We start from the raw sequence: 72089 nt of genomic DNA on the forward strand, positions 1-72089 counted from the left end.
AGGAAAATGACCACCAGTGGGGTGGTGAACCCAGTGGGTCAACTCTAAGCTCATTTTTCTCAGAACCTCTACATGCCCCCACTTTCGAAAATGTTATTTTCAAAAGAAAGCCATGCCTCCTATTCATCTGAATTTTACCAAGATTCACTGTCTGAAGGAACAATGACTTTTAGAATAATAATAAATGAGAAATTTGAAATGTTATGCTTTACAAGTTTTCAGTTTTTGTTCCTTGGGTGCAAATACAGCTTTATGATACTGAATCAGGATCCCATAAACATTCATCCTTTGCCAGCTAGTTGAATGCTAAGCTTCGTCAATAGAGAACACTGGAGTGATTGTCAAGTGGTAGATGCAGGAAGACATATCCCATATTCTAAGATCCTACTCTTTACTGTTATTCACTAATTTTTATGATTATTATTGGGTTTTAAGAATATTAAATAATATATTTAAAGAATATTGGAAGGAAACTTCTAATTAGAACATTTGCTTTATCTTTTAATAAACGTTGCATTCTGCACAGATATTAGTTGAGAAAACTCCTGCATAAACCATTTGTCTTTGTCACAGATAGAGTTAGATGAATATATTACCTTCATGATTAAATTCACAATTATTACATTTTTGTCTTCAACTTCTGTGGTGCTTGCATGTTCCAGTCTTTAAGCAACATATTCAAAATTTTATAGAAAAAGATGATCACAATGATGAAGAAGGCTATTTTCAATTCGGTCATTGCATGTGAGTACTTTGAGTGTCTGTGTTTAAATTTTGTTAACTGCTGATATTTAAAAGCTTGTAGAATCAATCTCGAAGAAACAGACTCATGAACAATATTGTAATTTTTAGAAATTAACATGCTATGTGCTTTTATGGGTCTCTAGCAAGTAAACCTTCATGTTTACGTACTTTCCTAACTATATGTGTACAAAGTGCTTTATGTGAAAAGACTACTCAAAATTAAAACAAATGAAATTATTCTTTGATAACTCAACAACAGACATATATTTTTTATATCTGGATATATGGTCTAAGAATTACAAAGCAGATCTATTTTGGTAAGGCCCTTGATGCATTTTCAGAAGTTGTTTCTTTAAGAAAATAAAAGTAGAGCCGGGCGTGGTGGCTCATGCCTGTAATCCCAGCACTTTGGGAGGCCGAGGCAGGTGGATCACGCGGTCAAGAGATCGAGACCATCCTGGTCAACATGGTGAAAACCCGTCTCTACTAAAAATACAAAAAATTAGCTGGGCATGGTGGCGTGTGCCTGTAATCCCAGCTACTCAGGAGGCTGAGGCAGGAGAATCGCGTGAACCCAGGAGGCGGAGGTTGCGGTGAGCCGAGATCGCGCCATTGCAATCCAGCCTGGGTAACAAGAGTGAAACTCCGTCTCAAAAAAAAAAAAAAAAGAAGAAAAAAAAAAAGAAAAGTAGACTGAAATTGAGGTTGTGTAGTACATGTTGAGCTTCCTTATTTCTCCAGACTAATCTTTATATATAAGGTTTCCCCTGTTTTATAAAGAAGACATTACTATAAAGAGCATTAATGCATTACTTTTTTTCTTTAACTTTGCTATTTTTTTTTCTAATGACATGAGAATATGTTCAAAGTTTAATAAAGTAAAATATTTAGTATACATTTCTTTTCTAGATGTTATAATTCATTTTATTGTCAATTACTGCCAAAATATTTTTTCATAGAGAAGAGTACTATAAAAATGTATTTCATGTGTCAGAAATAATCATTACACCTCGCTCATTCAACTGTTGTAGACATATCTCCTGTCAGAACTGCTCTTAAGTTGGTTCTTTTCTTGTCTGTTACTTGTTTTTCAAAACTTGTTCTGAGTCCAAAGGCTGTAATGGGGAATATTTAAATGCAGGTATTGGAGAGCTTTTGCCATTTCTTATGTTTTCTCTAGTATAGACTTTAAAAATTTTTGCACAGAATATTTGGCTCTTTATTCCATGTACAATTTGTTTGTCCTTATGAAGAGAGAATAAGTAAAATAATTATATACATTTCTGGTTTGTGATTCCTCAGTATTTAAGTTATTAAACTAGTTGGAAATATCATACCTGACAAGGTAAGGACAAGAAATGTGAGATCTTATTGGAGGAGAGAAATCATTTAATATAATCTAGAGAGACTGGACTAAACTTGTTTGACCATATCTGTAATCCCTAACTAAAGGGAACTAGCCTTTTCTTTTATTTTGTGAATTACTATCCAATTATAAAGGGTCATTACTAAAGCAAAAATAGTAACTCAAGTATATTCAGGACTTCATGTGCAAAACATCTTTAGTCTTTCTCACAAAAGATTTTACCACGTTGCATAGTTTTAGATATTAAGCCAGTTGTGATCATCTAGAGTTTTCAAACAAAAAAAACTTTTCATGAAAAAAATTTAGTATTTCACAAAGTATATGAATTGGAAACTGCCATGTAACACAAAGGACTTTCCTGAACACCATATTAGAAAACTTGGTATAGTCCGGCTTGTTTGTGCACTATGTCATGGATTTGTCCTGAAGGTGACCCTAGCTTTCATACTGAGGCTTTGCTCAATAAAATGTGATCCTGCCAAATTGCAAAATTACACAGTTTAATTCACCTTGTCTAATAATTATCAATCATTTTTCACTGAATTTTTATGTAATTTTCTATTTCCATAGAGCCCACCACTCTTTTTTGGGTTTCTTTATTTTTATTTCCTCATATTCCCTTTTTATTCCTAAACAGATTTTCTTGAAAAGTTTCAGTTACCTTTGTCTTAGTTGAAGTTGAGCTCAGTTCATACTGCAGTCTCTATCTCCTGCCTCAGTAGTCAAAGGAAAATTTGTCTTACAGTTTTTAACAAGGATCTTGCTCTGTTTTTTTTTTTTTGTTGTTGTTGTTCTTTACAGGGACACATATATTGCTCTGTTTTTTTTTTGTTGTTGTTTACAAGGACACATATATTCCATATGATTGCATTTGCTTATATAGAAGAGGCTTCCTTACCTCTGTAACAAACAATGCATATCTTTCACATGTACTTCTCAACTTTAAAGTTGAAATAAAACAATAAAAATATCATATATAAACATATTACAAAAATATATGTAATATATAAACTTATATAATATATAAATACATAAAATATAAGTATATATGTAAATATATATAAAATATATGAATATGTAAAACGTATGTATAAAACAAGAGGATTCCAAAAAATTTACAGCAAAACCAGTCTTTCTGACCTTCTCAAGAAAGCAGACTAAATTGCAAGTGAATCTCATTTTATTTTCAGTTTTAAAATATGCATAATTAAGCATTAAGATTGTATTATTATGGGTTTTCTGAAATTAAAATTGTACACTACTTAATGTTTAATAAAGATTAAAAATTTTGAACAAATCTATAAGGCACTGGTCTTATAAAATGTAGCCAAGAATTTAGTACATATCTTGATGCACAGTGGTGGCATTAATTGGCATGATCTTCTGTATCATGCCTACTTGCCTTAGATGTCAAACAGTGCTACACTCTATTCCTTCTTTCTTGTCTTCATGAACTTTTGATAATCAAGCAACATATTATGACAAATAGAGTAACAATTGCCACACAAGCCAACACACTCAGAGAGCAGTACTGGCACCAGGTGAGGTTGTGGGAAGGCGGCAGCAGGTACTTGTCTCCATTGTGGTGCATGAGAAGCTCAATCCAGAGGAGTTTTTGGTCTTTAGAGACTTACCATAATGAATGATTGATAACCACATAACTTTCTCTTTAAGCTAAAATAACATAAAATAGACATCAATTTATATAATGAACCAGAAAATATAAATATTTGAAAATTTTGTGTAGATGTTAAAAATGAGTGTCACATAAAACTGGATAAAAAATAAAATATTTTATTTCATGGTGGTTATATCAATTTTAGTTTATGGACTAGAAATTATTGGATACATAAGATTTAAAGATGTGATGAGATAATTTAAGAATAAACAAGCATTTCTAGAGTAGAAATTAAAATCAGATAACTTCAAAGGGTTAAAAAAATATTTGAGAGTACAGAGGTTAAATTATCCGGTACAATTTTTAATGGACCTGGTGTACAAGTTTTGAAATAATATCAAAGTCTAGAGATAGGAGACAAATCTGATATGGTCAGGTTCACATCAGGGCAAAGTGCATAAGAAGTTCACACTGACCAAGGGTTAGTATGAACATTATATCAGTGGATTTGTGGTTGAAAGTATGAAAGCAGATGGCCTTAGTTTGAATACAGGTATTGATCAACTTATGACCTATGCAACTTATGACCATTCGACTTTATGACCACAATCGCGAGCCACAACTGCTCCACATCTGGCAGCACAAACGTTGCCCAGTGTATGACATCATTTCACAGTACTATGTGAAATATGTACAGTGAAATGTACATTATTTCACTGTACATATAGCCTACTCAACTTACGACCAAATCGTGTTACAACCGGTCTGTCGGAACCAATCGTAGTCCTTAAGTCGAGGACTACCTGTGCTAGCATGATACCTACAGGTCTTTTTTTTTTAATGTGTTTTTTATGAGTCTTTTATCGTTAAATTGAATGAACAAGAATCTTATCTTTCTTGTCTGATTAGTGTGAGTAGTAATGTAATGATTCTTAGAATATCTGGTAGAATTATTCTCATCATATAGTGATTGTCAATAAATACTTTTTTTACTGGTTTTTCTTGTATTATGACTTTAGAATCTAAGTAGTTTTCAATATTTTACTTTAAGGCATTGTACTTCCATTTTTTTTTCTAATGGTGAAAGAATTATGGACTAATAGCAAAAGACAATGGGTGCATTTAAGTGTCTTGCTTACCCAACTGAAACCAAAATTACTAAATCATGGCACGTAGCAACAGCAATGGAGGTAACTTTTCTCCTTGCTATTTAAAAAACACAGAGGAAGGACTGTGTTTTTCAGAGGAGGGCACTAATTCTGATATATATTTTCATACAATTGGGAGAGACAGCAAGGAAGTTACATGATACAAAGAACCAGGCCAAGGGCAGTGGCTCCTGCCTGTAATTCCAGCACTTTGGAAGGCCAAGACAGGCAGATCATGAGGTCAGGAGATTGAGACTATCCTGGCCAACATGGTGAAACCTGTCTCTACTAAAAATACAAAAATTAGCTGGACCTGGTGACACATGTCTGTAATCCCAGCTATCAGGAGAGCAAGGCAGGAGAACTGCATAAAACAGGGAGTCAGAGTTTGCAGTGAGCCAAGAATGCACCACTGCACTCTAGCCTGGCAAAAGACAGAGATCCATCTCAAACAACAACAGCCATAGCAACAACAACAAAACAGAGATATGGACCAATGGAACAGAGCAGAGGCCTCAGAAATTAACACCACACATCTGCAGCTAACTGATCTTTGACAAACCTGACAAAAACAAGCAATGGGGAAAGGATATCATATTAACAAATGGTGTTGGGAAAACTGGCTAGCCATATGCAGAAAGCTGAAACTGAATCCCTTCCTTACACCTTATACAAAAATTAACTCAAAATGGATTAAGGATTTAAATATAAGATCTAAAACCACAAAAAAACCTAGAAGGAAACCTAGGCAATACCTTTCAGGACATAGGCACAGACTGGGACTTCAGGATTAAAACACAAAAAGCAATGACAGCAAAATCCCAAACAGGCAAATGGAATTTAATTAAACAAGAGCTTCTGTAAACCAAAAGAAACTATCATTAGAGTGAACTGGTAACTTACAGAATGGGAGAAAATTTTTGTAATCTACCCATCTGACAAAGGGCTAATATCTATAATCTATGGAGAACATAAACAAATTCACAAGAAAAAAACGAACTACCCCATCAACAGACAGACAAAGAATATGAACAGTCACTTCTCAGAAGAAGGCATTTGCCGATCTGACAAACATATGAAAAAAAGCTTATCATCACTGATGATTAGAGAAATGCAAATCAAAACCACAATGAGATACCATCTCACGTCATTTAGAATGACGATCATTAAAAAGTCAGGAAACAACATGCTGGAGAAGATGTGGAGAAATAGGAACACTTTCACACTGTTGGTGGGAGTATAAATTAGTTCAACCATTGTGGAAGACAGTGTGGCAATTAATCAAGGATCTAGAACTATAAATACCATTTGTCCCAGCAACCACATTACTGGGCATATACCCAAAAGGTTATGAATCATTCTGTTATAAAGACACATGCACATGTATGTTTATTGTGGCACTTGTGGCACTGTTCACAATAGCAAAGACTTGGAACCAACCCAGATGCCCATCAGTGATAAACTGGGTAAAGAAAATGTGTCACATTTACACCATGGAATTCTATGCAGCCATAAAAAAGTATGAGTTCCTATACTTTGCAGGGACATGGATGAAGCTGGAAACCATCAGTCTCAGGAAACTAACACAGGAACAGAAACTCAAACACTGCATGTTCTCACTCATAAGTGGGTGTCAAACAATCAGAACAATGGACACAGGGAGGAGAACATCACACATGGAACCTGTTGGGGAGTGGGGGCTTATGGGTGGGTTGCATTAGGAGAAATACTTAATGTAGATGTCAGGGTGATGGAAGCAGCAAACCACCATGGCACGTATATACCTGTGTAACAAATCTTCATGTTCTGCACATAAACACCAGAACTTAAAGTATCATCAAAACTATAACAAATAAATAAATGTAAATAAAGAACCAATAAAATACATGTCATGTTATACACATTTACGTATCAACTAATTAGAAATTATATTTATTTTTCAACACTAGCATTATGTTTTTCAAAAAATTATTGATATTACCAATATAATAGTAATAGCATAACTGAAATCCATGTATATACTAAAATAACATACACATTTATCTATCAACTAATTAGAAATTATATTTATTTTTCAACACCAGCATTGTTCATCAAAAATTATTGATATTAACAATATAATAGTAATAGCATAACTGAAATTAACATATGTACTAAAATAATATATCAACTACATATTTCTGGTTTCAAAAATTTTACTATTAAACAGAAATATTCCAACTTATCTATTTCTGGTCAACTATAGTTTGTTTCTATAATTCTTCCAAATAATCAAGCAACCACCACTGTAAGAACAAAGCAATGGATACATTTATACTAATATCTCTTCTTTTCAGTAATTTTGAAAAGGCAAATTTGGAAGCTTTAGTAGTTTATAATTTATTAATGATAAGATCAAAATGTTAGCATAAAAATTTGGAAAACATTAAATATAATGGGAATTACAGATTGATTATGTTGTGCTGATTACTGAAAATAATTCATTTTAGAAAAGTTTTAAAGACAAAAAAAAGTAACTAATCTTAGATCATAAATAAGTTTATTTATTTATGGTAACCTTTTTAATATGTCTTTTTATTCCTTAATATCACTTTGTATATCTTCAATACACATTACAAAATTTAAAAATGAACATTTGCTGAGCTTTCATGCTGAAAGGCCACATAAATGTGCTGAAAATTAGTCAATATTTTAATAATATTTATGGTTCCCTGCTTCAACTGTGTTACCAATTTTCTTTGTAACCCTTCTGTTACCATCTTTAGCAATTCTTTTTATTTTACTTTTGGCTATTTTAGAACTTATGCATGATTCTAAAACCCCCTGTTCAAGGGGTTTTAGAATTGTTTTTTTGGAATTGTTTTTCACTAAAACAACAACAACAACAAAAAACATATTGTGATACAATGGTGTATTGATCATGGCCTTTAAGCATTACAAAACATATATATATATACTCATCATTGTGCTCATGTTCAGAGTCATTGCTGATCCCTGGGCTTTCATGTGAGGAATTATGAATACATGCCATGTGGCTAAAAAATTTACATTCATGTAGGGTCATTAGTGACTGCCTTTAATGCATTGAGGGAATCTGCAATTTACATTGTTTTTGAATCCAGTCTAACAGCTTCCTCCTTAGCCTTCATGTAAGTAAATTATCAGGTTGATCTGCAAATAAAGGACAGCCCACCATAGGGATTCCATGGTAGATTCTCTCATAAATTCCATTGGTTCTATCATGAGTTAGAGATTTGGTTTGGGGATGAAATAAGATTTTTTGAAAAATTTCACATTGTAAGTCTTGGAAATAAAATAAGCAATGCACAATATGAGGCAATGAAATGGCCAGTGTTCTCTAGATAACAAATTACTGTAACAGCAAAACTGCATTAAAATCATTTTCACATCACTGAGGAAGAAGCATCAAGTCCTCTGGGGCAATAAGTGAAAGCTACGTAGTAAGAAGTGATATCTGATTTGAGACTTAAAGAATTAAAATAAGATTGTCACGTGGACAAATAGCACACACTGTTGGTAAAGATGCCTACATATCACCCACTTCCCATCACCACCCTTCCCAAAAAAGCAGGATGCATGCCAGAACATGTTCTCTTAGAGAAATGGTGAAGTCACTGAGTATGATAGGGCACAGTATCCAAGGCAGCAGGGAGTGGGGTGGTGGTGGTACTTGCATAGAGGAAGGACAGGTCACACTCCATCATAAAATGTGTTATCAGGATTCCATGACAAAGACTGGGGATTTATTCCCATAGAAAATGTAGCGGCTGGTAATGAAAGAAGAGCTGTCATTTTTCAGTTGCATTTGCAATATCTATACATTAAGAGAAAGCGTAGGTGTAACGATGAAATCAGGAGACAGACAACACAGAAAATTATTGATTTTTTTTTTTTTTGTGAATGGTAACTACATTTGAAATAAAGATAGTTTGTTTCTAGCCATATAGAATGTGACTGTGTATAATAAAATGCCAACCCCTTGTAGTTTATTTTATTTTCTCCATATCTGGAAGATAAATGTAAAGAAGTTAGATTTTATTTTTGAGTTTTTAAATAATAAAAAGTGAATCATTTATTACAGTTTGTTTTCTGTTGAACCATTTTCATCCTCATATGCTGTTTCCTAAGTTTTCAATATTTGTTCCTCAGAGTCTTACCTGGAAGGTCATTGTTGACTACCGATCATGTAGTTGAGTATTGGTACTAAAGTATCTGATTTCCTGCCACCGAATTTCCATAGTAAAACGTAGATAATGGAGCCTAATGGTAAGAACACATGGACACATAGAGGGCAACAATACACACTGGGCCTTTCAAAGGTTGGAGAGTGGGATGAGGGAGAGGATTAGAAAAACTAACTAATGGGTACTAAGCTTAATGCCTAGGTGATGAAATAATCTGGAAAACAAACCCCCATCACACAAGTTTACATATACAACAAATCTTAACATGTACCCCTGAACTTAAAAGTTTTAAAAAAGGAAGTTCCTTGTTCTATGAATAAAATTCAAATTATAGTATGTTTGTTAGGATTCTAAAAAGATTGAGATCAACTAGTCAAATGTCTTCCATACAGCTAGTAAGGAAATGAGGACAAGGCAGGTTAAGTAATGAGAACTACTGGGAGACTGAAGAAACAGAACAACTATATTATCTTGACTAATTTTTATGTTGTCAGGTTAAATGCAACCATCATGTTTAATATGTAATGACCTAGACAATTGTGATCATAAATGAAAAATTTAAATATTTACATAATTGTTAGGCAGACATAATTCTAGCATAAAGGAGAGCAAAAAATTACTAATAGTCTCTGCCTTTTTACAAATGTATTTACTATATTCACATTAATCTTAAAAATATAATATTAAGCTTTTCATTTGAAATGGGAGGGAGTTTATTTATATTCACTTGTTCCATAAGTTAGAGTCTGATATTTAAGAATTTATAAAGAAGCAATTCTATGGGATTATCTGTGTATGAGAAGTACATTAATCTGTTTAGGAAGTACATATAATTTGTTTCTGATTACAAATTATTAAACACTTCTTCCAAGAAAATATTTCAAGTGATATTGTTTACATATATCCAGAATATTGTCATAATTGTTACCACTGGAAATGATTTATATGTAAAAATACTAATTGGCAGCTTATAAATAATAGCGCTGTTGAAAAAAATTGTGATGATGCTAAATTTGTTCTGCTGTTAACTGTTTAATGGTACACTCTAAAGCATTGACAGCAGTGATTAATAGGGTCTGCTATAGGCCGGGCTATATAGGTGGCTCACGCCTGTAATCCCAGCACTGTGGGAGGCTGAGTGAATCACATGAGATCATGATTTCGAGATCAGCCTGGCCAATATTGCAAAACACCATCTTTACTAAAAATGCAAAAATTAGCCATGCATGGTGGCACACACATGTAATCCTGCCTACTCAGGAGGCGGAGGCAGGAGAATCACATGAACCCAGGAGGTGTAGGTTGCAGTGAGCCAAGATCACTCCACTGTAGTCCAGCCTGGGCTGCGGAGTGAGTGAGATTCTATGTACCTTAAGGGTAAGATTTGATCTCCCTCCTTTCTGTTACATCCTCCTTTTGGACATTGGCAAAGTCCAGTCCACCAAGGCAGTTTGGTTTTTCTATTTCTCTAAATTTATTTGGCTAAGTGGGTATCTAGACTCAGGGTGGGTGAGTTTGGGCTTCCTTTCTCTGAATAGCCCTCTAACCAACACACCAAATATGCCTATTTCAAAATTAGGAAAAGAGACCCAGATTACATGGGAAGCCTAAAACTCCATGTTACATTTCAGATTTTTTTCAATACCTAGTTACTGTTACATTCTACTGAAGTTACCCATAAAATATAATGCATTTCTTATAACATTTGTAATGTATACAATGTACTCAGGAATCCTGTAAGGAATAGAACCAAACGGCTGAGCAGAATTTGGTGCTATCTGTTACCTGCCTCCACTATCATGATAATACCAAAATGCCACACTGGACCCCCTCATTATGGATTTTTCTCTGATCACAATCAGAGAAAATAATGCCAAAGTATTATTAATCAAAAACACTCTTTGTGCTATTTTATCATCTGTCATGTCTGTTGTTTTTAAACTGACGTCTGAGGTAAGTTATCCTAAAAGTTAACTTTTCAGGCAGGAAATTTTCACCATTTAACTCTTCACATAAAATTCTCTTTTAGTTTTCTACCATTATGGCACTTGAAACTTTTGTGGGAACTGGGCAAGGGCTGATGCAATCACATCGACGTTTTCTTCTGTGATGTTCGTGACCATCAATCCCGGATGAAACACTGCAGTGCTATTTTCTCCAGAGCTCTGAGAAAATGTCCATTTCCTATAAAGAAAGAATTTGCTCTATCACGAAAGACTGTTAACACAGCAAACGCTATTGAAAAGAATGCTGCAAGCAACAAAGGATGGAATATCAAATATTAGCCAGAATTGTTGGATTAGAAGCTATTATAAAACATACATAATATGAAATTTTCCATCTTAACCACTTCTAAATGTACACATAGTACTGCTATATACACAATCTTATGCAACCGATCTTCAAAAGTTTTTCTTCATGTAAGGTTAAAACTCTATGCTGTAAACAACAACTTTTCATTTAATGATGTCCTTTTCATGTGGTAGTCACCATTCTCCTTTTTTTTTTTTATGAATTTGACCAGTTTAGATACCTTCTATAAGAGGAATTACAGTTTGTCTTTTTATGATTTATTTATTTAGCCTAACTACGTTGTTTCATCCACATTGTAGCATATACCACATAGTGTATATCTGTTCTTTCCTTAATGATGCTGGGATTGTTTTGAGGGCTTAACTTTCTTAATAGTGCTATTATGAATACAGATGTGCAAACATCTCTTTGAAATTCTGACTTTAATTCTTATGGATAACTACCCAGAAGAGGGATTGTGCACCATATGGTAACACTAAGATCTGCTAAGACTTAAGTAAAATTTGAGAATTTGTAAGATCTTGTTCTGATAATGGCCATGGTTGTTATTCCAACTCTACCCTTTACATGGCTATCTCAAAATCCTATTAGAGTAAAACAATAGTTCCTGAACCAGAGAAATAACAGCAAGCCCATGAATTAAAGAATAATTAAAAGCCAGCCATACAGCTTTGCTCCTCAGTAGAAAAGAATTTCCTCATTGACTGATAAGTTGCAAAACCTGTTCTCTATCTCAAAAGGCAACACTATTGACACAAGCCTTATTTATGCTTAATTTTGAAAATTTGGATGACAAATCTCAATCAACTGTAGGAAAAACACTTTGCTAAAACCTCTCAAGACAGAAAGAGAAAGGTTGAAGAGAGAAACAGGAGGAAAGAATGAACAAGAGAGAGACCAGAGGAGACAGAGATTAGAGATAGACACAGAAAATGAGGCTAAGAAAAAAGATTGTGTAAAAAGAAAGAGGGAAAGAGAGAAAGAGAGAGAAAGAGATAGGGAGGCAAAGAGAAAAGGAGAAGTAAAAAAAGAAAGAGAAAGAAAAACAGAGTTGAGCATGTTGGAGATTGTGAGAGTCGTGAACAATGTCAGCAAGGAATTTTATGCAAGAAATGTGTGATTTTTGTTTTAAAGGCCTAATGAAGTTTTACAATCATTAATTGTAAAAGAAATTCTATGTGTAAACATATTAGCTAAAGTTAAAGAATCATCATTCTGTTTTTCCGTAAGCTGGATTAAAATAAAAACACAACAAGTTTTTCTTAAAGTATTAACCTGCTCTTTTACAAAGATTATAAAAGGTTTCTTAGCACAGCCACAACCATAGAATTTCCAATACACCAGCATCAGCCTGGAAAGCATCCTGATCAAAGGGTGGAATGAAGAAACACTTGAGTCAGCCTAGGGAGGACCCCACACAGGACCACAAACGCCCTGGACGTCAGCTGGGGAATGCTGAAGAGGACAATTCAGGAGGCTGGGGTAAATCCTGCTCTGGACACAGACACCATTCGCTCCAGATAATTTGTTTATTTTTTATTCTCTCAGTTTGCCTGCAACCTGTATCTGCCACAGTCTATTGAGCCCATCCTCTAAATCTGCTTTTTTTTCTGCCCTGTTGCTTAAACAAACACCCCCTTTTTCAGCTTCTAACAGTACAGTTGCTTGGCTAGGAGGGATAGATTTGCCCCCACTGGGGTCCATCAATAATGGCACACATTGGACTGAAGTGCTGGATAACACTACATATCACTCCACTATCCTCCCACTATGTGTAAGTTATAAAGGTTCTAACCCCTACCGTGTACCTACTCTAAATCGGTTACATTATGGTAATGTATGGCTACATTATGGTAACGGAGATACCTTAAGATTCTTAGTGGCAGGTAGCCTCAAACCAGACAATGTAATCAATGCTGCTTTCCCAAACATTCCTTCCTGTGCTAAAGAACAAAGCCAGGAATTAATGGATTCCTCTTTAGCTGGGAGGTCTGTCATGGGAAACAAGCCCATAGACTCCAGTTAGGCAATTATACCAGTTTAGACTGGAGCCCCCATGGTGGATTGCAGGGCAGCCTTGTAATGTCTTCATCCACTATAGCATCAATCACAGTTTCATAACCACATCTTGTTCCCCTATAATTTGGGCTAATGAGGGGATGGGATATCCCAGACCCTGAGTAAAATCCATGTCACCCAAGGCACCTCATGGTGCTTGGGATATCTTAGTACCTTCCTTAACACCTGGCATGGGACATATCATAATTTCAGTTGCAACTAAACTATAGCCTTTATTCATAATCACACGGATCAGGCACTGATCCATATATTTTCCTTAAGGGAACTAACATTTCCATTGCACACCAAAACTCCACGTTTGTGATCTGGGTGCAGGGATATGCTTGGTTTGCCTCATGTATCACTGATCACTACATATCTAATTTAAAAAGTCGTAGTGTCATGGTATTAAGAAGACAATCTGAGGCATTCCTACCACTCAACTTAACACACTATTGGCAAGGTTCCTTTACCCTTGTCACCTTAGAATGTGCTCTGTTTCAGGTCAGACACAAAAGATTCACAGTTGCACTCATCGCCTTTACAGTCTCAGCTATAGTCATCCTGGCAACCTCCAGTGTTGCAGTGGCATCTATTAGTGAGTCAGTACAAACAGCTGCTTTTGTAATAATCTGGCCAAAAATGTGTCTAACGAACTTCTCTTACAGCAAGGTATACATCAAAAAGTTTTTCCACGTCTGCAAGCCCTCAAGGCTGCTGTGGAATATGTGGGGGAGTGACAGGATGCACAGGCATTCCAATAGCAATTAATCTGTGACTGGAAACATAAACATACCTGTGTCACTTCTCTACCATGGAATCATTCAATATATAGTTGGGATGAGGTGAAACAAGACCTCTGGGGAACTTTTCATTACAATTTAACTGCAGATGTAAAGCAACTTAAAACTAAAATTTTAAAATCTCTTCATGCTGTAAACTACACACCCAACAACAAACAGCCATATGGAAAGGTGTGCAAATCATCTCTCCTGGTTAGACCCCTGTTCCTCGGACTTGAGACTTGAATTGAAAAGAATGTTTCTTACTGTACTCATAATTGCCTTATGTTATTTGTTAATTCTAGGATGCAAAGCCAGAATAAGAACAATGACTGCCTCACCTGACAGACCCATGGCTGAGTGCATTGGTGCCTATCAGTCAACAGAGTCTGATAGTAAAAACATAGAATGGTTATATGCTGGGTTTCACTGAGGATGGTGGCAGAAATACTAAAGGAAATTTATAGAATATAGTCACAAACCCTTTTGGAAGGCCAGAGTTTTCTATTACTTGGCTGAAATCAGCTTTGTCCCTTTAATTAGATAATAAGATAAGCTCCCCAAATTCCTTTGTTTCTACTCTAACTAGCTTGTTTACTCATGTAATCTTTGAGCCAGATGGCCCTCTGGAGTGGAGAATTGGGGAGGTTGACCAGGGAGACTATCCTTTAATGGCGTTTGCTCTGGGCATCTGTACCTGAGCTTTAATCTTTCAAAGGACTACTCTCTTAACCATGTTAATTATCCACACGTGTGTTTACTCAATGCCTTTGCTGTTAAATCTATACTGAATAAATGTGAAGAAGGATAACTAGTGGGGGTTGTGTAGCTGTAATTTCACTCTTTGGGAAGTACATGACCCCCTAGTCTGCTCTTTCACTGTACTCTGTGTTTGAGTGTATTTAGTCATCTGCTGTAGAAGCAAGGTCTGCAGGACAGACTCCCACATGTGGTGACCCCAGTGTGACCAATGTTACGTATTAGTAGTGTCAAATTTTTAAAGAAACCTCATCACTAAGTTCCTTCAGAAGGAACTATGTGCTACAAAATAAATTTCCTCTACTATTAATGCATAGTCATGCAATGTGCCTGTGTGTGTATTTGACTGAGTACATATAATAAGAATTAAAATAGCATCTTAAACACTAATGGGGATAGACAGTGTTAAAAAATATGTGAACCAGATTCTTTATTAAAATATTTTAATCATTAATATGAATTCTTAAGAATACTAGCACTATTTGTTTATTTATCTTTAGTTTTATATTGTTATAGTTCTGCTAAATAACTTGTGTGCATTCTAGGCAGCTTTTCTGAACAAGTATCTTAGTTTAGTCATGACAATGGATTTCCCTGACTATGAGCACAAAGGAAAGGTTACTTGTCATTGGGAAGACATTATGTATTTCTCTCAACTATGTAATCCAACATAAAACATTTGTTTGATGTTCTTAGTGGCCATTTACATATTCTTTGGTAAAATTTCTGTTTAGATCTTTTAAACATTTTTTGATTAGGTTGTCTTTTTAACATTGAGCTGTAAGCATTCTTTATATTTTTTTAATACAGGTCATTTATCAGGTATGTAACTTGCAAACATATATTCCAAACTCTGGTTTTTCTTTTGACTTTATTGATGGTGTTATTTGATGTGCAAAGATTTTAATTTTTTAAAATCCAATTTATTGATATTATTTTGGTTGCTTCTGCTGCTGATGTCGTAGCTAAAACCTTGACAGATTCAAGGTTGTAACGTTATACCCATATTCTTCCTGCTATGAATTTTATATTTCTAGATCTTACATTTCAGTGTTTCATCTATTTTGGGTTTATTTTTGTACATTGTTTGAGGACAGAGGTCCAATTTTTTTCATTTGTATAAGGCTAATTCGTTTACTCACTGGTATTTGTTAAAGAGATTATTCTTTCTCAACTGTATAGCTTTAACATTCCTGTCAAAAATTAGTTGACTCTATGTTTGGCTATATTTCTGGATTCCTTATTCTTCAGTCTGCTTATTTTGACACTAATTCATATTTTCTTTTTTTCTGCTAGCTTTGGATTTTTTTTTTCTACAGGTGCAAATTTTCTCCTTAATAACTCCTTTTTCACAACTTTCTGTATCGTTTTTGGTTTTTGTATTCTTCAACTTTTACCAAAGGTTTTTTTTTTTTTTAATTTCAACTTTGACTTACAAGAATACATTGTTTATTATTAATGTATTTGTTAGGTACTCAATTTGTTATTATTTTTAAATATTGATATCTCATGCAAATCTTTATTTCCTCTTCTGTTGTGTGCTGTTTCTTTTGTATTTATTACACTTAAATGTATATATTACATTTACAAACCAAAATAACATTGTTACTACATTATATAATGTTATGTCTTTTGAAAAGTGAAAAAAAATTAAGAGCAAATATATACCTATATCATTGGTTACATAGGTTTTTGATTATCTTTTTTTGTTCTTATAAATTTAAGTTATCATTTGGTATTATTTCTTGCTCCAATACAGTTTTGCATCTATAAACCACCTTAGTGTTATTATTGACTAATGTATTACATATGTATATGTTAAATGCCCAATAATGTAACAATATATCTGCTTTACATTATTTCTTAAATTTGTTGAAGGAAGTTGAGTAAATATGCATTTATACAATTTGTTAATTTCCATAATTATTTTTTCAGGTGCTCCTTTTTTTTAATGTGGATTAATTTTTTTTTCTGTTTATTTACTCTCAGCCTGGAAAATTTCTTTGGACATTTTGTAAGGCAGACAGATTACTTAGCAATAAATTTTAATTTGTGTTTGTTTGAAAAGTCTATTTTATCTTTTAAAAGACAATTTTGTAGGATGCAGGATTTTTTGTTGACTTTTTTTCTTTTCATGCCATAAGCACTCAGTTATTAATGTTATTTAATTCTGTGTGGGTTTTTTTTTTGGCAGTATTTTGTAGTTTTCCTAGTAGAGGTCTTTCACCTACTTCGTGGAGTATATTTCTAAGTATTTTATGCTTTTTTTTTTCTTTTTGATTTAGCTGTTGTAAAAAAGGATGAATTCTTGATTTGATTCTCAACTTGAAGTCTGCACAGCTAAAGCAAGACTAAACAAAAAACAAATCTGAAGATATCAAATTACCTCACTTCAAACTATTACAAGTCTGTAGCTACTGAAACAGGATGACGCTGGTATAAAAACAGGCATGTAGTATCAATGGAACAGAATAGAGAATCCAGAAATAATGCCAAATACTTACAGCCAACTGATCTTTGACAAAGCAAACTAAAACATAGAGTGGAGAAAGCTTCTGCACAGAAGAAGAAATAATCAGCTGAGTAAACAGACAACTCACAGAGAGGGAGAAAATATTCACAAACTATGCATCTGATATAGGATTAAAATCCAGACTCTGCAAAGAGTTCAAACAAATCAAGAAGATAAAAACAAATAATGCCATCACAGGCTAAGATCATGAATGGACAATTCTCAAAAGAAAATTACAAATGGCCAATGAACATTAAAAAATGCTCAACATCGGTAATCATCATGGAAATCCAAATCAAAACCAAAATTCAATACCACCATCCACCTGTAAGAATGGACATTATTTAAAAATCCAAAAAATATTACAGTCTTGGCATGGATTTGGTAAAAGGGAGCACTTTTACACTGCTGGTGAGACTGTAAACTACTATAACCATTGTAGAAAACAGTAAGGAGATTCCTTAGAAAACTAACAGTAGATCTACATTTTGACCCAGTTATTCTACTATTGGGTATCTACCCAGAGAAAAAGATGTCATTATATGCAAAGATTTATGCACACACATCTTTATAGCAGTACAATTCCTGTAAAAATATGGAACCAACCCAAATGTCCTTCAACCAATGGATAAAGAAAATGTGATACACACACACACACACACACACACACACACACACACACAGACACATCATGGAATACTACTCAGTCATAAAAAGGAACAAAATAATGCCATTAATAGCAACTGGGATGGAATTGGACACCATTATTCTAAGTGAAGCAATTCAGGCTTACATACCAAAACTTGAATCTTCTCAATTATAAATGGGAGCCAAGCTATGAAAATGTAAAGACATAAGAATAATATAATGGACTCTCAGGACTCAGGGAACGGTTGGAGTGGGGAGAAGGATGAGAGACCATACATTGGGTGCTCTGTACACTGCTCAGGGGATGAGTGTACCAAAATTTCAGAAATCACAACTAAAGAACTTATCCATCTAATCAAACATCACCTGTTCCCTAAAAAGTGTTGAAATAATTTTAAAAATGAGAATAAAATCAACCAGGCGAATATTATTAAATGACCAGAAAACATGGTAAAGTGAGGCTCACGGTGAAAGACTGGCTCAGCAGAAAAATGGAACTGGATCTCAACTCTCCTGACTTTTAGCCCCGTGTTCTTTCCACCACTCACTCACTCACTCATTTCTCCATTTTAAATTTGTTTTTTAACAGACATGTATTGATTTTGTTGTTATCATATGGAAAATCTGAGTTGGCAAAGCCTGAATTGACTCATAGAACCAACAACTTTGTCAAATAGTTCAATTTTACTGTAGGAAGCAATTTTTACTTGACAAGGTAAGCGTGTTTTGAAATGATTTTCTGCCACGGAAAGAAAGAAATCTTGCATCATAACCTTTCTTGTTGAAATAAACTGAAGAAGTCCCATCTATCAGGTTTCCCAGCTTCAAGCCTCAAATACAACTAATCTTTTTTTGTCTTCTTTCCAGTTCTGACAAATTTCCAGAAACAAAATAGACAACATTTTGTGATGATAAATATCACAGCTGCCATGCAGGCCAGGAGGAACCCAATCACATCCAAAGAGTGGTACTGGAACCAGGTGAGGTTGTGGGCTGCAACCCGAAGGTGTTTGGCTCCTTTGTGGCGCATGACAAATTCAATCCAGAAGACTGCTCGATCCAGGGGCTTCACTGGTTGATCATGTTGGATTCTTGATAATTTCATAGTGTTCTCCTTATATCTGAAGAATAAACAAAGAGACACCATTACTGAAAGTAGATTATTTTGTCTGAGCATATCAAGTTCATGAAAAGTTTTTATTTTTTACATTTATTTATTCACTTGTTTGTTCAGAGACACAGTCTCATTATGTTGCCCAGGCTCAAGTGCAGTGGCACTATCTCAGCTCGCAGTATCCTCTGCCACAGAATTTATGTAATTTGATTGAGTCATCATGGAAACTGGAATTTTAAATCTGAATGTTATCATTGATAAGTATTTTTAAAGTAAAAATGGAAAGTCAGGTGAGAAAACTAATTTCTCTCAAGCAAAGCAAATATGAGTTATTTTATTATTATTTTTAAATTTTGGGGCACATAGTAGGTGTATATATTTGTGGGTTGCATGAGATGTTTTGATACAGGCTGCAATGCGAAATAATCACATCATGGAGAATAAAGTATCCTTCTCTTAAGCATTTCTCCTTTGTGTTATGAACGATCCCATTATACTCTTTTAGTGCTGGAATAGGCATATGAGAACATGCTCAATGTCATGAACAATTTTAAGTGCTTTAAGAAGGAATGAAAATACAATGTGAGAAATATCATTTTTAAGTTCTGAAAAGGAATTGTGGTCATGGTGAGTGAAATGTCTCATAGCTAGTCACTCTGCATTTACCCTACCGCTGTGTCTCCTACTGTTTCCTACCCAGTAGCCAGAATGATACTTTTTAAATGAAAGTCAGATTTTGACACTCCCCTGAGTAAGATTTTTGCCTGATTTCTCATTGTATTAAGAATAAAACCCCATCAAAAAGTGGGTAAAGGACATGAACAGAACATAAATGCTTTCTTTTGAAATAAGGCATTTATGCAGCCAGCAAACATGAAAAAATGCTCATCATCACTGGTCATTAGAGAAATGCAAATCAAAACCACATTGAGATACCATCTCACACCAGTTAGAATGGCGATCATTAAAAAATCTGGAGACAGCAGATGCTATGGAAGAGGTAGACAAATAGGAGCACTTTTATACTGTTGGGGCTATCGAACCTACCTAGAAGTGCAAATTAGTTCAACCATTGTGGACACCAGTGTGGTGATTCCTCAAAGACCTACATATAGAAATTCCATTTGACTCAGCAATCCCATAACTGGGTATATACCCAAAGGATTGTAAATCATTCTATTTTAAAGACAAATGCACAAGTATGTTCATTGTAGTGCTGTTTACAGTAGCAAAACTTGGAACCAACCCAAATGCCCATCAGTAATAGACTGGATAAAGATAATGTGGCACATAGACACCATGGAATACTATACAGCAATACAAGAGGATGAAAACCGTAATTCTCAGCAAGCTGACAGAAGAACAGAAAACCAAACACTGCGTGTTCTGACTCATAAGTTTGTGTTGAACAATGAGAACACTGGATACAGGGAGAGGAATATCACACACCAGGGTCTGTTGCAGGGTGGGAGAGCTAGGGAAAGGATAGCAGGGGGTTGGGGAATTGGGGAGGGATAATATTAAGAGAAATACCTAGTGTAGATGACAGGTGGATCGATGCAGCATGGCATGTGTATACATATGTAACAATCCTGCATGATCTGTGCATGTACCCCAGGGCGTAAAGTATAACGTAAAAATAAAAAAAAGAATAAAATCCAACTCTGTTACTTCGTCTACAGGACTCTGCAATGTCAAACACTGGCAAGCTCTTCTCCTAACACTTTTTTCCATGGACACTAGGTCTTCTAGAGACATTGACCTTCTACTTTTCTTTATGCTCCCACAGGTGTTCTCATCTTAGCACCTTTACACATTTTGTCCCCTCTCTCCCACTCTTGGAACATTCTTTCTTGCAACAACCAAGGCATGCTTCGCTCTCATTTTGAGGCTTCCCTTGAAATGTTACCACTAAGAGAGGCTTTTCTTGGCCACACTAAGATGGAACCCCTAGGATTTTCTCTATTGTTTTATGATTATTTTGATATTTGATTCCTGGAATTTAAAATATATAGCTTGTAAAGTAAACCTTTAAATATTAAAACCAGAAGATAAATATACATACACTAAGTGAATAGGTCAAAAGTGTAAGATCGTCTTCAACATTAACTTGAAGAGAAAATACCAATTTATCTACTGCTCAGTTCATGGTACAGGATATCACAACCTACCTAGAATAATTCTCCTTTCCTAAACCGTTGTCATTAGCTGTGTCCTCCAATTAAGTATTAACCTGACTTCAAATATCATACATTAGTTTTGCTTGTTTATATAATTAAATTTTATAATATGTATTCATCAGAGTCATTTTATAAAATTTTTAGGTAGCAATTGTTGATTAATTCCATTGCTGTGTAGTATTTTGTTGATTGCTAACACATGGATTATGCCATCATTTTATGACCAATAGACATTTGGGTTGCTAACAATTTTCAGAAAGTAGTAATAATTCTGTCATAAACATTTTTGTATGTGAAATGCAAGAGTTTCACGGCCCCCCTCCGAAGATGTCCAACAGGTTTGTGGCTCATCTGTTCACTCCCCATGCACACACAAACCCCTTATAGGAGGGAGAGGATGTAGACAGCCAGGTGCAGGAGCCTGGGTGAGCACCCCTGGCCTCTTGCCCCAAGGCAGCATCCAGGGGTGGGTGTCTGCAACTCCTGAAGCCCAAGTGGGTAGTGTTACAGGGTACTCTTTTAGGTTTGCCCTCTTCTAATGGCTTAAGTGTTAACCAGTTCAGTGCCCTGTTAGTACTCAGGTCCTTGTCTAGCATTCAGGAAGAATCAGGTCGCACATGGAATTGAAGGATGACATGTAAATGTTTATGACAGAATGCATGACTTTTATCGACTGGTGGAGGTTGCTCTCAGTGGGATGTATGGGGAGCTCAAATGGTAACAGAGTGGGAAGATGATCTTCCCCTGGAGTTTGGCCATCCAGCATCCAATCTCTCTCCTCCGACTGTCCCTAACTGAACTACTCTCACTATTCAGAAGCTCCTTCTCTTCTCTCTAATGAACCATTCTGCCATTATTCTGCTCTTCTGTTATTCTCCTTGTGGAGCCGGGGAGTTGGGGTTTATACAGGTACAGAATTAGTGGATGTGGGACCAAAAGGCAACTTCGGGGCTCAAAAACAGGAATGTGTCTTCTCATGGAGGGCCATGAGTTTTCAGGCTTGAAGGTGGAAACTTTGCTGGGGAACTGACCTCTTCTACCCAGTATTTTCCTGTTTCCTGTCCACATCATATATAGCACTAGATTTCCCTATGTATACTTATCTGTTGGGTATATAATTGAAAGTAGCATTGCTGAGATAAAAGTGCATGCATAATCATGATTTACTTCTTTAATTTTTAATTTTTTTTTTTTTTTTTTTTAGGTTTTGCTCTTGTTACCTAGGTTGGAGTGCAATGGCATGATCCTGGCTCACTGCAACCTCCATCTTCCAGGTTCAAGTAATGGCTCACACCTGTATCCCAGCACTTTGGGAGGCCAATGTGGGTGGATCACCTGAGGTCAGGAGTTTGAGACCAGCCTAACCAACATGGTGAAACCCTGTCTTTACTAAAAATACAAAATTAGTTGTGCATGGTGATGCATGCCTGTAATCCTAGCTACTCTGGAGGCTGAGGAAGGACTTTAAATTTTTTTAATTTCCAAAATTGAAGTCATTTTAGTTATTGTTTTTAAATCTCCTTTACTTCCACTAAGGCTGGATTATATACACTTTATTATATTGAATCTTTTTAAATTTACTGAGTCTGGATTTACAGCCCACCAAATGTCACTTCAAATAACTGCTAACAGTTCAACATGCTCTAAGAAAATATGTCTTCCAGTTGACATATATAATACATATATATGTGTTTAGACATATATATGTAAGTATATTTAAACATATATATGTATATATGTGTGTGTGTATGTGTGTGTGTGTGTGTGTGTGTGTGTGTATTTTGTTCCAGCATGAGGTTCCATTTGTTAACTCTGTTTTTCTAATGTTTTATGTCCCTACTAATTATTTGCTCCTCTATAAGGTATGTTTTGATTTAGTGGAAGTATTTGCATATTCATGTTTAAATATAACACCTTATTTTATATTTCTTTTATATTGGTTCAACCTGTTTTAAAAGTATTCCTTTAGGTGATACCTTTCTTAAAAAAATATTATTGATAGTACTTGTAAATGCTGAATTGATGGTAGCTGGACTGAGAATTTTAGGCATTTTTACACTGTTTCCTTTAGAATAAAAATGAATCAATTATTAAAAATTTAACTTATGAAACTTAAAATGTGTGTGCTTTAAAAACCATCGTCAAAAAAGTAAAACGTTAGCACACCCAGAATAAAACAAAATATTTGAAAATTATATATCTGATATAAGATTATGTCCATAATATATAAACAGTTCTTAAAACTCAATAATAAGACAGAGAGCAAAGTTTAAAAGTGTTCCAAGGATTTGAATAGACATTTTTCCAAAGAAGGTATATGTCCGATAAGCACATATAACAATGCTCAACATTTTTAATCATAATGAAAATGCAATTCAAAAGCACAATGAGAGAGCATTTCACCTCCACTAAAAAAGTTACAGCAAAAAGACAGTAACAGATGTTGGCAACGGTGTGGAGGAATTGGAACCCTCTTGTACTACTGGTGGTAATGGCAAATGGAACAAGTCATTTGGAAAACAGTTTAGCAGTTCTTCATAAACATGCAGTTCCCACATAAGGCAGGAATTCCACTTACAGTAACAACGCAAAAGAAAGGAAAACATGTTTATGCAAAAACATGTGTAGCAATGTCCCTAATAACCACAATTGAAAACAATCAAAAGGCCAATAAACTGATAAGTGAACAAATAAAATATGGCATATCCATACTATAAAATATCACACTGCTGTAAAAAGAAGTATTAATACACACTACAACATGAATGAATCTAAAAACCATTAAAACATAAAAAATTATGCTAGGTGAAAAAAGTCATTTACACAAAATCCTAAACTGTATGATTCCAGTTGGCTTTATGACTCTGTAAGCATTCTAAATATATAGAGATTTTATACTGTTAATAGATGGGGTTTATGTTATGGAAATTATATCTAATTATCAAATCTGTTACAATAATTATAAAAACAAAAGTGTATTTTTCATCAAGAAAATAGTTATACTTTTAGACATTTTAGATATTTAATTAAAATATTTTATGACTTTTTTCAAGTTTATTCTTCCTATTATGAATTAATTGTATTATTTTTAATGTCTTTTTAATATTATCAATGATTTTTGTGTAGAAAATTGTTTCACTAATTGGATACCCACAAATGTATGGGGTTGAAACACAATTTTTTAATAACTGCTCAAAAATACAAGAAGATTTCAGATTGGCTACATCATTTAAATTCTTTCAAAATTAGTTTCTTGCAAAAACGATGAAATTCATACTTGCTATTGACAAGATAAGCTGTCTATAAATACCACCTAGTAAAAATTATTACTATACTCACACAGGATCATTAATTACAGTCTTCAGTGCATTCAGCAAGTCTGTACTCGACATTGTACTGAAGTCCAATCTAACAGCTGCACCCTTGACCTTCATGTGAGCAATGTTATCAGGTTGATCTGCAAACAACGGAATGCCCACCATTGGGATCCCATGGTAGATCGCCTCGTAGATGCCATTGGATCCACCATGAGTTATAAAAGCTCTGGTTTTTGGATGGCCTAGGATGGAATTAATTTTAGCAAAATTATTTATAAGAATAAAATGAGAAATACACAACTAAAGGGTCTTAAAGTCACAGTGTTATCTAGCTAAAATATTGAACGAAATTAAAATTTTGTTTCAGCTTCAGAGGAAAGAGCACCTACTTGATGAAGATGTAAGTGAAAGTGATACGGTGCATGCGATTTCAGACTGAAATAATTAATACAAGCTTACCAGTTGGACTAAAGAAAAAGTGCAATCTGAATAAAAGAAATAAAATGTCCAAAAGAAAAAGAAAGCAAGAAAGCAAGCAAGTAAGAAAGAAAGAAAAAGGAAAAAGTATAAAAAGAAAGAAAAAGAAAGAAAGAAAGAAAAAAAGAAAGAAAAAGAAAGAAAAGAAAGAAAGAAAAAGAAAGAAAGAAAGAAAGAGAGAAAGAAAGAAACCAAAGGAAATAGATGGACCTGTAGGAATGTGTTCTTTTAAGTGCAGTCACAGAATGTGATATGACATATGTAAGGCAGCAGGCAGTTGGGTGGTGGTGATGTCAGGATTGAGAAAGGACAAGTCACACTTCATCATGAAATGTGTCATCATTTTATGATTCAGATTAGGAATTTAATTCTACAGAAATTGCAGAGGCCCTTGTGATAGCAGAAGAGCTGTTACTTTAGTGACATTTGAAATAACCCCGCATAAAAGGAAAGAACAGGTGTAAAGTTGTAGAACTAGGAGACAAAGAGAAAACCCATGAAGTTATTAAAAAATTCAGTAAGATGTTATAACACCTGAAATAAAGATACTCTGATTTTGACCATAAAGAATGTGAGCATATGTCATAAAATGCTGACAATTACTTATTATTGTTCCTACAGGACTGGAATAAATATAAAGAAGTTTCATTGTATTTTTAAGTTTTTCCATAACAAATAATCTTATTTCATGATGAATTATTAACACTCTAATGGGCAGTTACTAACATATTCACTATTTGTTCTCCAGAGTCATACCAAGAAGGTCATTCTGGGGCATCCACTTGTACACCCGAGTATTGTGTCCTAAGGCATGAGGTTTATTTCCATCAAATCTCCACAGAACCTGTTACAGTAAAGAAAACATCTTACTTCATGAGTGAAGCTCCAAAGTTATAGAATGTTAGCATTCTAAAGAGATTAAGAATGGGGTTAAGGGATGTTAGGTAATAAAGACTACTCAAAGACTGACATAAATAGAATACTTATATTTCATTTTCTTAATTTTTATAATTAGTTAAGTGTATAAGGAAACTAGGATTTTCCAAAATAATAGCTTAGAAAAATGAGATTATCAAAGAAAAGTTCAAATATTTTAAAAATTGTTACTCTTTTCAGAAGAAGACCTACATGTGGCCAATCATCATATTAAAAAAAAGCTTAAGATCACTGCTCACTAGAGAAATGCAAATCAAAACCACAATATATACTCTCTCATATGAGTCATAATGGCTATTATTCAACTCAAAAAGTAATAGATACTGGCAAGATTGTGTAGAAAAAGGAACGCTTATACTCTGCTAGTGGGAGGGTAAGTTAGTTCAACCAGTATGGAAGTCACTGTGGCACTTCCTCTAAAACCTAGAAGCTACAATACAATTCAACCCAGAAATACCTTTACTGAGTATATACCCAAAGGATGATGAATCACTTTCTCATAAAGGCACATGTATGTGCATGTATATTCATAGCAGTAGTATTTACAATAGTAAAGACATGGAATAAACCTTAAAGTGCATCAATGATTGACTAAATAAAGAAAACGGGGTACATATACACCATGGAATATTATGGAGCCATAAAGAAGAACAAGATTTTGTATTTACAGGGACATAGATGAAGCCGGAGGCTATTATCCTTAGCAAAGTAGCATAGAAACAGAAATCCAAATACTACATATTCTCGCAATTAAATGGAAGTTAAAAGACAAGAACACATAGAAACATGGGAGAACAACATACACTGGGGTGTACTGGAGGGTGGAGGGTGGGAGGAGAGAGAAGATGAGGTAAAATAACTAATGGATATACAGGACTTACTGCCTGAATGATGAAACAATCTATAAAGCAAGCCCCCATGACACAAGTTTATCTATGTAACAAACCTACGCATGTATCCCTAAACTTAAAATAAAAGTTAAGAGATAAAATTAATACACAAAAATTATAAAAAATTATATGTATGAAAGCAATTTAAGTAGTCATTACAATTCTAGTGAGAAAGATAGTAACAATTCAGAAATGACCTATATGTTTATTTTGTGTGATGTATTTTATACTAGTTTTTATCTTCCAAATCAAATATTAATGTATCCATTTTTTAGTAATATGGGAAGTAGTTCATGCATTTTACTTGTCTATAAGTTATTATATTCGAGTTTAATGTTCTTTGATTGACAGAAAAGCAAGTTGATAAAATAAACTACTTGTAAGAAGTAAGTTAATGCTACAAAGGTAGCATATATAACTTCTTTGAAATTATGAATTATCAAGCACTACTTCCACGAGAAATTTCAAGGGACAATTTTTGAGATAAATTCAGAATATTATCAGTATTGCTAATTTAGATTTTTTTTCAGCATTGAAATGAGGAAGCTGTTGGTATCGTAAATAAAGAGACAGTTTGGAATTAATTCAAACTTGTATTTTGCTGAATTTGTTCAACTCACTGTAAACACTTAGACAATGTGCTACAAAGCTTGACAACAGTGATTATTATGTTCTGCTATAGCAAAGACATTTTTATGTTTAAGTTGCTAATTTTAGAATTCCCAAGCAATCCTCATGAACTGACCAATAACAGAGTGTTTAACTTTTATTTGCTTTATCAGTATTAAAGCAACTGAGTTTTCAGCAAAAATGTCAGTATAGGTCATTACCAGAAGACTATATCAGATAAGGAACTAAAAAGCAATTGACCGACACACACAGGTGCAGAAGAAAATATGTTCCTACTATGTTCTATAGAGGCGGCATCTGAGCCTATTCCCCGGCCTGGCTTCCTTCTGTTTGACTCCTTCCTATATTTCCTTCTGCTGCTTCCACTGGGGCAAGTTGTTAACCTGATAGTGCAGAGTCCCTGTGGGGCCACATTTTATACAGCATGGGATCCACCTTCAGGATAGGACCCATCTCCACCCTTTCTCTTTCATCTTTCTGCTTCAGACATTGGCTGGGCTCAGTCCAGCAACAGAGGCTGCTTTTTCTCTTTCTTTAAATCTCCCTGGTTGGGTGGGAATGTGGACTAGTCGTATGGCAGCCTAGGCTGTCCTTTCTCTGAATAGTACCCTGAACATCACACAGTTGTGCCTATTCCAAAATGTGCATGAAGTATATGAGGCTGGATTACGTGGCAAGCCTAAACTGCATGATGCACGTTAAACATTTTGAAATACCTGCTATTGTTACCATGCTAGTGAAGTTACCACTTTAAATGTAATTTCTTCTGATAACATCTGTAGTGTATATGTTGCCCTCAGGAATCCTTAAACATAAGGATCAAATGACAGGGGAAGAATTTGGTGATATCTCTTTACCTGACCCCAATATCACAGTAATATCAAACTTTCCCTACACCTCTTAAATATATTTATTCCTGATCACCATATTAATGACAAATTTATTATCCATGAAAATACCCTCTGTATTATTTTAGCAACTTCCGAGTATATTTCTGATTTTGAACTAATATCTGATAATTAGGGCTATCCCAACAGCTAAATGTTTAGGCAGGAAAGTTCTGTAATTGGATTATTTACAGATTTTGACAGCCTCTTTCAGTAGTTTTCTATACCAGTAAGGCAATTTATCAAACCTTTTGTGGGATCTTGGCAAGGGCTGATGCAATTACATTGGCTCTTTCTTCTGTCATGTTACTGACCATTGACCCCAGAGAAAACACCACAATGCCATTTTCTCCAGAGCTCTGGACAAACTCTTCCATTTCCTGTGAAAAAAAGAATTTGTTCCATCACAAAAGAGTTTCAGCTCAGCAAGCACTACTGAAAGAATTGGTACATATAACTCAAGAGAGAAAATCAGGCCGGGCTCGGTGGCTCAAACCTGTAATCCCAGCACTTTGGGAGGCCAAGGCGGGTGGATCACGAGGTCGAGAGATCGAGACCATCTTGGTCAACATAGTGAAACCCCGTCTCTACTAAAAATACAAAAAACTAGCTGGGCATGGTGGCGCGTGCCTGTAATCCCAGCTACTTAGGAGGCTGAGGCAGGAGAATTGTCTGAGCCCAGGAGGCAGAGGTTGCGTTGAGCTGAGATCGCGCCATTGCACTCCAGCCTGGGTAACGAGAGCGAAACTCGGTCTCAAAAAAAAAAAAAAAAAAAAAAAAAAAAAAAAAAGAGAGAGAGAAAATCAAATATTCTCAGGAATTGTTGGAGTAAATTATAGCTTTTAACTAACTCAATTACTCAGTTTCTTATCAAGAAGATGGATAATATGAGTTGGGTGGCCTCTAATAAGGGTATTCATGTAAATATGTATGCATTTGTGTGTGTGTGTTTAAGGGAGAAAAGAAATGGAGCTATTTACAAAATAGGAACATAATGCTTAAAATTTTATACAAAGACTTCACTTATTATAGTTACTAATATAGGTTCTTGGAAAATTGTACTACTTGACTTTAATTTTATATTGTCATTCTACTAGATCACATATCTTTATTTCAGGTGAGTGTTTATAGAATTCTTTTAGTTTGAAGCCATTAGTGGTTTCTTTCCTAACTATAAGTACTGAGGAAAAGTTACAGTTGGGATGATTTTATGTCTACATTTATTTACTCTATAATCCTTTACACTTCACTTAAATTTTGTCAGAGTTTTCCCGTCTTTTTCTAACAAGGAAAAAATAATCATAAAGGTGGTGGTTAATAATCACCGACATTCTGGAGTCAGGTTTTGATTTGAAATTTCTATGAATTAGTCCTGAGAGTCTCATTTGTAACACAGAATTGTATGGTATATAGTTAGATAGTCGTATGACCGTATTTCTCAGGTTATTGTTTAGGTGGAACCCCTATTGCCCTGAAATCACACTGTTAAATTGATCTGCTATTTCTAACTGCATGTGAGGAACTCTCATCTTTACTTTGCTGTGTCTCAGAGGCAGCATTTGCACCATAATACAAGAGGACACCAGGCCTTCCCACGTGGGAGATCTGGTCACCCTCATGAGTAGCTCACTCACGCTACATAAACTCCTAGTGAAGATGTGCTTGGCAAAAATTGATTGATAATTATTCTGATTTGCTTTTTCCAACCTATGCCAGTATTTAAATTTATATACTTCCAGATTTAATCACTAGAGTAAAACTTTTTAAACTGTTGTTTATAAAACAAAGAAAAAAATCCAAATATTGACTGTGAAGACCATACAGGCAGTGCTCGACTTACGACCACGGTCGGGACCGTGGAACCGTCATAACACGATTTGGTCGTAAGTTAAGTAGGCTATATGTACAGTTGAAATGGTGCACGCGGAGATGGTAGTGCTGCAGGTCCGCACTGTCTTACGCCCAGCTGGGCAACGCTTGCGCTGCCAGACGTGGAGCAGTCATGGCTAGCGATTGTGATCGTAAAGTCAAATGGTCGTAAGTTGCATAGGTCATAAGTCAATCAGTACCTGTATATTGCTATGTATTTTTTAAAATATAATTTTTAATCTTCAGACATCAGTGTTAATGTGAGAGTCATTGTATTACTATTCCAGGTAATACATGGGGCATCTAGGTATTTTGCGTGATTGCAGTTACCTGTTGCCACATTTAAAATAACTCACGTTTAGTGTTTACTCTCATTGAGTTGATGCCCAGAGCCTTCTTTATTCACCCAGTGTTGAAGTAATCTAACCTTTTTACCGATTCATCACTAATGTGGACTGGTTGTTTAACATTCTGTGACAATTTCATAAAAATAATGCAAAATAAATGTAAGTAATTCGATAAAAGCATGAAAAGTTTAAAAATAAAAGAAAAATTTTCTAGAATTTCTATCTAGAGATATTAACAATTTAAAATATATATGTTAGGCCGGGTGTGGTGGCTCATGCCTGTAATCCAAGCACTTTGGAGGCGAAGGTGGGCAGATCACCTGAGGTCGGGAGTTCAAGATCAGCCTGACCAACATGGTGAAATCCCATCTTAAAAAAAATAAATAAAAATAAATAAAAAATAAAATGTATGTGTTCTCATCATGGCTTTTGTTCTATTTACACATGTACACGTGACATTTATTTATCAAATTTAACCTTATTGTATATACCTTTTTTCTCCTACAAAAATCTTGTCATTTTGTCATATTTATAATTTTCTACCTCACTTTGCTTGTATTACGACTGACAGTGTAATTGAATATTTGATTGATAAAATTATTGTAATTCTATTGTATGCACATAGTCTAAGTTTTCAATCATTCCTTCATTTAAGATGTTGGATTACTTCCTATGTCAGTTTAATGAATATTTTCCATATTTATGTACACCTTGATTTACTTTTCTCTGTATGATTTCATGTGAACATGTTGTAAAACCAAAGGCTATGTGCATTTTTAAAACATTTGATACATTTGGCCAAGTTTCTTTTTGTTTATATATATATATATATATATATATATATATATATACATATATATATATACACACACACACACACATATATGTTATATATAAGTTATCTGAGAAACTAATATTTAATTTAAAAGACAGTGACTTGGCTTAACAATTATTTCACATAATGAACAACTAGAGAACTGATTTTACAACCATTGACTTGCATTCAAATCTTCATGCAAGTTAATAACAACAGCTAGTGTTAGTAATTATCACTACTGTCTACTAGTCATCCTTTTTCTTATCCTTCTACACCTCCTACTCTCTTTCCCTTCCTACTGGCACTGTCACTGTCCCTTAATGTGAATATGGAAATCTTTCAATAATAGGCTAGAGTGGCATGGAATATTTATTAGCCTTATATCAGCTTTTGTCTCTTTAGAAAGTTATGATATAAAGCACATACAATTTGCATTCACCATAGATATTGGATTTTAACCATGGAATAAATTCTCAGTTTTATGTAGATAAAGAGCTTAAGAGATTACTTAATAATGTGTTAAAGAATGCTTACTTTCTACATATGTCTTAAAAGTATAATATTAATTTAAAATGTTCTTGTGTTCCTTTATAAGGAATATCATCTTCTATGCAGACAGAAATCTTTTGTTATTGTAAACTGTTACTATTCAGATACAAGTGGTAGAAATTATTTGGTCTTTATTATACGTTTATTGTTCATTTTTTCCCTGCTTCTCTGTGGGCAACTATGGTGTCTAGACACAAGTTCCCCCAGGAAGCTTTACTGAGTTGCTTGTCAAAAGGCCAAAAATACCTTCTCAAATAGGGTATGTTTCTGTTCTATGATGTAAATCTCTGGGATCTCAGTGTAGAGTGAGTTACATCCTTGAGTAAAATCAGATGAACACTGGGTTGGCTGCAAATATTATTAGGGGTACACATTTATATTGCTAAATAATTATTTTATTTTAAGCTACAATACTTAAGATCCTTATCCCTTACTGTAGAATTTTAGAATTTTCACTTGCTCATCCTACTGGCAAAACTAGTATGTCTACTTTTATTCGAGTTCGCAGGATATCTGCCATCTATGACTTTGTAAGAGAATGTAATCTTGATGTACCAAACACTCTGATTCTATTAAATGAAGAATGATATCTCAAGTAACTTGCACACGATAAGTAATTAGTGTATTAGTAATGATAATAAAATAACCATAATTGCAAAATTAATAATATTTCTCAATCACTGACTATATAACAGAGACATTTTAGGAGTTTTGTATATATTAACTTTTTTTCCATACAACACAATATGAAGTGGGTACTACTACTGTAAATGTAGCCAAAATTATTTCTATCAACATTCTAGTTCACTTTTTCATCATCTGCTACCAGGTTCCATGCAAAATTTCCTGAATGGTCTGTGTTTTCTTTCTTTCTTTCTTTCTTTCTTTTTTTTTTTAAAGATGATCTTATCACATATCATCATTTCTTAACTCTTGATATGCTCTTTCTTTATATAAAAAAATCTTTTCACGTATCATCATTTCTTTACTCTTTGAGTAGTTCCCAACAGCATTTAATAAATATTTTAACTGCTAATAAATATCTGGCTCTAACTTGCCTCTCAGTATCATCTGAGTCTCACTCAGCCTTGCCCTGAAAACTCAACTTGGAGTCTTGAGAACTGTCCCGAACACATTATCTTCTTCTTTTTGCGTCTTCCTGTCCCACTCGGTCTTTCACTGATTTCTGCACATTGTTCAGTTCTCATCTTAATTATCAGTAACTCCAGGATACTTTCTATTATCTCCACTGATGCTTTCTTGGCATTGGGTTTTTCCTTTAGATAATAGCTTTTGCACAATTTTTATTAATTGCACATATTCTATCTTTCAAAGTAGCATATCATGTCTGTGGAGACAGAAACTGTGTCTATTTTTTTTTCTGTTGCCTGTGGTATGTGCTAAACTTTTTGTAAATACTCTTTTAATGAATGACAAATACCTTCTTATGTGTTGTATAATCAAGGCTTTAATTTAACAAACCCTATTTTCAAAGTCTTCTTTGTTTTCCTCTCTATCTAGAATAATGATTAAACTCATGTAATTGTGATGGTATCAACAAATCAACATGTACATGAGTTTCTAATTGGTATGCGCTTCACCCTACTTACTTCCCATCTTTCTTTCACTGTCAGTCAATCACTCTGAATGAAGACTGTAGAGTCATTCCTACGAAAAATTCAAAACAAACAAATCAAAACCCAAAAAATTTTCCTTTACCTTAGGTAGGGGTTTGGCAGGCTTGCAGTGGAGTCCTCCAACAAAATCAACGTTTGGTAAGAGTGGATGAGGAAATTGAAAATCCCAGGAGTTTCGAATAAGCCATATGTCAGCTTTCCCCATTGTCTCAGATAAGGTAGTGGGTCTTCCTGACAGAAATAAAGAAAAGGTAGACTACACAAAATAATTACACTAGGTAATTTTCTGAAAAGTATAAGAACAATGTAGGCAAAGTGTCTGTGCTTTAAAATACATAAACATATGTTCAAATATAGGGATAATTTAATTTTTGTGTATTACTTAATTTGCCCATGTGTATTTACAAGAAAGGCAAAGTGATAAGAGTACTTTGAGGGTAAATGACTTGCTGATGCCACATCAGTATACTCATAATCATAAACAATTATTAAAATAATCCCTAGAGAACTAAACATCCATTTCTTTACCTTTAAAGCTTCAATAGTAGCATATAAACGTTTAAACAATTCTTTGAGCCCGATGATCAACTAATTCTGTTGTACCTACAGAACAATTTTCTAAGAAATAGTCCAGTTTCCACAATTCATGAAGCTAATCCTTTTATCTTTAGTTATTCAAGTGAACTGCGGACTATTTCGAGAGTATGGCTGAAATCCTTGTACCCACTACTGCTTTTGACCCATCCTAAGATATTAATAATATTAGCTTGTAAGTAAATTAAATTACAGATAGAAAACATTGAGAATTTATTGAAATAGAGATTTATACTCAACCTTATTTTGGCTCATATTGTTTAATGACCAGACATAGTTTCAAAAAAAAAAAAAAAAAAAACAAACAAAATATACAGATATACAAAGTTCAGACTTCAACAAGATAATTGAGCTTAAAATGAATGATTTCCAATCTTTTAGTGAAGAAATGTAGAGTCAACAAAAAATTACCTTATTAGTGTTTGCATTTGAGATAGAGACACTATTTCTCTCAAATGTGAAGGAAATATTCTGGTAACATGGGGACAGATTTTAATTTTAGAATATGGAAACTGAGTATACAAGGAAAAACTTCTGCAATGTTACATGGATAATTGTAGAAAAGTGTGTGACTGCTCAATCTACATGTACGCATTCAGCAAGATGTTTGTTGACAGATTTGACTGTTTTAAGATGAAAAAAATGTATATTAAAACAGATGTGTGATAGTTTAAAGAAATATTAGGTACACTAATATATCAGTTTATGGCTTCCTAGACTGTTCTGTATGAGCAATGGCCACAGGGTTTTAAATGACCTTATACCGGGCGCGGTGGCTCAAGCCTGTAATCCCAGCACTTTGGGAGGCCGAGGCGGGTGGATCACAAGGTCGAGAGATCGAGACCGTCCTGGTCAACGTGGTGAAACCCCGTCTCTACTAAAAATACAAAAAAAATAGCTGGGCATGGTGGTGCGTGCCTGTAATCCCAGCTACTCAGGAGGCTGAGGCAGGAGAATTGCCTGAACCCAGGAGGCGGAGGTTGCGGTGAGCCGAGATCGCGCCATTGCACTCCAGCCTGGGTAACAAGAGCGAAACTCCGTCTCAAAAAAAAAAAAAAAATAAAATAAAAATAAATGACCTTATAATGTCAGCATTTCTATACGATTGGTGCAATTGATAGATCATCTTGTGTTTTCATTTTATAAATTCACTTACAAAAAACTTCACTATGGCCAGGCATGGTGGATCACACCTGTAATCCCAGCACTTTTTGGGAAGCCAAGGCAGGTGGATCACTTGACTTCAGGAGTGTGAGAACAGCCTGGCCAACATGGTTAAACCATGTCTCTAATAAAAATAGAAAAAATTAGCTGAGCTTGGTGACACACACCTGTAATCCCAGAGGTGAGCAGAGATTGTGCCACTGCACTCCAGTACTTCAACCTGACAGCCTGAGAGACAGAGCAAGACTACAAAACAAAATAAAACAAATAAATAAAAAAACAAAAAGACTCCACTATCTTGACTCTTTTGCTTTGTATAAGCTCAGCTTTAAAGGCACAGGAAACAGCTTCAAAGGCACAAGAAAGTTAGATCTCCATGATATCCACTGAAAAAATTACTTACCTAGAACTTCACTGTAAAACTGGTCCCACTTCTTCATATTAAATATTTGGAACCAAAATTGAAAATAAAGCACATAGAACATATTTTTTACCCTCTCCATGAAAGTCATTTGATCACTTAATTCTGACATAACAACAGGTGCATAGGAAGGAGGAAATGGAAATCCTCCACTATGCTTTTCAATAACGTAACCAGGAGAGAAGCGGAGACTGTACACAAGGGGTATGTTTAGTAGCTCAGCCAGCAGCTCACCACCGGGAAAAATAGCATCTGCAAAAACAACATCAAATTTTGACTCCTGTAGTTTTTTCATAAGTTTCTTATTTGAAACTGCATCGTTGCAGTATTTTATAACTACGTCGCTAAATGTCCACAGGATTTCTTGAATTTGTGAAAAGTATGACCAAAATGAGTCTTTAGGAAGGTCTAACCATTTGTTGATCAGTTGCAGGACGATATCCTCAAACTCAGTTTTAGTTAAAGATGCTGGAAAAACTTCAAAGTTAAGAGTAGATTGGCTGTTGGGATCAAAAAGAATGGAAGCTGAAGAGGCCAGCACAGTCACCTCATGACCTCTCTGGACAAGCTCATCCAGGATTGTCCTCATATTCATCCAATGGCTGAATTCTGTGGGCCACACCAGCACCTTTCCACAGTTCCCAGAGTTAATGTAACAGCTCAGCTGTATGAGCAGAAAAACTGAAGTCCATTTCACAGACATCCTGGTATAATGCAAGGCTTTTTTCATTTGCTGCTTCTTTGTCATTTCTTGTGGTTATATCCGTGGATAAATCAATCAAGAAGTTAAAATGTAACTTACACTTCAAAGTAAATACATTATCATCAGATTAACAGTCTGAGCATGTAGATGGCAAAGAGATAAATGAAGGTTGATGACCTGTTTACACAAGAGTGTTTGATGTCCCTTTTATGTTTATAAGTGCTGTCTTTCAGCTAATATCAATGTTCTTGTATGGATACATCACTAGTCTTGCGTAATACATTTTAGAAGAGTTTCCAGAAACTTAGCCATGGGAGGTTCATGTTTCTGCATTCTGTTTGACACAGAACTGAAGATAAAATAACAAAATGTGGATCAAATAATTTTTTGCATATTTTGTTCACATGAAATTTATATACTATAGAGCACTATCAACTGAGGTATGGTGTGCAGGGCAGGCTGCCATTTTTGCTGTTTGGGCAACTTAGCTGTTCTGTCCTTTGAGCTTTGGAGAGTTCAAATGTACCAGTGGTGAAAGGAATCCACCAGTTGCTGCACATCTGCCCTACAAAAACATGGCCAGACTGCTTCTTTAAGCGGGTGCTAGATCCTGGTCCTCCTCACTGGGTGGGACTTCCCAATAGGGGACTCTAGCCACTCCCACCACTGTTCTTGGGCCCACAGAAATTTCAAAACTCCCTGTGACAGAGCTCCCAGAAAGAGGTATGGGCCAGCATCTTTGCCATTTGAATGACTTATCAATACCAGTCTGTAAGCTTTCAAGAGTCCAAGCTGACTGGGGTGAAAATGTTACACAAGGGCAGCACAGCAGCCATATAAAAATGTGGCCAGATTGTCTTTTAAATTGAGTCCCCATCCTCATCACTGGCTGGAGCCTTCCAACTGGGATCTCTGGCTACTGGTGTTCCCTGGTTGACAGCGGTTCCAGGCCCTTCCTGGTAAAGGGATCCCAGGGGGCAGGGCAGGCTGACATCTTTGCTGATTGGGCAACTTAGCCATTTCAGCCTTCTGGCTTTGGAGTATCCAAGGCAACCAAAGGTTGAAGTGTACACCTAGCACAGCACAACTGCTTAACCAAAATGTGGTTAGACTACCTGAAGCAGGTCCCTGATACCATTCCTTCTGACAAGGGTTCTTATCTCCCAACTGGGGTCTCCAGCCACCTCTTAGAGGTGTGTTTGTGCCAGAAACAGGTCCATACCTCCCTGGGATGGAGCTACCAGAGAAAAGGCTAGGCTGCTATTCTTGCTGTTTCTCAGCCTTCGCAGGTGATACCTCCGAGTACTAGAATCTGAAGTGACTAGTGACTGGAGTAGGCGTCAGCATACCACAGCAGCCCCACAGAAAAGTGATTGGAGTAAAATGTAGGTGCCTTTTTCCATACGTGCTCATCAAGAAGATCTTCCTGGCCTGGGTCTCTAGCCATCCCCTGCCCAAGCTATCTAGCTAGTAACAACTTGGCTCCTCTCTGGAGAGAGCGCCCGGGGCAACAGAAAGCATCTCTGCCACAGCCTCTGCAATGGAAGTTTCCTCGCCTCCCTTGGCCAGACAAAAGAGCAAAGACACTTAGCCACCACTGACTTGCATCTCTCAGAAATTAAGCCACAGGAGCAAAGTAGCAATGCAGGAAGCCAACTGACGTGGGGTGGGTGCAGGAGAATCTGTAGCACAGTGTGGCCAGGAATGGCCATCTTTCTAAGTTCAATTTTCATGAATAAGAGACGCTAGGCCTTGGGTAAAAGTCAGACCTGATTCCTGCATGGTGTTCCTGCACATCAGACAAGGCTGGTCTGATTTGAGCACTCCTTGATCTTCTAGTCTCTCCTGGGGCCCCAGCCTTTCCGTGCATGCCTACTTACATGATAGTCTTGGGTGCCCTGGTGGCCCACACCACAGCTGCTGCACCAGAGGACCATGCCTCAGCAATAGAGAGCTCCAGTGAGGCAGCCCCTATGACTGTGGACCAGTCTGCGTGTTCCAGCCCCATACTGCAGTTCCCCTGAATCCACAGAAACTCCTCACACAGCTTTGCTTAGTGCATATCTGCACGGGTGGGTTTTGATATCTCATTTTCTTTATGAATTGTTTTCCTGAATTCATTTAGTTCTATTTATGCTGTTCATTTGTGGCTTACTGATGTTTATAATATTTTGAATTTTTTGTCATTAATTTATAGATCTCAATTTCTTTATGATTAATTATTGAAGATTTATTTTGTTTCGTCAGAAGATTCATATCTTCCTATTTTTCAGTGTTTCTAATAGCTTTGCTTTGGTGTCTGTATTTGAGGAAGCAATCATCTCTTCTACTCTTTATGGACTTGTTTTGGAAGGGAAACTCCTCCTCAGTCAGGCTGTTAGTGATTCTGGAATCTTCAGAACATTTTCCATAGATGTGTTCTTCACATCTTTCTCCTTACTGCTGAAAAAAGATCAAAATTACATGTCTTAACCCCAATCCTACAAGCCAGTCTAAGTCCTAAGACTGCCCATTTCTTCTCCCTAGGACAGTGCATGATATAAGGCCTATATCCGTTAAACTACAAATAAACTATGTGTATTAAGCAAGTTTGACATTGCTGTAAATAAATGCCTCTCATACGGTACTTTGCAAAGAAATGGAGCTTAAATTGTTTACGGTTCTACAATCTTTACAGGAAGCCTGGTGCTGGTAACTGCTTGGGTTCTGTGATGGCCTTGGGAAGCTTACCATTATGGCAGAAAGTGAGGGGTAGAGGGGTGAGTTAGGCACATCACACGGTAAAAGCAGGAGCAAGAGTCAACCTAGGGATGGAGAATGGTGTCACTTACTTTTAAACAACAAGATCTGACATGAAAACTCACTATTGTGAGGACAGCATCAAGCTAGGAGGCATCAGCCCCCATGATCCAAACACCTCCAACCAGGCCCCACATCTACCGTTGGGAATTACCGTTCAACATGAGATTTGGATGAGGACAAGTATTCAAACCATATTAGTAGGAAAAGAAACAGTTCATGGAAATGGATTATAGTCATTAGAAATTGATAAAGATATGCTTTGTTTTTTCCTGGAAAGCAGAATTAAGAGATAATCCATAACTTCCAGGACCACTTGTAAACCCCTCCTGTGTCTGGTATAATTATTATTATATTGACTTTTCTTCTATGTAGGCTTTTCAGATTTCTTTTCAGAAAATATTTCTTTCACATCTCTCAAAAGAATTAGAGTCACAGAGTTTACACCTCCTTATTTTTGTAAGAAAATAATTGCTCTGTTAAGTAACTGCAATCTACATAAATAAGAACTTTGTGTGCACTACTCTTCATATTGAAACAATGGCCAATGTGATGGTGTTGTGAAGTGGGGCCTAAAAGAGGCAATTAGGAGATGAGGGTTTCTCACTAGTGATTGTAACTAAGGCCCATATAGAAGAAGATGTATGCAGTGTTTAGCCTTTTTGCCCTTCTAACTTACACCATTTGAGAACACAGTATTTCTTCTCTTCAGAGGATGCAAGAACAGGCAGCTTTTTTCCAAGCAGAAAACAGCTGTCACCACATGATAAACCCACTATAGGTTTGATCCTGCATACTCAGCCTCCAGAATTGTGAAAAGCACATATCTCTTTTTGTCTTTTACCCAATCTGTGGTACTTTCTTAAAGCAGCACAAATGGACTAAGATGCAGGATGATTGAGATTCACTCAGGGTGCTGGCAAATTATTAAATATTAGGAATAGTTATAGATTATAATCTCAAACTTTTGGAAGGTGAAAAGGTTTTACTGGGACAAACTGAAGGCAGCGGGAGGCATTTACATTAGCATAGGAAAGAGAGAATAAAAGGCTTTCCCAGTTTATGTCTGTTTACTCCATATCCCTTTGTCTCTACTCTGTTTACTCAAGTAAATTTTGTGTTGATGACCCTCTCAGGGGGAATCAACGAATTACCTGTTAATAGTGTTTACTCTAGGCTCAAAACTTAAAGCTTTTATCATTCATAAAACCATTCTTTTAACCATGTTAATTATTCACAAATGTGTTAACTTAGAACCTGTGCTGTAAAATCTGACTGAATATATGTAATGATGGAGAGGGGATCTTGGTCAACTGGCTGCAGTTCATTCTCTGAAAGCAGCTGAAGACCATTTCTTGCCCACTTGAATCACTGTAGTGGTGTGGGAGTGCATTCATTCATGCACTGGAGTCAGGATCTGTAGGCCAGACCTCTGCAGGTGGTAAATGACATCTCAGGTGGTGACCCCAACATGATTAAGTTCACATCAGATGGTACTTCTTTAGTGTAATTGCTGGGTAAAACATCTAACCATTATCTCTGAACTAAAGGAGTTTATGAGAAAAAAGCTATGGAAAACCTTCACTCTTAGTTTTCACTTAGGATCCACTTAGAATCTGCCTTTATAAGTAACTTGATATTTAAGTAGACATTTTCTTCACAAACATCATAAGCATGTTGCCAAGTTTAGCTTGTGAGATCCTTCCATTTACAAATTAGAAAAAAAAATGTGAGCTTTATAATGGTATACAAATAATTTTTAAGTACATGCACTTTTCATTTGTATGTCATCTTTATTGAGCTATAATTTCCAAAATAATTACTTATTTTGTGTGTATGGTTAACTATTTACAAACACACAAACTGATGTTATTTTGTCACCATGGCTTTGTCACCATGGTTTTGTTTAGATTCTAAGGCTTTGTTTAGATTTAATTGCTTTAATTGTTTGGTCTCTGGTAGACAAACCTGGATGTGTGTTAGGTGATGTAAGCAGCAGTTACATATGCATGAAAAATGGTCATCATTTTCCCAGAGAAGTAGACACTTGATTTTTTTACTATAAACACAATTAGTGATAAAATGATAATTTTCTTTAATATATTATTTTATTGTATATATATCTCTAACCTTTCATATAATTACAGTGAAAAATTTGTGATCTGGGGAAGGATTTAGGGCTTTTTGCATCCACTAGCCATTGTTGGATCATACTGTCATTGACTAGAGCACCAGACACATGATTAACTACAGCAGAGTATAACTATAGTCATACATTTTGTGTAAAGGACACAAGCCCAGATAGTATTTTAATGCCTTTCACAGTATTTGCTTCTTTTTCGTACTTTGATTGTAAATGTGTTAATTAAAAAAAATTAATGATAAATAATTATTGCTGGATATTCTAAATATCTCTGCAAGAAACCATCAAAGGATAATATAGAATTCTGGAACAGCAACTTTGGGAGTTGTTAAGGGCAAGAAAATGGAGCAGATATTAAATCCAAGTTCTTAGTAGTTATGTCTACAATGGGTAACCAACCACAGCTTTCTATTGACAACTAATATTAAACATGATAGTACTAAGAAACATTCCATTGAGTCTTCTGGATTCAAAATAATGTTCTGTGTTCATTGAGTAGCAATATCCTGACTTTCATTTTGCTAATTTCTTTTTTTATTTTTATTATACTTTAAGTTCTGTGGTACGTGTGCATATCGTGCAGGATTGTTACATAGGTATACACATACTGTTGTGGTTTGCTGCCTCCATCCCCCCGTCACCTACATTAGGTATTTCTCCTAATATTATCCCTCCCCAATCCCCTCACTCCCTGCTGTCCCTTTCCTAGCTCCCCCACCCTCCAACAGGCCCCAGTATGTGATGTTCCCCTCCCTGTGTTCAGCTGTTCTCATTGTTCAACACCATTTATTAGTGAGAACATGTGGTGGTTGGTTTTCTGTTCTTATGTCAGTTTGCTCAGAATGAAGAAAGGACAGGTTCAGCTTACAGTTTCACAGAACAGTGCATTTAATTCCTGAACAATTCATTTCTTCTTCAGACAATAGGACCTCAGAACCTACTAAACCCTAAGGCAGGCATCCCCAAACTACGACCTACGGGCCACATGCAGCCCCCTGAGGCCATTTATCCGCCCCCCCGCTGCACTTCAGGAAGGGGCACCTCTTTCACTGGTGGTCAGTGAGAGGAACACAGTATGTGGCGGCACTCCAATGGTCTGAGGGACAGTGAACTCGCCCCCTGTGTAAAAAGTTTGGGGATGCCTGCCCTAAGGTCTTGAAGACTGTAAAAATAAATTACTACAACATCTATTGCTTGTAATAGTATAAGGGGCTACATCCACTTCTTAGTTCCAGACTTATGCATTCTACTTGCAGAGGTGATAACATGCTACATTTACCTCTTTCTTCAGGACAAGAAGGACATAGTTTTTTTCATTATAGAAGATATCATCTTTTAGCTTTTAGTTAATCAGTCTACTAATATAAAGTTAATTGCTTTAAGTGATTGGGTGTACTATAGTATGTGTTTTCAAAATATCACTAAAGCTGATACATCCTGTTTGTGACTATTTATTTCAATGGCCTTGTGTAGGAGATTTTTTAGGTGTAAAGTCATTGGACCCTAAACTCAATTACTGATTTATATTACTTCTGTGAAATGGACTATCCTACTAAACACATGGCCACTTCTCAATGGAAATTTCAGAATATGGCAAGCCAAGAAGCATTTAAGAATAATGATGGAGCTCTAATCATGCAACCCAATTTAGATTTTTTGAACCAAAGAAAGTGGGATATAACAACAATCCCCAGTACGTGTCTGGAGACTGTGAAAAAAAGTCTAATCTTCCACACAACATCAAGCTATTTCTCATTGAGTATTCCATGTACTCAGCTCCCTGGGTCTATCTAAGGAATATCACTGGGAAGAGGACATCTGCTGTCATTCAAGATAGATAGAGTTTGGAGATTTAAAACTCTTACTATCCTGTCCAATATATTTTGTTTAGATAGCCATGTAACTTTTTGAGGAAAAAAACATTTAACTTGTTCCTTATTCTGTGACTTTATGCTACATTTCAATGAGATGAGTTTTTGCTGCAATGTGAGAAATTTAAGTTGAAACTTAAGTTCAAATACAATACCTGTGTTAATACCAATGAAGTTATTTAGGTAACACTCATTTTGAAAAATGTATTCTTTATTTAGAGGTAATGTGTGGCATATCATCACAATGAAAAAGATATTCAAAAGTTCATGAAGAGTGATATTGTAAGAAAAATTTAATGTCGGTGTGATATTGAAAAATACATATTTGGTCTTCCACCCAGTATTCTGTCATAAAACTACAAAAGTCATTAGAATCTGCAAAATGCTGTGTTTTTGTAATCTAATTAATTGACTGATGGCTGGCAGTTTCTATGTAGCTTCAGAATGAAGGACTGTCTTTGGAAAGGCCAAAGCAGGATTAGAGAGTTGGGACTTTCATCTCCATCCCTCAACCTCCAGGGAGCGTAGAGAAATTAGAGGTTAAGTTGATCAACCAGTGGCCAATGGTTTAATCAACCATGCCTACATAATGAAGCCTTTAAAAACAATTCAAAAGGACAGCATCCATAGAGTTTCCAGATACATGGAGGCAAACATATGGAGGTTCCTGGAAAATGGCACATCTCAGGAGGCTGCACAAGCTCTACACTTCTTCCACTGTACCTGTATCTTGTGTAATTATTATTATTATTATTATTATTATTATTATTATTTTGAGATGGAGTCTTGCTCTGTCACCCAGGCCAAAGTGCAAAGGTGTGATCTCGGTTCACTGCAACCTCTGCCTCCCGGGTTCAAGTGATTCTCCTGCCTCAGCCTCCCTGTAGGGAGCCAAAGCAACGTACCCCATCTGTAGAGATCAGCAGCAGGGCTGCTGTGAACTTTGGTTGAACTTCAGGGGAGTGAAACCACAGTAGGAGGATGTGTATGCCTCAGAGAGAACAGATAGGCCCAGAGACATAACCGTTTTGACCCTGCTGCAAGTTAGTTTCTAGCTGAAATATGAGAATAATAATCACAGGCTATTCTAAGTAACTGTACCCTCAGTTACAGGCTGGGGCCGTGAGAGTGACATCATCACCTCCCAGGCCGCATGGTGCAGCTTTCTGTGTCTCTATGTCTGTGTCTTTCTTTGTCCCCCACCATTCCCTCTTAGGTCCTTGAACCCTTGTGCAGTGCGGGATGAGGCACATGTCCCAAGTAGCTGGGACCAGAGGTGCGTGCCACCATGCCCAGCTCATCTTTTGTGTATTTTTAGTTGAGACGGGGTTTCACCATGTTAGCTAGGATGGTCTCTATCTCCTGACCTCATGATCCGCTCGTCTGGGCTCCCAAAGTGCCAGGATTACAGGCATGAGCCACCGCATCTGGCCAGTAATTTTTATAATAAATTAATAAATGTGTTTCCCTGAGTTATCTGAAGTGCACTAGCAAATTAATTGAAACCAAGGAAGGAGTTGGGGGAATGCTGATTTGCAGCTGGTTGGTTAAAGCATAGGTAAAATATATTAGGGCTTCTAACTGGCGCTAAGGGATGTCTTGTTTGGCTGAGCCCCCAACCAGTGAAATCTGATGCTATATTCCAAGCAGTGTCAGAATTGAATTGGAGGACACCCAGTTGCTGTCTACCGAATAACTGATTCCTTATCTGATGTGTGGGGAACACCCTCTACACATTAACATTTGGTCACAGAAGTCTTCCGTGTTGATTGTTTTTTTTTTATTATTTTTTTTTATTGCATTTTAGGTTTTGGGGTACATGTGATGAACATGCAAGATTGTTGCATAGGTACACACATGGCAGTGTGCTTTGCTTCCTTCCGTCCCCTCACCTGTATCTGTCATTTCTCCCCATGCTATCTCTTCCCACCTCCCCACCCCCCTGCCCCTCCCCCATTTCCCCCCAACGGATCCCAGTGTGTAGTGCTCCCCTCCCTGTGTCCATGTGTTCTCATTGTTCAACACCCGCCTATGAGCGAGAATATACGGTGTTTGATTTTCTGCTCTTGTGTCAGTTTGCTGAGAATAATGGTTTCCAGGTTCATCCATGTCCCTACAAAGGATGTGAACTCATCGTTTTTGATGGCTGCATAATATTCCATGGTGTATATGTACCACATTTTCCCTATCTAGTCTATCATCGTTGGGCATTTGGGTTGGTTCCAGGTCTTTGCTATTGTAAACAGTGCTGCAATGAACATTCGTGTGCATGTGTCCTTGTAGTAGAATGATTTATAATCCTTTGGATATATACCCAGTAATGGAATTGCTGGGTCAAATGGGATTTCTATTTTTAGGTCCTTGAGGAATCGCCACACTGTCTTCCACAATGGTTGAATTAATTTACATTCCCACCAACAGTGTAAAAGTGTTCCTATTTGCCCACATCCTCTCCAGCATCTGTTGTTTCCCGATTTTTTAATGATCACCATTCTAACTGGTGTGAGATGGTATCTCAATGTGGTTTTGATTTGCATTTCTCTGATGACCAGTGATGATGAGCATTTCTTCATATGTTTGTTGGGCTCCTGTATGTCTTCTTTTGTAAAGTATCTGTTCATATCCTTCGCCCATTTTTGAATGGGCTTGTTTGTTTTTTTCTTGTAGATCTGCTTTAGTTCTTTGTAAATTCTGGATATCAGCCCCTTGTCAGATGGGTAGGCTGCAAAAATTTTTTCCCATTCTGTTGGTTGCCGATTCACTCTACTGACTGTTTCTTTTGCCATGCAGAAGCTGTGGAGTTTGATTAGGTCCCATTTGTCAATTTTGGCTTTTGTTGCCATTGCTTTTGGCGTTTTGGTCATGAAGTCCTTGCCTACACCTATGTCCTGAATGGTTTTGCCTAGATTTTCTTCTAAGGTTTTTATGGTATTAGGTCTGATGTTTAAGTCTTTAATCCATCTGGAGTTAATTTTGGTGTAAGGTGTCAGGAAGGGGTCCAGTTTCTGCTTTCTGCACATGGCTAGCCAGTTTTCCCAACACCATTTATTAAACAGGGAGTCCTTTCCCCATTGCTTGTTTTTGTCAGGTTTGTCGAAGATCAGATGGTTGTGGGTATGTTGTATTTCCTCTGAGGCCTCTGTTCTGTTCCATTGGTCTATATCACTGTTTTGGTACCAGTACCATGCTGTTTTGATTACTGTAGCCTTGTAGTGATTGTTGTTTAGTAAGAGAATAGAAACACTTTGAGATTAGTTTTCTTTTGCACACAGTACAGACATATTGTACAGCCATCATGTCCAGGAGCTGGCAGAAATATTATTTCAGATGCAAATCAAAACTACATTGAGATATCATCTCACGCCAGTTAGAATGGCAATCATTAAAAAATGTGGAGACAACACATGCTGGAGAGGATGTGGAGAAATAGGAACACTCTTCCACCATTGGTGGGAGTGTAAATTAGTTCAACTATTGTGGAAGACAGTGTGGCGATTCCTTAAGGACCTAGAAATAGAAATTCCATTTGACCCAGCAATCCCATTACTGGGTATATATCCAAATGATTATAAATCGTTCTGCTATAAGGACACATGTACATGAATGTTCATTGCAGCACTGTTTACAATAGCAAAGACCTGGAAGCAACCCAAATGCCCATCAATGACAGACTGGGCAGGGAAAATGTGGTACATATACATCATGGAATATTATGCAGCCATCAAAAACAATAAGTTCATGTCCTTTTTAGGGACATGGATGAAACTGGAAACCATCATTCTTAGTAAACTGACCCAAGAGCAGAAAATCAAACACCGCATGTTCTCACTCATAGGCTGGTGTTGAACAATGAGAACACATGGATACAGGAGGGGAGCATCACACACTGGGGTCTGTAGGAGGAAAATGGGAGAGGGATGGGGGTTGGAAAGGTGGGGAGAGATAGCATGGGGAGAAATGCCAGATATAGGTGAAGGGGAGGAAGACAGCAAATCACACTGCTGTGTGTGTACCTATGCAACAATCTTGTATGTTCTTCACATGTACCCCAAAACCTAAAATGCAATAAAAAAAAAGAGAAAAAAAAAGAAACAAAATAATGGCATTAAGAGCAACTTGTATAGTGTGTGAGAACATTATTCTAAGTGAAGTAATTTAGGAATAAAAAACCGATTGTTAAACCATTCTAACTTATAAGTGGGAGCTAAGCTATGAGGATTAAAAGGCATGAGAATGATATAATAGACTCTCAGGATTTAGAGGCTAAGGTTGGCGGTGGGTGAGGGATACAATACTACACATTGAGTGCAGTGTGCACTGCTCACGTGATACATGCATCAAAATCTCAAAAGTTACCCCTAAAGAACTTATCCATCTAATCAAACACCACCTGTTCCCAAATAACTATTGAAGTAATTAAAAATGTTAGAATAAAATCAACCAGGTGAATATTTTTAAACATCTAGAAACAATAGGATTGGCTCATGAAACCAAAGAAGTTGTAAAATAGTTGAATGTTATAGAAGGAAGTAGGTAACTCTAATTTCACATAATTTCCACTGAGAAATGACTTACACACTAAAAGAGTAAACATTTTGCCATGAATTTTAAAAAAGTTTGTGAAAATAAAGCTGCATGCCAAGCAACACTACTCATCATAAAAACCAAGCAACACTACTCATCTCAAAATATCAAAAGGACAAGATAGACTTTTCATACAATTTAACAATTTAATAGTTTCATTAGCAACAGTTAAAGCAACAAAATCCTGTTCAAAATGAAGCCAAAATATTTTGAGTATGTGCAAAACAGTACTGATATTGTCACTGGACTTCTTAATGGTCTTGTGTTTATGTACAATGGGTGCAATGTAATTAAGCCAAAGAAATTTTTTTACGTAACCTGTGAATTAGAACAACAAATTTCAATATAAGTGCAACAAACTTCAATATAAGCTCATATGGCTTTATATTATTACTTTTTATTTTTCCTAGTGTTTTCCTCATTGATGCAAAATATTTCTAACCATTAACTGGATGGTAAACTTCTGAAAAACAAATTTTTACTTGACAAGGTAGGTTTTGAAAAGATTTTTTTTTTTTCTTGTCACAGGGAGAAAAAATCTTGCATCACAATCTTTCTTGCTGGAATAAACTGAAATAGTCCCATCTATCAGGTTTTCCAGCTCATGCTTTAGCTATAACTAATCCTTTTTTCCCTTCTTTCCTGTTCTAGCAAACTTCCAGAAACAAAACAGACAACATTTTGTGATGATGAATATCACAGTTGCCGCGCAGGCCAGGAGGAACCCAATCACATCCAAAGAGTGGTACTGGAACCAGGTGAGGTCGTGAGCTGCAACCCGAAGGTGTTTGGCTCCTTTGTGGCGCATGACAAACTCAATCCAGAAGACTGCTCGATCCAGGGGCTTCACTGGTTGATCATGTTGAATTTTTGATAATTTCATAATATTCTCTTTATATCTGAGGAATAAAAATAAAGATACCAACACTGAAAGTAAGTTAATTTGCCTGTGTATATCAAGTCCATGAAAGGTTTTAGTGTCAAATGATTCAAAGTAAATATCAAAGAATTAACATATAATTTGTGTATTTTAATTAGAGTCATCATAGAAAGTTTGGTTTTAAATTGGAACTTTCTCATAGAGGAATATTTTTAAAAATTATTTATTATACTTTAAGTTCTGGGGTACATGTGCAGGTAGTGCAGGATTGTTACACAGTATACATATACATGTGCCTTGGTGGTTTGCTGCATCTATCACCCCATCATCTACATTAGGGATTTCTCCCAATGCTATCCCTACACATTTGGCCCAATCCCTCATATCTCTACCCAAACAAACCACCACATGACAGGCCCCAGTGTGTGATGTTCCCCTCCCTGTATTCATGTGATTTCATTGTTCAACTCCCACTTATGAGTGTTACTTTTGAGGTCTCTGTTCTGTTCCAATGGTCTGTATGTCTGTTTTGGTACCAGTACCATGACCATGCTGTTTTAATTACTATAGCCTTGTAGTATAGTTTGAAGTCAGGTAGCATGATGTTTCCACTTTTTTTTTTTTTTTTCTGTACTTTAGGTTCTGGGGTACATGGGCAGATCATGCAGGGTTGTTGCATAGGTACTTACATGGCAAGGTGGTTTGGTGCCTCCTTCCCTCCTTCACCTATATTTGGCATTTCTCCCCAAGTTATACCTCCCCAACATTCCCATCCCCTGCTGTACCTCCCCAAGCCCCAACAACAGACTCCAGTGTGTGATGCTCCCCTTCCTATGTTCTCATTGTTCAACACCCGCCTATGAATGAGGACATGCAGTGTTTGATTTTCTGTTCTTGTGTCAGTTTGCTGAGAATGATGGTTTCTAGATTCATCCACGTCCCTACAAAGGACACAAACTCATCTTTTTTTTTATAGTGGCAGAGTATTTCATAGTGTATATGTGCAACATTTTCTTTGTCCAGTCTATCATTGATGGGCATTTGAGTTGGTTCCAGGTCTTTGCTGCTGTAAACAGTGCTGCAATGAAATCCAAAAGTGGGAAAAGGAAATGAACAGACACTTTTGAAAATAAAACATATATGAGGCCAATAAACATATGAAAAAATTCTCATCATCACTGGTCATTAGAGAAATCAAAACCACATTGAGATAACAGCTCATGGCTGTTAGAATGGCGATCATTAAAACATATGGAGACAACAGATGCTGGAGAGGATGTGGAGAAATAGGAACACTTTTACATTGTTGGTGGGAGTGTAAAGCATTATGAAATACAATGTGGTGATTCCTCAAGGATCTAGAGATAGAAATTCCATTTGACCCAGGAATCCCATTACTGTGTATATACCCAAAGGATTATAAATTCTCTAGTTCTTTTAATCATGATGTTACTGTGTCAATTTTAGACCTTTCCTTGCTTCTCTTGTGGGCATTTAGTGCTATAAATTTCTCTTTAGACATTGCTTTAAATGTGTCCCAGAACTTCTGGTAGATTGTGTCTTTGTTCTCATTGGTTTTGAAGAACATCTTTACTTCTGTCTTCATTTCATTATTTATCCAGTAGTTATTCAAAAGCAGGTTGTTTAGTTTCCATGTAGGTGTGCAGTTTTGAATGAGTTTCTTAATCCCGAGTTCTAATTTGATTGCATTGTGGTCTGAGAAACAGTTTGTTATAATTTCCGTTCTTTTGCATTTGCTGAGGAGTGTCTTACTTCCAATTATGTGGTCAATTTTAGAGTAAGTGTGATGTGGTGCTAAGAAGAATGTACATTCTGTGGATTTGAGGTGGAGAGTTCCGCAGATGTCTCTTAGGTCCACTTGGTCCAGATCTGAATTCAAGTCCTGGATAGCCTTGTTAATTTTCTGTCTCATTGATCTGTCTAATATTGACAATGGGGTGTTAAAGTCTCCCACTATTATTGCATGGGAGTGTAAGTCTCTTTGTAGGTCATTAAGAACTTGTTTTATGTATCTGGGTGCTCCTATATTGGGTTCATATATATTCAGAATAGTTAGCTCTTCTTGTTGCATTGATCCCTTTACCATTCTGTAATGCCCTTCTTTGTCTCTTTTGATCTTCGTTGGTTTAAAGTCTGTTTTATCAGAGACAAGGATTGCCACCTCTGCTTTTTTTGCTCTCCATTTGTTTGGTAAATCTTCCTCCATCCCTTTCTTTTGAGCCTATGTGTGTTTTTGCACATGAGCTGGGTCTCCTGAATACAGCACACTGATGGGTCTTGACATTATATCCAATTTGCCAGTCTATATCTTTTGATTGGGGCATTTAGCCCATTTCCATTTAAGACTAATACTGTTCTGTGTGAATTTGATCCTACCATTTTGCTACTAGCTGGTCGTATTGCCCATTAGTTGACACAATTTCTTCATAGTGATGATGGTCTTTACAATTTGGTATATATTTTTGCAGTGGGTGGTACTGGTTGTGCCTTTTCATTTTTAGTGCTTCCTTCAGGAGCTCTTGTAAGGCAGGCTTGATGGTGATGAAATCTCAACAGTTGCTTGTCTGTAAAGGATTTTATTTCTCCTTTGTTTATAAAGCTTATTTTGGCTGGATATGAAATTCTGGTTTGAAAATTCTTTGTTTAGCGATGTTGAATATTGACCTCCACTCTCTTCTGGTTTGTAGGGTTTCTGCTGAGAGATCCACTATGAGTCTGATGGGCTTCTCTTTTTGGGTAACCCGATCTTTCTCTCTGGCTGCCCTTAGCATTTTTTCCTTCATTTCAGCCCTGGTAAATCTAACGATTATGTGCCTGGGGGTTGCTCTTCTTGAGGAATATTTTTTTGGTGTTCTCTGCATTTCCTGAATTTGAATGTTGGCCTTCCTTGCTATGTTTGGGATATTCCTGGATAATATCCTGAAAAGTGTTTTCCAAATTGGTTTCATTCTCCCTGCCACTTTCAGGTACACTAGTCAAACATAGATTTGGTCTTTTCACATAATCCCATATTTCTTGGAGCCTTCGTTCATTTCTTTACACTTTTTTTTTTCTCTAATCTTACCTCATCACTTTATTTCATTGAGTTGATCTTCAATCTCTGATACTCTTTCTCTGACTTAATCAGTTCAGCTATTGAGATGCTAACTTGAATAACCAGAATAAAGAAGAACATAAATGAGTTGAAGGAGCTGACAGATATTTTTAAACTAGAAATGGAAGGTCAGGTGAGAAAATATAAGCATTTTTAAATTTTTTACTCTTTAAATTTTAACTTTTAGTGGTTATGTAGTAAGTATATATGTATATATGGAGTACATGAGATGCTTTGATACAATGTGAAATAATCACATCATGGCAAATAAGGTATTTGTTTTTTTAAGCATTTATCTTTTGTGTTATGAACAAATCCAACTACACTCTTAGTTCTCAAACAAGCATATGAGAATGTGCTCAACATTATGAGCCATTTTAAGTGGTGTAAGAAAGATTGTGAAAATGCAACGTGTGAGTTATCACCTCTAAACTCCTAAAAAGGAATTGTGTCATGGTGAGTGACATGCCTCATAGATAGTCACTTTGCTTCTACTCTACTCTTTTGTCTCCTAGTGTTTCCCACCCAGTAACCAGAATGATCTTTTGAATTAAAGGTCAGATTGTGATAGTTCCCTGATTAAGAGTTTTCCTGGCTTCTCATTATTTTAATAATAAAATCCAAGTCGCTTATTTGGTCTATGGAACCCCACATCGTTAGACACTGCCAAGCTCTTTTCTTAACACTTTTCCCCTGCACACTCTCTTCTAGATTGGCCTTCTATTTTTCTTTAAGTTCCCAAAGCTGTTCTCATTTTAGCACCTTACACATTTTGTCAGCTCTTTCCTGCTCTTGAAGCACTCTTTCTTGCTATAATCAAAGGCACCATTCTCTCCCTTTTTGAAGCTTCCCTCTAAGTGTTACCTCTAAGAGAGGCTTTTGCTGGCCACACTATGATGGAACCTCTAGGATTTTCTCTATGTTCTGCACTTATTTGGCTATTTGATTCCTAGAATTTAAAAATACATTATATAACTTATAAAACAAATATGTCAATGTTAAATAGAAAAGATAAATATACATACAATAAGTGAATAGCTAAAAACTGTAAGATCATCTTGAAGATACCAATTTACCTATTGCTCAGACCATGGTATAGGATATCACATCCTGACTAGAATAATTCTCTTTTTCTGAACCATTTAGTCACTACTTTTGACCTTCAATTAAGCATTATGCTGACTTCAAATAGCGTACATTTGTTTTGCTTGTTTATTTAAGTGAAATATATAATATGTACTCATTCGTGTTTTTTTTAATGTGGCAGTTGTTGTGTAATTCCATTGCTGTATAGTAGTTTGTTGATTGATAAAGCATAGATTATGTCTTCATTTCATGATTAATTGACATTTGGGTTGGTAACAGTTTTTGGACACTATTGTTAATTCTGTCATAAGCATTCTTCTAATGTAGGATTTGATTTATATATTTATACATAGCTGTTAGGTATATAATTGAGAGTAGAATGGCTGAGATAAAAGTGCATGCATAATTGATTTACTTCTTGACTTTAATTTTTTTTTCAAGGGTATTATTTTAATTTATAAAATTTAAAGATATTTTATTTATCATTTTTATAACCTCCCTTACTTCCACTATGGCTGGATCATATAATTTTTATAATATTGAATCTTTTTGTATTTATTAAGTCTTTATTTATTGCCCACCACATCACTTCAAATAACTATTAACTATTCAACATACTCTAGGAAAATATGTCTTCAAGTGGATATATATATGTGTGTGTGTGTGTGTGTGTGTGTGTGTATTGTGTATGTATATATGTGCATGTGTGTGTATTATTTTACGTTTTAAGATTCCATTTGTTAATTGCATTTTTCAAATGTTTTATGTCCTTATTCATTATTTGCTCTTTTTTTTTTACTGTTTAGATTGAGTGAAAATATTTGTATAATTACATTTAAATCTACCACTTATTTTATATTTATTTTCTATTTGTCTGAGCTGGTTTATGTTTCTTTTCAATTATTTTTCATTTTATTTAAAGGTATTATTTAATTATTTGCTATCCTTCCATTTTCGCTGTGATAAAGTATTTTTAAAATATTCATTTAGAGTATACCCTCCTTATAAAAAACATTATTGATAGTGGTTATAAATGCTGAATTGATGGTAGCTGGACTGTGTGAGGCATTTTGCACATTGTTATCTTTGGTGTGAAGAAAATAGATTATCAAAAAGTTAACTTAAAATTAATTTTTTGGGGTTTCAAAGACGACCATCATCGTAAAAGTAAAAAGTTGGTGCACTTGAAATGGGAGAAAATACTTCAAAATTATAAATCTGATTTACTCATAATATATAAATAGTTATTAAAACTTAATAATAAGACAAATAGCAAAGTTTAAAAATGTTCCAAGGATTGGAATAGACATTTTTTCAAGGAAAATATGTGAACAACAACAACAAAAATGTGGCACATATACAACACAGAATACTATGCAGCCATAAAAAACAACGAGTTTGTGTCCTTTGTAGTGACATGGATGAACTAGGAAACCATCATTCTCAGCAAACTGACAAAAGAACAGAGAACCAAACACCACATATTTTCACTCATAGGTGGGTAATGAGCAATGAGATTACTTGGGCACAGGGAAGGGAACAAGACTCACAGGGCTAGCTGGGGAGCTGGAGGGGAAGGGAGCGGGGGACAGCAGTGTGGGGGTAGGGAGGATGAGGAGGGATAACACTGGAAGAAATGCCTGATGTAGGCAACGGAGGGCAGGGATGGAGACAGCAAACCACCATGGCATATATGTACCTATGCAACAATCCTGCAGGATGCAGGATGTGCACATGTACCCCAGAGCCCAAATACAATAAAAATAAATAAATAAATAAATAAATAAATAAATAAATGTAGTTTTATAGTAAAAACAAAAAAAGAAAATACATGAATGATAAGTAAACACATATAGAAATTCTCAACATCTTTATCCTTAATGAAAATGCAATCCAAGACCAGGATGAGAGATCATTTTACACCCACTAAGAAGGTTGTGACAAAAAGACAAACAGATTTGGCAACAGTGTGGAAGAATTGAAACCATGTGGTACTGCTGGTGATAGTGATGAACGGAAGTACTTTGGAAAACAGTTTAACCATTCTTCATAACCACACAGTTTCCACATGAGCCAGCAATTCCACTGATAGTATCAACTCAAAAGAAAGAAAAACATGTTTATGCAAAATATGTATAGCAATGTTCATAATAGTCACAATTAGAAACAATCAAAAAGCCAATGAACTAATAAGTAAACAAATAAAATGTGACATATCCATACTATGAAATATTATACAGCTGTAAAGAGACCTGAAGTATCAAAGCACACAACAACATGAATAAAACTAAAAACCATAAAAAACAACCAAAAATTAGGCTAGGTGAAATGTCATTTACACAGCATCCTAAACTGTATGATTCCATTTATATGAAATATCTAGAGAGAATAAACTACAGAGAAAGAAAACCAGTTGGTATTAGACTAGGGCTAAGCAGCCATGTGAAGTGACTTCTGGGTTATTGCAGTTTCCTTTTTGTTGATAAAAATGTTCTAAAATCATTTAGTGGTGATGGTTTCATGATTCTTAAACATACTAGATCTATTGGGATTTTATACCATAAATATGTGTATTTTATGCTATCAAAATTAAATCTCATTTTCAAGTCTGTTAGAATAATTATAATAATAAAAATTAATTTTTCTGCAAGTAGTTATATACTGAGACATTTTAGATATTTAGTTAACATATTTTATATTATTTTAAGTTCATTCTTCCTTTCTAGTAAGAGTTCATTATGTCAATTTTTTAAGAAATGTATTTTTTATGTTATCTATATCAGTTTAAAAGTATTTTTGTTTAGAAAATTGTTCTACTAACTAGTTACCCATTAGATATATGGGCTTCAAATATGACTTTCAAATAACTGATAAAAAATAAAAGCAGATTTCAGATTTGTTATATCATTTAAATTCTTTCAAAATTAGTCTCATAAAAAGGATGAAGCTGACACTCACCACTGACAAAAGAAGCTATCTATAAATACCACCTAGTGGAAAATTTTGTTATACTCACACAGGATCATTAATTACAGTCTTCAGTGCATTCAACAAGTCTGTACTGGACATTGTATTGAAGTCCACTCTAATGGCTGCACCCTTGGCCACCACGTGAGCAATGTTATCAGGTTGATCCGCAAACAATGGAATGCCCACCATAGGGATCCCATGGTAGATCGCCTCGTAGATGCCATTGGCTCCACCATGAGTTATAAAAGCTCTGGTTTTTGGATGACCTGGGATTGAATGAATTTTAGCAAAATTATTCATAGGAATAAAATAAGATGCACAATGAAAGGCTCTGAAAATGACGGTGTTTTCTAGATAGTACATTGAACTAATTTGATATTGCTTTTCAGAGTTCAGAGGAAAAAACACGTACTTGTGCTGTATATGTAAGTGAAGACTATATAGTTTCTGTGATTTCAGACTGCAAAATTTAATACAAGATTTCCAGTTGGACTAATGAAAAAGTGCATTGTAGTTTTTAAAAAATGTGCAGAAAAGAACAAAACCAAAAGACTGGCATGAAATAAAGTGTTATTTTAAGAGTAGTCACAGAGTGTGATATGTGGAGTGTACAAGGCAGCAGGCAATGGGTTGGTGGTGGTGCTAGGATTGAGAAAAAATAGGTCACACTTCATCATAAAATCTGCCATCACTTTATGATTAAGATTAGGAATTTAATCCTCCAGAAAATGCAGACACTGGTGATAAAAGAGCTATTATTGTTAGTGATATTTGAAATAACACTGCAGGAGAGGAAAATCAGGTGTAATGTAGAAATAAGAGACAAAGAGGCATCCCAGAAAGTATTGAAAAATACTGTGAGGGCTGGGAGCAGTGGCTCAAACCTGTAATCCCAGCACTTTGGGAGGCCAAGGCGGGTGAATCATGAGGTCAGGAAATCGATACCATCCTGGCCAACATGGTGAAACCCTGTCTCTACTACAAATACCAAAATTAGCTGGGTGTGGTGGTGTGCACCTGTAGTCCCTGTTACTCGGGAGGCTGAGGCAGGAGAATTGCTTGAACCTGGGAGTGGAAGCTGCAGTGAGTAATGATTGTGCCACTGCACTCCAGCCTGGTGACAGAGTGAGACTCTGCCTCAAAAAAAGAAAAAATAAATAAGAAAAATACTGTGAGATATAGTAACACCTGAAATAAAGATTTCCACTGATTCTGACCACAAAGAATGTGAGTCTATAAGATGCCAACAGTTATAGCTTATTCTTTTCCCCCTAGGACTGGAAAATAAATATAAAAAAAGTTATGTTTTGTTTTTCCATAACAAATATTTAATAAGCTTGTTTCATAATGAAATATTGATACTCTAATGTGCTGTTACTAATATATTCAGTATTAGTATTAGTATTTGTTCACCAGAGTCCTGTATTATTCACCAGAGTCACCAGTATTGTCTACCAGAGTCTTACCTAGAAGGTCATTCTGGGGTATCCACTTGTACAGTCGAGTATTGGGACCTAAGGCATCTGGCTTATTACCATCAAATCTCCACAGAACCTGTTAACAGTAAGGAAAGTATCTTATTCCATGAGTGGAATTCAAAAGTTATAGAATGTTAAAACAGTAAAATGAGTGGGAATGAGATCAAGGGATGTTAATAAATAAGAAAGACTGATGTAAATAGAATACTCACATTTCACTTATTAACTTCTATAGTTATATGTATAAGGAAATCATGACTTTTCAAAACAATACCATAGAACAATTAGACTATCAATGAAAAGTTTAAGTATTTTAACAACTGTTACACTCTTTAAAAGAAGACCTATGTGCAGCCAACCATCATATGATAAAAAAGCTTAACATCACAGATCATTAGAGAAATGTGAAACAAAAATGTAATGAGATAGCATCTCACACCAGTCAGAATGGCTACTATTAAAACTCAAAAAATATCATGATACTGGTGAGGTTGTATAGAAAAGGAATGCTTAAAATTTGTTGGTTGAAGTGTAAGTTAATGCAACCATTGTGGAAGACAGTGTGGTGATTCTTCAAAAACCTAGAGGCAAAAATACCATGAAATCTGGAAATCCCATTCCTGGGTATATGACCAAAAGACTATAAATTGTTATTTTATAAAACCTGTGAGCATGTTTGTGAATTTCAGTACTATTCACAAGAGCAAGAACATGGAATGAACATAAATGCCCATCAATTATGGACTAAATAAATAAAATATGGTACATATACACTACAGAATATTATGCAGCCATAAAAAAGAACAAAATTCTGTATTTTCAGGTATATCAATAGAGCCAGAGGCCATCATCCTTAGTAAACTAACATCTGAATGGAAATCCAAACATGGCATGTTCTTACTTATAAAAGGAAACTAAAAGATCTGAACATGGATATAGAGATGGGAACAACACTGTCTATTAGAGGTGTATTAGAGGGTGGAGGATGGGAGGACAGAGAGGATCCGGAACATAATTTGTGGATATTAGTTTTAACAACTGGCTGATGAAACAATCAGTACAAAAAACTCTCATGACACAAAATCGCCTATGTAAAAAACCTGCATATGTACCCCTAAACTTAAAATAAAAGTTAAAAATAAAAGTTAAATTAATTTCATTTTTTAAAAAATGAAAATAAAACAGTATTTAAACATTTATAGGTAGTCATTATAATTCTGGTGTAAAAAAGCAGTAACAATTTAGTAATGACCAATACGTGTATTTTGTTTTATGTATTTTATATTAGTTTTCATCTTCCAAATTTAATTTTAACAAATTCATTTCATTTTGAGTAATATGGGAAGTAGTTCACATATAGCTACTTGTCCATAGGTTATTATATTACAGCCTGTTGTCCTTTGATCGACAAAATAGCAGGTCCATGAAATAAGCAACTTATAAGAAATAAATTAAATGCTGCAAAGGTAGTACATGTGACTTCACTGGAATTAAAAATTATCAAGCACTACTTCCAAGAAAAATTTCAAGTGACAGTTCTTGACACAAATTCAGAATATTATCAGTATTGCTCTTTTGGGATTTTTTTTTCTTTTAGACATGGAAATGAGGAAACTGTTGATACTATGAATAAAAATGCAGCTGTTGAATAATCTCAAAATTATATTTTGTTGAATTTGGTCAATGATTATTAACACTTAGAGAATGTACTACAAAGCATGACGACAGTGATTAATATGTTCTTCTGCAGCCGAGATCCTTTCATGTTTAAATTGCCTAATTTTGAAACTCCCAAGCAATCCTCATAAACTGAACAAGAATTTACAGTGTTTAACTTCCATTTACTACATCAATGCTAAAGTAACTCAGGTTTCAGGAAAAAGATAGAAGAGGTCATTACAAGAAAGCTTTATCAGATGGGATATTAAAAACTAATTGACAAATACACAAAGGTCACTAGTTATTCTCTATAGAAGAAAGTAAGTATCTACTATATTTTATGGAGGAGGCATCTGAACCTATTCCCCTGCCTGGTTTCTTTCTGTTTGACTTCTTCCTATATTTTCTTCTGCTGCTTCCATTTGGAGGAGTTGTTAATCTGACAGTGCAGAGTCCTCGTGGAGCCACATTTTATAGAGCACAGGGTCCACCTTCAGGGCAAGATCTATCTCCACCCCCTCTCTTTCATCTTCCTACTTCAGATGTTGGCTGGGTGCAGTCCAGCAGATCAGGCTGCTTTTCCTCGTTCCCTAAATTTACATGGCGGTGTAGGTACTTGGACTAGTTGTCTGTTGGCCTAGGCTGTTCTTTCTCTGAGTGGTTCCCTAAACATGACGATAGGCCTATTCCAAAATGTACAGGAAGTACAAAAGGCTAGATTACATGGCTAGCCAAAACTGCATGATACATGTCAGATTTTTTGAAAACCCTGCTATTGTTACTGTGCTAGTGAAATTACTCATTAAAATGTAACCTTTTCTAACATGTGTAGTGTGTACAAGTGTCCTCAGGAATCCTTAAACAAAAGGGTCAAATGACAGGGGCAGAATGTGGTGATATCTCTTTCCTGACCTCAATATCATGATAATACCAAAACTTCACTTACATTTCTTACATAAATGTATTCCTGATTATACTATTAATACAAAATTTATTATCAATGAAAAGTCTCTCTGTTTCATTTTTGCGTCTTTCATGTAAGTATTTTTATTTTGAACGAATAGCTGAGATAGTGTTTCCCCAACAGGTTTTTCAGTCAGGAAGTTTCTTTTTTAATTTGTCATATCCATAAAGTTTACTTTAAAAATTGTTAAAAGCTAACCATACAGAAATATTTATTTATATACTTAAAAAGTTTGCTCCTTGTGTTGGAGTAAAATACATTAGCAACACCTTCCAGGCATCGTCTTTATAAAAGTAAAACTTCTAGATTCTGAAATGTACTAAGGTAGAGTCTATAGTTTACACTTTTAATCACAGGATTGGAATTCATACTCCTTACTACCCTATTCCCCACAGGAGGCAGTTATTATTCCTAAATTAATGACGTTTAATCATGGAGTTTTCCAAACCACAAAGGCACTTTATCTTACCTTTTGTGGGATCTTGGCAAGGGCTGATGCAATTACGTTGGCTCTTTCTTCTGTCATGGTACTGACCATTGACCCCAGAGAAAACACCACAATGCCATTTTCTCCAGAGCTCTGGACAAATTCTTCCAGTTCCTGTGAAGAAAAGAATTTGTTCAGTTACAAAAGACCATCAACACAGCAGGCACTACTGAAAGAATTGGTACAAATTACTAAACAGAGAAAATCAAGTATTTTCAGGAAATTTTGGAGTAAATATTTTTTAACCAACTCAGTTTCTTTGCAAGTTGTAAATATGAGATACTTGGCCTATGTTGAGGATATTTCTGTAAATATGCCTATGTATATATGTACGTGTGTGCATATGTGTAAGGGAGAAAAGAAATGGAACTATTACATTGTAGTCAGGGAGACAATGTTAAAAAACATACCCCATGAGTATAATGTAACTTGTATATGATGTAGTTACATGACTAAAATGTAGTAACTCCAGATTTACTGGTTTGTTTAAAGCAGTGTCTAGAGGGAAATTTATAACACTAAATGCCCACATGAGAAGAATGAAAGATCTAGAATTGACACCTTATCATCAAAATTGAAAGAGCTAGAGGAGCAAGATCAAAAAAACTCAAAGCCTAGCAGAAGACAGGAAATAACTAAGCTCAGAGCAGAACTTAAGGAGAAACACAAAAAAACACTTCAAAAAATCAATAAATCCGGGAGCTGTTTTTTTTTTTTTAAGATCAAAAAAATAGACAGACTGCTATCCAGACTAATAAAAAAGAAAAGAGAGAAGAATTGAATAGATGCAATAAAAATGATAAAGGGGATATCACCACTGATTCCACAGAAATACAAACTACTGTCAGAGATTACATTGTACAAATGTCTTAAAAGTGTGATATTAATTTAAAATATATGAGGTTCTGGTGTTCCTTCATAAAGAATATAATCTTATACGCTGATGGAGTTTTGTTGTTGTTGTTGTTTTGAAACTAAAGGCACCATTCAGATACAAGTGGTTGAAATTATTTGGTCTTTATTATAGATGCATTGTTCATGTTCTCTGTTGTTCTCTGTCAGGAAGCTATGATGTTGAGATGAGGTCCCCCAGGAAGCTTTACTGAGCTGCTTGTCATAAGGTGAAAATCACCTGCTCTAATAGAATTTGTTTATGCTCTAATATGTAAACCTCCAGGATCTGAATGCAGAATGATTAAAATGCTTTAGGAAGATCCGATGAACACTGGGTTTGCCTGCAAGTATTAAAGGCACACATTTATATTGTTGAGGAAGTGTTTTAAGCTGGAATACTGGTGAAGATCCTCATTACTTACAGTAAAACCTTACAAGTTCAGCTAGCTCATCTTACTGCCAAAACTGACATGTCTACTGTTAATAAGGTCCACAAGATATCTGTCATCCATGACTTTGCAAGAGAATATAATCTTGATGTGCTGAGCAACACGGTTCTATAAATGAGTATCTCAAGTGATATACAGATGTTAAGTAATTAGCAGTATTACTAATAACAACAAAATAACCATAATTGCAAAATTAATATTTCTGAGTCCCTGACTATATGCCAGAGACATTTTAAGTATCTTGTCCATGTTAGTATTTTTTCCACACAACACAAAATAAAGTTGGTACTAGTTCTGTAAATGTAGGCATAATTATTTCTATCAACATCCTAGTCCACTTTTCCATCATCTGCTACCTGAATCCATGCAAAATTTCTTGAATGGTCAGCTCTTAACAGTCTGACCCTTCTGCAGTTTAATCCATTGAATATCTTGGAAGAATTTCTTTAAAAAGAAAATCTTTTCATATATCTTCATTTCTTAACTCTTTTAGTAGTTTTTCAATGTGCTCAATAAATATTTCAACTCCTAATCGTTGTCTGGATCTAATTTGCCTCTCAGTATTATCTGATTCTTAGTCGCTCCCTGAATGCTGAACTTGGAGACTTGAAACAGGCCTGACCATGTCATTCTTTTACCTATTCCTGCATATTGTTCAGCTTTCATCTTACTAATCTGTAATTTCAGGATACTTTCTATTATCTCCATTAATGCTTTCTTGGCATTGGGTTTTTCCTTGAGATAATAGTGTTATATAATTTTATTACTTGTTTATATTCTACATTTCAAAGTAGAATGTAAGGTATTCTACACAGAAACTGTGTCTATTTTTCTTCTTTGAAAATTCTGAACTTACCTGTGTCTTGTAATAATCTCTTATAAATATTCTTTGAATGAATGACCCATACCTTTTTAGGTGTGCATAATCAAGACTACAATTTAATCAACCGTATTTTAAGTCTCCTTAGTATTCCTCTGTATTTGTAATATTTATGAAACTCCCATATTTGTGATAGTACCAACATTTACATGAGTTTCTAATTGGTATCTGCTTTACCCCACCCACTTCCCATATTTCTTTCAGTTTAAGTCAAACACTTTGAATGAAGACTAAGATTCATTTCTACTGAAAATTCAAAGCCAGCAAAGTAAAACCAACAAAAGTTTGTTTACCTTAGGTAGAGGGTTGGCAGGTTTGCAGTGGAGTCCTCCGACATACTCAATATTTGGTAAGAGTGGGTGAGGAAATTGAAAATTCCAGGACTTCCGAATAAGCCATATGTCGGCTTTCTCCATTGTCTCAAATAATGTAGTGGGTCTTCCTGACAGTAATAAAGAAAAGAAAAGGTGGATTACACAAGATAATTACTTTAAGTCATTTTCTGAAAGGGTTAGAATAATGTAGGCAAAAATGTAAGCAAAGTGTCTGTGCTTTGAAAAATATATACATATATTTATATATAGGCATAATTTATTTTTTAAGTATTATATATTTTACCCTTGTGTATTTATAAGAAAGACAAACTGGTAGGAGAATTGTGAAGTAAGCTACATCTCTAATGTCATATCAGATTACTCACAATAATAAACAATCATTAAAATAAGCCATAGAGAATTAAACATCAATTTATTTTCTCTTTAAAGTTGCAATAGTAGCAAATAGACATTTAGACAACTCTCTGAACTACATAATCAATTAATTCTACTGTACCCATAAAAATAGTGTTCTAATAAATAGTCTAGTTCATATAACTCATTAAATTCTTTTATCTTTGGTTCTTCAACTGAACTGTGGACTATTTTGAGAGTATTGTCGAACTCCTTGTACCAACCAATCCTTTGGAATCAAGCTAAGCTCTTAATATTATTTTTAAGTAAATATATTTATAAATTATGGATAGAAATTTTTATAAAACTATTGGAATATAGATCTGTACTCAACCTTAATCTATCTCATATTTTTAAATAAAGAGACATAGTTTCAAAAAAAAAAACTATATAGATACAACAACCTTCACACTTCAATGAAGTGATTGGACTTTAAATGAATGATTTCTAATTCTTTAGTGAAGGAGTATAGAAACATTAGAAACTTCAATTTACCCTTATTGATTTTTGCATCTGAGATACAGACATTATTTTTCTCAACTGTGAAGGAATCTTCTGGTAACATGGTACATCTTTTAATTTCTAAATAAGAAAACTGAGGTTTACAAGGAAGAACAATTTCTGCAATTATATAGATAGTTGTAGAAAAGTGTGTAACTATTATGCATTCAGTAGGATGTTACTTGACGGATTTTATAGTTTCTACAATGTAAAACAATGTATAGTAAAACATATGTGTAATTACTTAAAGTCTTAGGTGCACTAATATAGAGATTTTTGATTTCCTGGATATGAATGATAGTCACAGGGTTTAAACTTTTCTTTAATATTTGTGAGATTGATAGATTATCTTGTATTTTCATTTCATAAATTCACTTACCAAAAACCCCACTACTCTAACTTTATGGCTTTACATAAGTTCTGCTTCAAAGACACAAATAAGTTAGATCTTAATGATACCAACTGGAAAAATTACTTACCTAGAACTTCACTGTAAAACTGATCCCACTTCTTCATATCAAAGACTTGGAACCAAAAGTCAAAATAAAGCATATAAATCATATTTTTTAACCTCTCCATGAAAGTCATTTGATCACTTAATTCTGATATAACAACAGGTACGTAGGAAGGTGGGAAAAGAAATCCTCCACCATACTTTTCCAGAACGTAGCCAGTAGAGGAGCTGAAACTGTACACAAAGGGTATGTTAAATATCTCAGCCAGCAGTTCACCACAGGGAAACATAGCATCTGCAAAAATGACATCAAATCTTGACTTTTGTAGTTTTTTCATAAATTTCTTATTTGAGACTAAATCTTTACAGACATTTCTACTTATTTCACTAAATATCCACATGATTTCTTGTACTTGTGAAAAATATGACCAAAAACTATCTTTTGGAAAGTCTGACCATCTCTTAACCTGTTGCATGACGATATTCTCCAACTCAGTTTTAGTTAAAGATGTAGGAAAAACTTCAAGTTTAAGAGTGGATGGATTGTTGGGGTCAAAAACAATGGAAGATGACTTTGCCAATACAGTGACCTCATGTCCTCTCTGAACAAGCTCATTCAGGACGGTCTTCATATTCATCCAATGGCTGTAGTCTGGAGCCCACACCAGCACATTTCCACAATATCCAGAGCCAAGGTAAAAGCTCAGTTGTATTAGCCGAAGTACTGAAGTCCATTTCACAGACATCCTGGTGCAATGCAATGCTTGTTTTCCAATTGCTGTTCCTTTCTGTCATTTCTCATGATTGTATCCAAAGATAAATTAGTCAAGAAGTTAAAATGTAACCCTTGTAGTTCAAAGTACATACATTACCATTAAATCAACAGCCTGAGCAGGTGGATGGCTAGGAGGCCCGGTATGTGATGTTCCCCTCCCTGTTTCCACGTGTTCTCATTGTTCAATTCCCACTTATGAATGAGAACATGTAGTGTTTGGTTTTCTGTTTTTGTGTTAGCTTCGTGAGAATGATGGTTTCCAGCTTCATCCATGTCACTGCAAAGGACATGAACTCATCTTTTTTAATTGCTGCATAGTATTCCATGAAACATATGTGCCACATTTTCTTTATCTGGTCTATCATTGATGGGCATTTGGGCTAGTCTGAACAGTGCAGCAATAAACATATGTGTGAATGCGTCTTTACAGTAGAATGATTTATGATCCTTTGGGTATATACCCAAAGTAAGGGGATTGCTGGGTCAAATGATATCTCTGTTTTAGACTCTTGAGAAATATTTGTTGACTGCATAAATTTCTTTAATATTATTATTATTATATTTTATTGCATTTTAGGTTTGGGGGTACATCTGAAGAACATGCAAGATTGTTGCATAGGTACACACATAGCAGTGTGGTTTGCTGCCTTCCTTCCCCTCACCTGTATCTGTCATTTCTCCCCATGCTACCTCTTCCCACCTCCCCACCTCCCCATCCCTCCCCCATTTCCCCCCAACGGACCCCAGTGTGTAGTGCTCCCTTCCCTGTGTCCATGTGTTCTCATTGTTCAACACCCACCTATGAGGGCGAACATGCGGTGTTTGATTTTCTGCTCTTGTGTCAGTTTGCTGAGAATGATGGTTTCCAGGTTCATCCATGTCCCTACAAAGGATGTGAACTCATCGTTTTTGATGGCTGCGTAATATTCCATGGTGTATATGTACCACATTTTCCCTATCCAGTCTCTCATTGTTGGGCATTTGGGTTGGTTCCAGGTCTTTGCTATTGTAAACAGTACTGCAATGAACATTCGTGTGCACGTGTCCTTATAGTAGAATGATTTATAATCCTTTGGATATATACCCAGTAATGGGATTGCTGGGTCAAATGGGATTTCTATTTTTAGGTCACTGAGGAATCGCCACACTGTCTTCCACAATGGTTGAATTAATTTACATTCCCACCAACAGTGTAAAAGTGTTCCTATTTGTCCACATCCTCTCCAGCATCTGTTGTTTCCAGATTTTTTAATGATCGCCATTCTAACTGGTGTGAGATGGTATCTCAATGTGGTTTTGATTTGCATTTCTCTAATGACCAATGATGATGAGCATTTTTTCATATGTTTGTTGGGCTCCTGTATGTCTTCTTTTGTAAAGTATCTGTTCATATTCTTCACCCATTTTTGAATGGACTTGTTTGTTTTTTTCTTGTAGATCTGTTTTAGTTCTTTGTAAATTCTGGATATCAGCCCCTTGTCAGATGGGTAGATTGCAAACATTTTTTCCCATTCTGTTGGTTGCCGATTCACTCTACTGACTGTTTCTTTTGCTGTGCAGAAGCTGTGAAGTTTGATTAGGTCCCGTTTGTCTATTTTGGCTTTTGTTGCCATTGCTTTTGGCATTTTGGTCATGAAGTCCTTGCCTACACCTATGTCCTGAATGGTTTTGCCCAGATTTTCTTCTAGGGTTTTTATGGTGTTAGGTCTGATGTAAGTCTTTAATCCACCTGGAGTTAATTTTGGTGTAAGGTGTCAGGAAGGGGTCCTGTTTCTGCTTTCTGCACATGGCTAGCCAGTTTTCCCAACACCATTTATTAAACAGGGAATCATTTTCCCATTGCTTGTTTTTGTCAGGTTTGTTGAAGATCAGATGGTTGTGGGTATGTTGTATTTCCTCTGAGGCCTCTGTTCTGTTCCATTGGTCTATATCTCTGTTTTGGTACCAGTACCATGCTGTTTTGATTACTGTAGCCTTGTAGTATAGTTTGAAGTCCAGTAGTGTGATGCCTCCCGCTTTGTTCTTTTTGCTTAGAATTGACTTGGCTATGCGGGCTCTCTTTTGGTTCCATATGAAGTTTAAGGTGTTTTTTTCTAGTTCTGTGAAGAAGGTCATTGGTAGCTTGATGGGAATAGCATTGAATCTGTAAATTACTTCGGGCAGTATAGCCATTTTCACGATGTTGATTCTTCCTAACCATGAACATGGAATGTTTCTCCATCTGTTTGTGTCCTCTCTTACTTCATTGAGCAGTGGCTTGTAGTTCTCCTTGAAGAGGTCCTTTGCGTTCCTTGTTAGTTGTATTCCTAGGTATTTTATTCTCTTTGTAGCAATCGTGAATGGCAGTTCGTTCCTGATTTGGCTCTCTTTAAGTCTGTTACTGGTGTATAGGAATGCATGTAATTTTTGCACATTGATTTTGTATCCTGAGACTTTGCTGAAGTTGTTTATCAGTTTCAGGAGATTTTGGGCTGACATGATGGGGTCTTCTAGATATACAATCATGTCATCTGCAAATAGAGACAATTTGATTTCCTCCTTTCCAATTTGAATACCCTTTATTTCTTTTTCTTGCTGGATTCCTCTTGCTAGAACTTCCAATACTATATTGAATAGGAGTGGTGAGACAGGGCATCCTTGTCTAGTGCCAGATTTCAAAGGGAATGCTTCCAGTTTTTGCCCATTCAGTATGATACTGGCTGTTGGTTTGTTGTAAATAGCTTTTATTGTTTTGAGAAATGTTCCGTCAATACCTAGTTTATTGAGGGTTTTTAGCATAAAGGTTGTTGATTTTTGTCAAAGGCCTTCTCTGCATCAATTGAGATAATCATGTGGTTTTTGTCTTTTGTTCTGTTTATGTGGTGAATTACTTTTATGGACTTGCATATGCTGAACCAGTGTTGCATTCCTGGGATGAATCCTACTTGATCGTGGTGGATGAGCTTTTTGATATGCTGTTGCAATCGGTTTGCCAGTATTTTATTGAAGATATTTGCATCTATGTTCATCATGGATATTGGCCTGAAATTTTCTTTTCTTGTTGAGTCTCTGCTGGGTTTTGGTATCAAGATGATGTTTGTCTCATAAAATGATTTGGGAAGGATTCCCTCTTTTTGGATTGTCTGGAATAGTTTCAGAAGGAATGGTATCAGCTCCTCTTTGTACGTCTGGTAGAATTCAGCTGTGAACCCATCTGGACCTGGGCTTTTTTTGGGTCGTATGTTCTTTATTGCTGCCTCGACTTCAGACCTTCTTATTGGTCTATTCAGGGTTTCGGTTTCTTCCAGGTTTAGGCTTGGGAGGATGCAAGTGTACAGGAATTTATCCATTTCTTCCAGGTTTACTAGTTTATGTGCATAGAGTTGTTTGTAATAATCTCTGATGATGGTTTGGATTTCTGTGGAATCTGTGGTGATATCCCCTTTATCGTTTTTTATTGCATCAATTTGGTTATTCTCTCTTTTCTTTTTTATTAACCTAGCTGGTGGTCTGTCTATTTTGTTGATCTTTTCAAAAAACCAGCTCCTGGATTTATTGATTTTTTGGAGTTTTTTGTGTCTCTATTTCCTTCAGTTCTGCTCTGATCTTAGTTATTTCCTGTCTTCTGCTAGGTTTTGAGTTTTTTTGATCTTGCTCCTCTAGCTCTTTCAATTTTGATGATAGGGTGTCAATTTTAGATCTCTCCTGTCTTCTCATGTAGGCATTCATTGCTATATATTTTCCTCTAGAGACTGCTTTAAATGTGTCCCAGAGATTCTGGTATGTTGTGTCTTCATTCTCATTGGTTTCGAAGAACATCTTTATTTCTGCCTTCATTTCATTGTTTATCCAGTCAACATTCAAGAGCAAGTTGTTCAGTTTCCATGAAGCTGTGCCGTTCTGAGTTAGTTTCTGCATTCTGAGTTCTAACTCGGTTGCACTGTGGTCTGAGAGACTGTTTGTTATGATTTCCGTTCTTTTGCATTTGCTGAGGAGTGATTTATTGCCAATTATGTGGTCAGTTTTAGAGTAGGTGTGATGTGGTGCTGAGAAGAATGTATATTCTTTGGATTTGGGGTGGAGAGTTCTGTAAATGTCTATTAGGTTTGCTTGTTCCAGGTCTGAGTTCAGGTCCTGGATATCCTTGTTGATTTTCTGTCTGGTTGATCTGTCTGATATTGACAATGCAGTGTTAAAGTCTCCCACTATTATTGTGTGGGAGTCTAAGTCTCTTTGTAAGTCATTAAGAACTTACCTTATGCATCTGGGTGCTCCTGTATTGGGTGCATATATATTTAGGATCGTTAGCTCTTCTTGTTGCAGTGATCCTTTTACCATTATGTAATGTCCTTCTTTGTCTCTTTTGATCTTTGTTGCTTTAAAGTCTATTTTATCAGAGATGAGAATTGCAACTCCTGCTTTTTTCTGCTCTCCATTTGCTTGGTAGATCTTCCTCCATCCCTTTATTTTGAGCCTCTGTTTATCCTTGCATGTAAGATGGGTTTCCTGGATACAACACACTGATGGGTTTTAGCTTTTTATCCAATTTGCCTGTCTGTGTCTTTTGATTGGGGCATTTAGTCCATTGACATTTAGGGATAGTATTGTTATGTGTGAATTTGATACTGTCATTTTGATGCTACCTGGCTGTTTTGTTGGTTAGTTGATGCAGATTCTTGATCGTGTTGATGTTCTTTTACCATTTGGTGTGTTTTTGGAGTGGCTGGTACTGGTTGTTCCTTTATATGTGTAGAGCCTCTTTCAGGAGTTCTTGTAGAGCAGGTTTGGTGGTGATGAAATCTCTGAGTACTTGCTTGTTCACAAAGGATTTTATTTTTTCTTTACTTATGAAGCTTAGTTTGGCTGGATAGGAGATTCTGGGTTGCAAGTTATTTTCTTTAAGGATATTGAATATTGGCCTCCAATCTCTTCTGGCTTGTAGGGTTTCTGCTGAGAGATGTGCTGTGAGTCTAATGGGCTTCCGTTTGTGGGTAACCCAACCTTTCTCTCTGGCTACCCTTAGCATTTTCTCTTTCATTTCAACCCTGGTGAATCTGACGATTATGTGCCTTGGGGTTGCTCTTCTTGAGGAATATCTTTGTGGTGTTCTCTGTATTTCCTGGATTTGAATATTGGCCTGCCTTGCTAGATTGGGGAAGTTTTCCTGGATAATATCCTGAAGAGTATTTTCCAGCTTGGATTCATTCTCTTCATCACATTCAGGTACACCTATCCAACGTAGATTAGGTCTTTTCACATAGTCCCACATTTCTTGAAGATTTTGTTCATTCCTTTTTGCATTTTTTTTCTCTGTTCTTGCCTTCTCTTTTTATTTCATTGAGTTGATCTTTGACCTCTGATATCCTTTCTTCTGCTTGGTCAATTTGGTTGTTGAAACTTGTGCATGCTTCGCGAAGTTCTCGTGTTGTGTTTTTCAGCTCCATCAATTCACTTATATTCCTCTCTATGCTGCCCATTCTTGTTAACATTTCGTCCAATCTTTTTTCAAGGTTCCTGGTTTCTTTACATTGGGTTAGAACATGTTCTTTTAGCTCATTGTAGTTTCTTACTACCCACCGTCTGAAGTCTGATTCTGTCATTTCATCACCTTCCTCCATCCGGTCTGGTTCCCTTGCTGGTGAGGAGTTGTGATCCCTTTTAGAAGGAGAGGTGTTCTGGTTTCGGGAGTTTTCATCCTTTTTGCGCTGGTTTCTTCCCATTTTTGTGGGTTTACCCACCTGTTGTCTTTGTAGTTACTGTCTTTCAGATTGGGTCTCTGAGTGAGCTTCTAGTTTGTGGATGCTGAAGTTACTTTTTTTTTTTTAAGCTTTCCTTCTAACAGTCTGGCCCCTTTGCTGTAGGACTGCTGAGGTACTCTCCGGGCCCTGCTTCCTTGGGGATCACCTGCTGCAGCTGCAGAACAGTAAGGGTTGCTACCAATTTCCTCTTCCGCTATCTTTGTCCCAGAAGGATGCTCGCCAACTGTCAGTCTGTTCTCTCCTTTATGAGGTGAGTCTTTGGATCTATGGGGGTCAGAGAGCTACTTGAGGAGACAGTCTATCTTTTATTGGGGCTTGAGTCCTGAGCTGTGAGCTCCGTTGTTTATTCAGAGCTACTGGGCAGGTACATTTAGGTCTGCTGCAGCTGAACTCATAAAGTACTTTTTGTTCCCAGGTGCTCTGTCCTGGGGAGTTAGGGCTTTATGAGTTTTCATTGTGCTGCTGCTGTTGTTTTCAATTTCAGGTCTGCCCCACCCAGCTATCAGCCCACCTGACCACTGTCTGCCTGCAGAGGCTTTGCCGAGCTGCTGTGGGCTCCACCCAGCTGCCCTGTGCTCTTCCCTGCAGTCCTGTTTACATGGGCATAGTTAGAACTGTCTGGGCAACGGTGGCCCCGCCTCTGTTATGGCGGACTCTCTCTGTTGTGGCAGGTTGCCTTGGCAACGGTGGCCTACCTCCATAGTGGTGGAGAGTCTCAGTAATGGCAGATGCCCCTCCCCCACTGAGCCAGACCATCCCGGGTTCAGCTGTGCTTGCTGTGAAACACTCAACCGAGGGTGTTTTCAATCACTGTTTTTGTTTTACTTGTTTTGGGGGTTGGGGGTGGGGCCAACTGAGCCTGATCACCTGGCTCCCTGACTCAGAGTCTCTTTTTATATTTTTTAAGTTGAACGACCCCGCGTTCCAGTCGCTTGTTTAAAAGGCGCAG

General features: G+C 35.9%; 2 protein-coding genes across 2 annotated transcripts; both read right to left on the reverse strand.

The window, feature by feature from the left end:
- Positions 1-18818: 18818 nt before the first annotated feature.
- On the reverse strand, positions 18819-36725 carry LOC101031899 (UDP-glucuronosyltransferase 2B4-like). The gene is made up of 6 exons (XM_003931910.4): positions 35965-36725; positions 33886-34034; positions 28833-28964; positions 25998-26085; positions 24787-25006; positions 18819-19274 (listed from the first exon to the last, which is right to left on the reverse strand). The coding sequence occupies exons 1-6, from the start codon at positions 36710-36712 to the stop codon at positions 18995-18997; spliced, it is 1617 nt and encodes a 538-aa protein (XP_003931959.2). The 5' UTR covers positions 36713-36725; the 3' UTR covers positions 18819-18994.
- Positions 36726-48205: 11480 nt separating this feature from the next.
- LOC101030863 (UDP-glucuronosyltransferase 2B7) lies at positions 48206-65406 on the reverse strand. Its single transcript, XM_003931906.4, has 6 exons — positions 64653-65406; positions 63238-63386; positions 60704-60835; positions 57600-57687; positions 56180-56399; positions 48206-48981 (listed from the first exon to the last, which is right to left on the reverse strand). The coding sequence occupies exons 1-6, from the start codon at positions 65371-65373 to the stop codon at positions 48702-48704; spliced, it is 1590 nt and encodes a 529-aa protein (XP_003931955.1). The 5' UTR covers positions 65374-65406; the 3' UTR covers positions 48206-48701.
- Between the last annotated feature and the right edge of the window lie 6683 nt (positions 65407-72089).

This window comes from Saimiri boliviensis, chromosome 3 (assembly GCF_048565385.1).
Source record: "Saimiri boliviensis isolate mSaiBol1 chromosome 3, mSaiBol1.pri, whole genome shotgun sequence".
Classification (NCBI taxonomy): Eukaryota; Metazoa; Chordata; class Mammalia; order Primates; family Cebidae; genus Saimiri; species Saimiri boliviensis.

Bases quoted from the DNA above. Each gene is read 5' to 3' on its own strand.
- LOC101031899 (XM_003931910.4), bottom strand. From the start codon at position 36,712: ATGAAAAAAGCCTTGCATTATACCAGGATGTCTGTGAAATGGACTTCA. The intron at 28,965-33,885 runs GTAAAGGAAAAT...TTTTTTTCACAG, and splicing joins CTGCCAAACCCCTACCTAAG to GAAATGGAAGAGTTTGTCCA. The intron at 26,086-28,832 runs GTTTGATAAATT...TTACTGTAACAG, and splicing joins TTGCCAAGATCCCACAAAAG to GTTCTGTGGAGATTTGATGG.
- LOC101030863 (XM_003931906.4), bottom strand. From the start codon at position 65,373: ATGTCTGTGAAATGGACTTCAGTACTTCGGCTAATACAACTGAGCTTT. The intron at 60,836-63,237 runs GTAAACAAACTT...TTTTCTTCACAG, and splicing joins CTGCCAACCCTCTACCTAAG to GAACTGGAAGAATTTGTCCA. The intron at 48,982-56,179 runs GTGAGTATAACA...TTTATTCCTCAG, and splicing joins ACTGTAATTAATGATCCTGT to ATATAAAGAGAATATTATGA.